Source organism: Hirundo rustica, chromosome W (assembly GCF_015227805.2).
Source record: "Hirundo rustica isolate bHirRus1 chromosome W, bHirRus1.pri.v3, whole genome shotgun sequence".
Classification (NCBI taxonomy): Eukaryota; Metazoa; Chordata; class Aves; order Passeriformes; family Hirundinidae; genus Hirundo; species Hirundo rustica.
This window is the reverse complement of record NC_053487.1, coordinates 26582935-26654875: the sequence shown is the minus strand read 5'-3', so window position 1 is coordinate 26654875 and position 71941 is coordinate 26582935. Positions and strand designations below refer to the sequence as shown.

Sequence of the window (71941 nt, the reverse complement as noted above, 5' to 3'; positions counted from 1 at the left end):
CTCTCCCATCTCGGGTTTACATTCTGTGTACCATAATTCACTGGCATATTCATGCCCTTTGCACTCATTGAACATTTCTTTATGTCTGTCCATTCTGTTGGACTGAATTCTGGTTTGGCAGAAGCTTGTGCGGTGTCTGCCTCCGAAACTGTCTCCTTTGTTTGTGGCTTTGCTGCTGCTTCATCCTCTCCAGGATGTTTTGGAAGCTGCACGTCATTTGGTCCTGTTTCTTTTTCTTTCTCTTTCTCTTTCTCCCGCTGAACAGGAACCAGAATTTGCTGAGCATCCTCAAGTTTTTCTGCAGCTTCTTTCCTTGGAAATACCTGTAAAATCTGAGATATTTTTGGACGTGCCCCCGTCCGTAACATCCCTGCAGCTGCCCCTGAGTCTCCATAAGCAGGAGCTCCAGGGACCTGGAAACTGCAAGTGGGCGGAGTCTGGCCCCACGACGTCAGCCGCCTGGGGGTGGTACCTTCGAGGCTCTCCCCGCCTCGGCCACGCCCCGTCCCTGCCAGCTCCGTCTCCGCCCGTTCCGCCCCTGCCTGATCCGGCCCGGCGGTCTCCGGCGGGATATCCCGCCCCCTCTCATGCTCAGGACTCGTCCCGTCCCTTTCGTCATTTGAATCTGTCCCCCTCTGAACAGAATTGTGTCTTGGGCCTTTCCCTGCCCCCGCCACGCCTGCGTTTGAACATGTCGCATGGCTTTCTGGGATTTGTAGTTCTCGACTCTGTACTTCCGTGTTCGGCAGCCCTCTCCCGGCGCTTCGCGACGCGAATGTGTTTCGAGCTCTGTTTCCCCTAGCTTTTGTCATCTGCGTGCGCCAAGCCGCCTGCTCGGTTCTCGGGTCTCCCCCCGCTCCGGCTCCGTTGCTCGCTGTTTCACACCCCCCGCACTGCGCAAACTGACCTCCCCCGCGGTCCGCCTCTATCCCGCCCGCCGCGTCCTCCGTCCGCGCTTCCCCGCGCCCCGACGCGCTCCGACGAGATGGGTTAGGACCGACTTTCTGTGCGCGCCGCTTCCCCGGCGCCTCGGCCGCCCCGCCTTCCCCCCCCGCGCTCTGTCCCTCCACGGAGAGGGAAAGGAACGGCGAAATGATGTCTCGCGGTGTCTTTGGGTGTGCAAAGGGACTCCGCGGTGGGTTTCTCCCCCCGCCCTCCCGGGAAGGATGTGGGGTTTGCCCTGAAACTGCCTGAAACAAAAGCATGTTCAATTTCCCCTGTTCTTTTGGGTGAATTAAAAGCTTCCCTTTTCCTGGAATTAATTTTAGGGTTTTTGACGAATTTTCTGACGAATCTTGAAATGCATGAGAGTTCCCCCCTCCTCCATACCCCGGAGGAGCTACTGACCTTGAAGATAGCATTCCTCTGTCTCCTGGCACTCCCTGCCCCACAGATAAAGCTCTGCTATCTTGCTTTTTGCTACTATTTTTTGTTATAACTTCTAATTTAATTCTCCCCGCTGCGGTTACAAACCTCGCAGCTATCCTGTCTTTTTTCTGTCTAGAAATCTTTTCTTGTGAAATGTTTGACCCCATGGTGTGTGTTCTAAATCTCACTGTCTCACCAAAGCCGAAAGGCTTGCTGCAGCTGTGTCCATTCCGCCTCAGGGTGTCCTTGTAATAGACTATGAACACGAAGAAAAGTTCTAATAGGAATTTATTACATTACAGCAGGCAAAGCAAAGGCAAATACAGCGCTGGACGGCAGGGGAGTCTCGCTCCACCAACTGCCGTGAATTGGTAGATTTTTCAGTCTTGCTTTTATCTTGCTTCTTTCTTCCGATGATGTATGTGTGACGTGTTGCTGGGAGGGTCTCTTTCTGTTCCTCGGTGGTCGCAGAGATGAAGGCTGTAGTTGTAAGCTGGAATTCCTGAAACTTAAAGCTGATTAAGCAAGTAGAGAAGGAATGAGCAAGGGTCTGTTTGCCTATCAGCTTAGATAGTGACATAGTAACTTCTTGTTATCTTGAGTTATTTGATCTTCAGTGAACAAAAAATAGTTAATGTTTATCACAATTCTCCCATTTCTCTTGTTCTTACTTATTTTTGTTCACTGTATCTTTGCAGTTCTTGTCTAGCTAACTTTAAAGTTTTTAAATTTTCTTCTTCAGGTATCTGATCATACTTAGTCCTAAGAAGCATAAGATGTGCTGCTTCTAGCCGGCTTTTCACTATAGTAATCAGTTTATTAAATATACATGGTCTAAAGTCTGCTTGCAAATATTTATCATGCCCTCCCCTGGGTGTCTAGTCAGAGGCGATTGTTTCACAGCCTTAATATCTACAAAAATATTCCCCAGGATAATTACAATATCCTTTACTGTGATTTGAGCTTGGGCACATGTAAAATTCCGTTAGGTTCAGTACTTTTTTACAATGATTTATGTTGGTTAGATCACACAATCTTACTCTGAAACTGGGTGCTCCTACAGTAGTTACAGTTTGCAAAATCTCATTGTCATCCCATTTCCATAGTGACTATTTAAAGGGTTGGTGTGGTAGATTGTCTAAGGCATTAATCCCTCTCAAGTATAACATCAGCAAAAGAAAAGTAATCGGCTGGGTCACGTGGTGAGCATCATTGGGGGCATAGGAATGGGAGTATATCTGAGGATTGTTCTATTTTATAGACTGCAACCTGTCTCTCTGCCCAGGGTCCTTGCTCTTATTCTTATTCCTGAGGCAATTCCTCAAATATTGTTTTGTTGTCCCACCCCTGGGGTTTCTTTCTTCTACAGCTTTTTACCCCTCTGCCTTTCCCGTCGACTCGGTTGCCTCGAGCCACGGGGGGTACCATCTTCTCGGCAGGGATATTCTTCAGGAGGTCCCCGGGGGCGACTCTGTTGCCTCTTGACATAGGAATTTCAGTTCCGATACTTAACTGGGGGTGTATCACACCGGATTCCCTTTAGGCGTGTGCGGCAGGTGCAGTCAACAATTTCAGCTATGAACGGGATGGGTTCATTAGGGTGATAACAATAATATTTTGGTTTAATCCCTAATGCAAAATTTTCCACTACTCTTCTGATTCTTCTACTAATCCCTCATATTTAACTTTATATTCTAGAATCCAATCAGTTATGTTCCGCTGCAGTACCTAACAGGGGCTGCAAATTCCTCTAGGAGGGGTTCCTCGCCTACAATGACTCCACCACCTGTCCCCGCAGATTTTACAAATATAACAAACAAAAGGATAACAATTGCACTCTGGGTCTCTACACTTTATCTTAACATCAGAGTTATAAATTAATTTTTCTTCCGTGTAGTGTGGTTCTGGTGCATATTTTACACGGTGTCTATTCATTGATGATCTCTCCTCTGGATCCGTAACTTCAGGTCTCTAGGATTGCTTGTCACCTGCCACTCAGGAGTAGGTTTGCTCACTGGCCCTTTAATTCTGCTAGCATGGGTCCCTTTCTTTTCTGCTGTTCTGACTGCAGTATCTGTAGTAAGCAATACAAGGTAAGGGCCCTCCCATTGTGGGGCCAAGGTTGCTTCTTTCTAGGACTTTATCATTACTTAATCTCCTGGTTGCACCTGGTGCAGTTTCAAATCTAGTGGGGGTCTCTGAGCTAACCTTCCCTTATTCTATAGATTTTCCCTACATTTCATTAGGCTGGTAATGTATACATTCATATTTTGATCCCTCAACTTTGGATGATCTTGCGGTTCCTCTATATTGTAGGGCATTCCATACAACATTTTAAATGGAGATATTCCTATATCTGATCTAGGTTGTGTCCGGATATTAGCAATGCTAATGGTAGGCATTTTACCCATGACAGTTTGGTCTCAATCACGAGTTTGGTCAATTGTTTTTTAATTTCTCCATTCATTCTTTTTACTCTTCTTGAACTTTGGGGGTGCCAGGGGGTGTGATAATCCCATTGTATTCTCATTATTGCCATGGTTTCCTTAATTATTTTGGATGTAAAGTGAGGGCTTCTGTCCGAGTCAATAGTTTCCGTGACTCCATATCTGGGAATAATCTGCTCTAATAGGGTCTTGATCACTGTTTGTGCTGTTGCTTTTGCCGTAGGGAATGCCTCTACATAATGGGTTAGGTGATCTACTATTACCAATAGATATTTATACCTCCCAGTCTTTGGTAACTCAGTAAAGTCTAGTTGGATGTTAGCAAATGGCCGGTATGCTGTAGGTCGTCCCCTCATTAAGGTTTTTCTTAAATTGGCCCTATTTACCTTTAGGCAGGTAATGCACCCCCTCACTACCTGCTTTGCCAAGTTATCTGCTCCAATACACATATGTTTGGTGGCAAATTGATCTACCAATGCTTGTGCCCCCCAATGTGTTTTGCTATGTATTCTCCTCATAATATCCATAGCTATGGATTTAGGCAGTACAGTTCTACTATCTTCTGGAAGTCACCATTCCCCTTCTGGGTCTTCTCTCAACCCCATTCTTTTCATTTTCTCTTTTTCTTGCATAGTAAAGCTATATATCTTTTGCAAATTCCCTCTGCTCTCACGCTCTTTTCTTTCAGCCTTCGGATCTTCCTGGGGGGTAGATTGTGACGTCTGCAAAGCAGCCCTTCTTGCTTCTTGATCTGCTGCATTATTTCCCCTGCTTTTAAAATCCAATCCCTTTTGATGCCCTTTCAGGTGAACAACAGCAATTTTCTTAGGTCCCCTCAAGGCCTTCAGCAGTTTCCTGATTAGATCCTGGTGAACTAGGTTTTTTCCCTGGGAGTTTATCAACCCCCGTTCTTCCCATATTTTTCCAAAAGTGTGTATAATCCTATAGGCATATTTTGAGTCAGTATAGATGGTACCTGATTTATCTTTTAACAACTGCAATGCCCGCAGTACAGCATAAAGTTCACAGGCCTGTGCCGACTAAAATCCACTTAGAGGGCCTGATTCGATAACTGCAAGTCCTTCTCTTGCAACTATTGCATAGCCAGAGACCCTTTTTCCATTAATTACTCGCGATGAGCTATCTACAAACAACCTATCCCCCTCTTCTAATTCTTCTTCATCCAAGTCTGGTCTTATCTTGGTTTGTTCTTCTATGGTAGATAAGCACTCATGGGCTAATCCATCTTCACTTGGCCTTCCATATAAGAATTGGGCTGGATTTTGTAAGGCTGTAACTTCCAGGGTTAATTTTGGGGAGTCTAATAGGATTCCCTCATACTTCAAGAGTCGGGCATCCGTTATCCATTTTTCTGCCTTTTGTTGCAAAATTCCCCGGATATTATGAGGGGATAATACTCTCAGTTCCCCGTTGAAAGTGATTTTATTAGCTTCCTCCACAAGCAGGGCGCAGGCTACTAGAGCTTGCAAACATGTAGGCCAACCCCTGCTTACAGGGTCTAACAGCTTAGATAAGTACTCAACAGGTTTCTTTTTCCCAGCCCATTCCTGGGTCAGTACTCCATAAGCTGTCCCACTATCTGTGTTTACAAATAGATAAAAGGGTCTCTTCAGATTGGGCAGGCTCAACACAGGGGCATTGACCAAATCATGCTGCAGAGCTTTCAGATGCTTGTCATCTTTCTCATCCCATTTCACTAGCCCTCCTTGGCTCAATTTCTTATATAAAAACTTAACTTTGGTGCTATAGTTCTCAATCCACTGTCGGCAATACCCTATGAGACCTAACAACTGCCTAATTTGCTTCTTGCTCTTTGGAGGCGGTATGGATAGTATTCCCTTTACTCTTTCAGGGTCTATTTTCTTCTCCCCCTTCCTTAGGTAATGCCCAAGATACTTTACTTCTTCTTCTACGAATTGTAGTTTTGCCTTAGATACTTTGAGCTCCTTAGCACTCAGAAAGTTGAGTAATCTAATGCTTTCTGCCCGTACTTTGTCCTCTGTTTCCCCAGCAATCAGGAGGTCATCTACATATTGGATAAGGGTCACTCCTTCCCCAGTCTGATATTCTTGCAAAATCTGTTCTAAAGCTTGTCTAAACAAATTAGGAGATTCCGTAAACCCCTGGGGGAGCACGGTCCACCTTAGCTGCTGTCTCCTATGAGTGACTGGGTCTTCCCATTCAAATGCAAAGTAATCCCTACTCTTCTCGTCTAGAGGACATGCCCAGAATGCATCTTTAAGGTCAATTACACTATAATATTGTTTTTCGGGACCAAGTCTGCTTAGCAGGGTGTAAGGGTTGGCTACCACCGGAAAACGAGCTACTGTCCTTTTGTTTATTTCTCTTAGGTCATGCACTAACCGGTATGATCCATCTGCCTTTTTTATTGGCAAAATGGGGGTATTAAAAGGAGACATGCAAGATTTTAATAGTCCTTTGCTTAGCAGCCTCTCAATCTCGGGCTTCAACCTATTCTTTCCCTCTGGGGAGATGGGGTACTGTTTAACCCTTATCGGTGTCTCTGGATCTTTAATGATTACCGAGAAGGGGGGTATATTCAACCTCCCTACACTATTAGGAGTGTACTATACTTCTGAGTTAATTTTTTCTTCATCCTCTACCCTCAAGGGACAGAGTTTTATTTTGATTTCCTCATTTACTACTTCTATATTAATACTCATTTCTATAATTAAGTCTCTCCCTAACAAATTATAATCTGCTTCTGGTACTAGCAGAAGGTTCCCTATTCCCATTTTGGACCTCGATTCTACCAGTACATTCTTAATAACAGGGACTTCAAAGGGCTCCCCCTTTGCCCCTACCACTTGAGCAGTTTCCTTTGATATCTTACATCCCTCCGGTAGTACCTGGACTGTCGATTGCTCAGCTCCAGTATCTACTAAAAACTCAAATTCCTGCTGCTGAGGACCTATTTTTAATTTTATCAAGGGCTCCTGATGTTTCTGTGTCCCCAGCAAATGAAGCCCCTGACTCTTTCAGTCCTCTTTGAAGACTCTCTCATCCCTCAGCTGCTTCCTGCAGTTTCTCCGAAAGTGTCCTTCATTCTCACAGTAGAAACATACGCCTCCATTTTTTTCCTCTACTCGGAGAACCCCTCCCCCATTTCTCTGGGCCACTTGACTTGTTTTGGGAGGGGCATCAATTCTCCTAGTTTCTCTCACTGCTGCTACCATCATTCTTACTTGTCTCTTGTGACTCTCTTCATCTCTTCTTACACATACCTTCTGTGCTTCCTTTAATAGCTCATCTAGGTCTCTATCTTGCTAATTATCTAGTTTTTCTAACTTCTTTCTGATATCTTCCCACGATTTAGCCACAAATTGTGTTTTTAGTAGTGCTTGCCCTAACGGTGTCTCAGGATCTAAGCCCGAGTACATCTGCAGGTTTTTTCTCAAGCGTTCTAGCCAATCCGTAGGTGTCTCCTCCTTTTTCTGTCTCTCATTAAATGCTTTGTTGATGTTCTGCCCCTTAGGCACTGCTTCCCGGATCTCTTGTACTATTATCCCCCTCAGATCCTGCATATTGATTCTGTGATCCTGCTGCTGATGATTCCAATTGGGATCCTGCAAAGGCCACTTGGTGTCTGCTAAGGGTCCTTGTGCATGTTGTGAATCCCATAGCCGCATCCCCGCTCGTCTAATCATATTTCTTTCCTCGGCCGTGAAGAGAATATTCAATATGGCTTGCAACTCGCCCCAAGTATAAATACTGGGTCCTAAAAATTGGTCCAGTCTCTCGGCTACCCCCAAAGGATCTTCTAGGAGGCTCCCCATCTCCCTCTTAAATTCCCGAACATCCCCAGAACTCAAAGGTACTGAAACAAACCCTATCGCTGGGTGAGGTCCCTGGCCCCCCCCCATAGGCATTTCTCTTAGGGGATATAGGTTATGCTGTCTAGCCCGACCTCGGGTTATGGGTCCCTGCACTTCCTCGGGGGGCTCGGGATTACTTCCTGCTTCCTGAGGCTCCACTGGAGGTGCATCCGGAATCTGGGGGTTCTGAGGGGGTATGTAAGGAGGTGGGATTAGTAAGGCTTCTTCCTCTTTACTCCTATCTTTCTTTCGTCCTCCCTCTTTGAGGGGAAACAGGAGCACTTCACCCCCAGGTCTTGTAACTCATACATTAGCATATTCACTTTCTTCTTGTCTAAAAGGAATTTTAGTGTTTACTCACAAGTTGAGTTTTTGCCTCACCCAATCTTCTGATGATCCAAAAATAGGCTAAAAAATATTCCAGGAAATCTCCTTTCCACTCTATACTACTACACAATAATAGATCATTTTAGCTTTATCTTTACCCCCTGTGTTAGGGTAATGTTTCCAATTGTCTAATATGAACCCCAGTGGGCTATCTGTTTTATGGGAGTAGAGGGCCTGCTCTTCCCCTGTCCCACCTTCTGGAGTGCCCTCACACAAGCGTGGTGCGGAAATCACTCGCTTCCCCTTGTTCGTGGCTCACGCCCTCTCGGGCAATGAGAACCGCACTACTGAGGGTCCACAATCACTTGGAAAATCCGAGCTGCCGGTTTTCCTCTCACTCACACACACACTCGCAGCACTCCAGGATACCCGACCCAGACCGAACGGAATCTTCCACACAGATACTCACGCGTCTTGCGTCTTCGTCTGGACCTTTGTGCACAAAGTTTATAGGGTCTGCCGGCTTCCTTTGCCTAATGCTTTGAATTTAGGTTCGTCGGTCCAACCGAGACAGGAATCGGGTCTACCTGGGCCGCCGACTGATCGGCGGGGCGCCCCCCAGGCAGAACCAAAAGTCCTATCTCACAGGTGGATCCGAGTCACGGCACCAAATTGTAATAGACTATGAACACGAAGAAAAGTTCCAATAGGAATTTATTACATTACAGCAGGCAAAGCAAAGGCAAATACAGCGCTGGACGGCAGGGGAGTCTCGCTCCACCAACTGCCGTGAATTGGTAGATTTTTCAGTCTTGCTTTTATCTTGCTTCTTTCTTCCGATGATGTATGTGTGACGTGTTGCTGGGAGGGTCTCTTTCTGTTCCTCGGTGGTCGCAGAGATGAAGGCTGTAGTTGTAAGCTGGAATTCCTGAAACTTAAAGCTGATTAAGCAAGTAGAGAAGGAATGAGCAAGGGTCTGTTTGCCTATCAGCTTAGATAGTGACATAGTAACTTCTTGTTATCTTGAGTTATTTGATCTTCAGTGAACAAAAAATAGTTAATGTTTATCACATCCTGATCACTGCCCGCAGATCTCAGGGTGACGGGTTCCAGGGCCCCTTGGAAAACCGTCGTCTGGGACGAATTGAAAACGAGCTGTTCTTCTTCTTCTTGGCCAGATAGGTGTTTCTTCTCCGGAGTTGTCTTGGTTTGGCTTTGATCTTCTGAGAGCTTTGATGTTGCTGCAGAGGTCTTATTTTTCTCGTTCAGGGGTGCCAGATGTCGTGCATCCAGAGACGCCTGTGGCTGCCTGACCAGAGACGCCTGTGGCTTCTGTCCCATCTGAGGTGCCAGTTGTTTCTGTCCCATCTCAGGGACGGCAGTTGTTTCTGTCCACTCTCAGGGATGCCAGAAATTTCTGCGCACTCAGGGACGCCATTTGTCGGGGGCTCCTTTTTAGGAGCTTAAATTCCCCGGCATTCAGGTGGTTTTAGAGTTCTGGCCCTCTGCAAAGCTCTGTGCCAAATGCAGGAAAAGACGGAGTCTTCAAGGTTACATGCTTCGTTTATTAGTTCTTATCTTACAATTTTCTCAGTGTCCAAAAGATGTTTGCCGCGGCTCGGACATCTGGTGACTCCCCCCGTCTCTGGGCTGTCCTTATCTTTTATACTAATTGCTACGTATTCTTTATTTACTATTTATTACCAATGTCTATCACTATTACTAAAAAGGTCATCTTTACTCTGACCCAATCCTCACTAACTACTTTGTGCCAACGTCACTGCAGAAATGGAGTGAGGGAACAAGAAGGAAGAAGAAAGGGACAACGCCCTAAATTCTCCATTTTGCCCCATTCACTTCAATGCCAAGAATCCCAAACTCACTGTTTTTTCACCCTGTGATATACTAAACTACTATTTTTACACTCTTGTGGCCTGCAATGCTTCCTGCAGTGCAAGAAGCCTCTCCCATGGACTGAAATCAAATCCAGTGTCTCTCTGAGCTCTGGGCTCTGGGCTGGGGTCCCAGACCCCCCTGCCCAGGTCCCTGACCCTCCAGGGCAACAAAAGGAATGCCCTGGACTCCAACAGCTCATAAGGTCTGCTGTTAAAACAATTTGCATCTTATTAAGGTTGTTACCAGTTGTCTACTAAATACAGGACAAGATACCTAAGAAACCAACTACAGTCAACAAAACATTAAACCCACTCGTGTCACTGACACAGGGTCTCACAGCAGGAGAAAAATAATGTCCAATGTCTCTAGGGGAAATTGAGATAAATGACCATTATTTTAAAGTCAAAATAGTTGAGACTCAGGAGAAAGTCCATTAGCTGGAAATGTTGATTCTTGACATCACTAAATGTCTTTTTGGGAACCTGGAACAGGAAATAGCTGAAGAAGGTTAGTAGGAACACTATACCATGGTGATGGCATAAGACTTTTGTTGACAAGTTTCCTCTGTAAGTCTCTAGACACAGCCATCTTCTGGCAGTCCTACTTTTGCTCCTGTTCTGATTACGAAGGCTGGGTGGTGATGTAATTTTTCTTCTCACTGAGCCTCATTTTGTCAGAGGCAATTGCTGTCTGATCAAATGAATAGATGTCTACTTTTAACCTGTTAATGATAAAAAACACATGCACCTCTTCTCTTTAAGTTAATGAATCAATTGGAAAAAATATTTTGAAAAATTTTGCTATGTTGGTAAAGTGGATTTTCCCTTAAAAGCCTGGAAACTCTTTTGTGAAACTTCATGCAGCTAGGGTACAGAGTGTTTTTTCACTTACTTGTTTTCTAATTGCATGTAGATTACAACCAAAAACTTGGTAGATCTGAACACATAGAGCCTCTGGCAGATGTGGTAATGATTATTGGAGAGCACCAGATGGCTTATTCTGGATATGCGGGAAAAGAGCTTACCCAAAACTCTTTCCCCCCCCCCCCCCCGGTGGAAAGGGAGTTGTACTCTGAGAATTATACAGCCAGGATTTTTTCATTTACCAGGGCAGGATGGGGATGACTTAGGGGTACCAGTTTATGAACCCTTTAAAAGAAATAAAATGGAATTAATCGGAGGATCTCAAAAATGAGGGAATGAACGAATATTAGAAATGTATGGGCCAGCCACATGGGCACAAGATGGGGGTTGGGGATACCAAACCCTAATTTATATGATAAATCATATTATAAGACTCCAAGCAGTTGTAGAAATAACTAACAAAACTGCTCTAGCACTGGTATTAATATCAAACCAACTACGGCAAACAAGAGCTGCAGTGTACCAGAAGAGGTTGGCCTTAGACCACTTATTAACAGAAGAAAGGGGGTGTCTGGGGAAAATTTAATACATCTGACTGTTGTTTGAAAATAGATGGTAACAGGGATGCTGTCTTGGATATAGCAAAGGATACCACAAAAATAGCCCATGTCCCAGTCCAGAAATGGGAATCGATACTAAAATCCAGTTGGCAGGATAATTTATTTGGAATGGAAAGGTGGAAAAAGCTAAGCTTCTTCCTCTTATTTGCAGCAGCTGGTTTATTATTTCTTCCTTGTCTGATTCCCTGTTTTATTTGGCTAATCACCAGCATAGTCCAGGGTATGCCAGTGGTGGCAATGCTTATGGACCTGAAATTGGCTATATCCAGGACAGCACAAAAGATAATGGTGATAAAGAAACAAGACAAAACAAAGGATCCCTTCGAAGAAGCTAAATTGATTTATGAAAAACATGACTATATCACCAAAGTTAAAAATAAGAATTATTGCTCAAGCCAAATGATTTATGAAAAGAGGAGGGATTGTGATAAATATATTACAGTGTTGGCTTTTGCAATTGTTAGAGTGAATACTATGTGTTTTATGATGTTGATTTTGTAAAAGAAGTTTTGCTAAAGTTTAGAGTTCTTTTAATGCAATGTTGTGTTGTGATGCCAATGTTGGTGAAGAGTTGTAATGTTAACATTTAACCAATGAAGGAATCGAAACCTGTTGAATGTCTCAAAAAGTAACAAATGACTACAACTAGGACAACTGCATATGCTCTAAAAAGGCGGGACTGAGGAGGAACTATGTTAAAATGTTTGAATATGTATAATTGTTTGTAAACATGTATTAGGCTGATGCAATATTCAGGGTATATAAGGGGTGTTACTGTGTTGACTGGTGTGCCTCTGGCTGTGGCTTAGCACCCAGTGCTGTTCCTTTTGTTTTATTGACTTTGTTCCCTATTGTCCCTTATTAAATTTTCTTTAAATTTTAACTGAGTGTGCTTTGTTTCTCACAATGAAGAACCAGAAGACATATGACCCTAATATTACTACTGGTCTAAATTGCTGCATGAGGGGTGGGGAATTGAGATTATAAGGATATAGTTGCCCAGAGATTTTTTTTTTTGTTTTTTGAGGTCCCTCTTTAGCAACATCCAGCTTAAGCTATAGTGCTATTACTAAAAAGGACTACATAAAAGAAGCTCCTTTCGACTTATTGATTCAGCAGAAACCTAGAACTGAACCCTATTATGGTGGTTAGCACGTATAATTTCCATAACATAGTAAAGGCAGTCAATTATTGCCAACACTTGTGTTATAAATGACAACATAATATTGGCTTTTGCATTTATGTATCAGCTTTTGCATGTTGTTATTGATCACAAGTATTTTGATATGGTACAATTTATAATTCCTTTTAGCTTCTCATTAGTATAATATAATCTATCAGTTTATGTATGCACTGTATAGCCTATATAAAAGCGTAATAAAGAGATATTATATCATAGGCCTTAGCGAAAGATGAAAATAGAGACCATGCAATGTTCAAATGCTTTGATGTAACTAACTCAGAAAATGGTGTAAAACAATTATGTTGTTTCTCACATCTGTGGACTGGCCTCTCCAAGTGATAACAGTGACAAAAACCAGAGCACCAGAGAAGAATTTATTAACCCCTCTTTATCAGGGAGTGTGAAACAACAGGATGGAGCCACAAGAAGAAATAAAAAATATTGACCTAATCTACAGGATGTCATGAAGACAAGTCAAGAGTCCCTTGAACACCAAAAACTCACAAGAATGTTGGAATAATGTATAAACTCATTAATATGTATGTACCCCCAGTAATGTAACAGTATATAGAGAACATTGTTTTAAGTTAACGGCGTGTTCTTTGGCCGATCGCCAAAAACACCCCAGCACTGGATATTGTCCCTTTATCCCTTATTAAACTTTTAAAAATTCTAAGGAGTAAAGTGTTTTTCACACTTGGTTGCAAGTAATTTTCACGTACTTGTTGGTTCATTTATGAAATTGGCAAACGTAGAGACTTTAAGTCTGGGGAAAAAACGACGGTGTTTAATCTTATCCTAATGATGAATTAAATTACATTTTTCTTTCATGTTCGGAAAGCACCCGTGTTCCTCCCAGGGGCGGAACAGTCAAAGCCCCTCCCACAGCAAACCGTCCTGCCAGGCGCAATGGCCACCCGAAGTACTAGGACTCTCACCACAGTTCAGGACCGGGACTGCGCGAAATAACCGTCGAAGCCGTTAGTTCCCCACCCCGCGTGGGCACTACCTGCTCCCCTGCGGAGAGAGCTAGCGACACGGAGGCGGGCCAGTCCTAGGGGAAGTAGTCCCCCTGCCCCCTCCCCCCGCCGTTTCCAGGCCCAACCCGGCCGGTTGCGGCGCCTCACGGCGGCGTCACCCACCCCCAACGACTGCTCCCCACCCGCAGCCATACGGTGCTAACACACGCACACATCCCAGACTACAACCCTCAGAATGCTCCGAGCAGTCGAACCACGCCCCTCAGTACCTGCGCACCCTGTCGTGTGAAAGGCGACCCTACCGTCACTTCCGCACGCTGTGCAGGCCGGGAATGCGAGTAGCGATTGGCCGGCGCCTGCCCCGCTTTTGAACGTGCAGGGGAGCAGGAAGCGGTAACGGCAGAGCGAGCGCGGCAGGGTGAGGGGCTCCTCACGGTGAGTTACCCACCATAACTGCCTCCAGAGTGTAACCCGGCCGGGAATTGAAAAGGAATCGATTTAATATGCGCCTTTTGATGACGTAATGACTACTGAGGTGGCGGTGTGCTAAACGCATGGTTCGGGCCGGCACTGGTTAGGTCCCTTCCTCAGGGGCGGCCTTGTGGGATACATGCGCCTGCCGGCGGTTGCGCACACCTCTCTCGGAATGTCCGTGCCCGTGTCTGGCAGGCACTTAGCGCTGATTAGGCCTTCTGGTCGCTTCTGAGACTCGGCAGATACACATTTGCTTCTCCGCCTGAGGCGGGCTCTGCTGCCGCCTTACGATTGGCGGGGTTCGCGCAGACTACTGTCAGCGCCCGCCAGTGGGGCTGTGAGGGGCTTTGACTGGGCTGGGCCTTGGCCTCGCTTTCGAGGGCTCCGCGCAGACTCGAGCCGGCGGGAACTACAACGGGTTTTGGTGGTAGGTCGCAGTCCCGCCTCTCAGCTGCTGTGGACAACGTGAGGCCTCTCCTGCTCCTTGGAAGTTCGACACCCCAATGTATGCCCTGCCCCGATTGTTAGGGCGTGGGTGCCTTGGTTGCCTCTGTCTTAAGAGATAGCGAGGCCTTGTATGTGATTGAGAGGGAACTGAGGGGCTGGCTCGTGTCCTTGCTCTGTGGTTGCTATCTTTGAAGAAAAATAAATAGAAAAGTGCACGAGAAATTCTCATGTCTGTGTTATTTTGAAGCAACTACTGCTGTTACCCACCAAAGACCCCTCATTCTCCTTTCCTGATGTGGCTACAATGAGATGGCAGGGGTTTGGCCAGTGCTCTGCTGTTCTGTGTTGTCTGCTTTGCCTGCCTGCATTTGCATGCAACACATATAGACAAAGAAAACAAATATATTTTGCCTGAAATAAGAGGACTTCCTGTTGAAGTCCAGGAGTGTGGAAGTAATAAGATGGTTTCATTGAGGTAGATTTTTAAGAAAAAATTTTCTAATTGTGTGCATATTGTGAGATGCATCTAGTGTCAGAAATTAATAAGATTGTCAGTAGTCAACTAGGTGTACTGAAAAATTCAGATAAATAACTGAATTAATCCAGTTTTCATCAATCATAAATGAGCCTGTATGTAAGTGTCAATTTGGATCACTTCTGTCTGCCTTCCTTGGCATCTTGGTTTTTCTCTGAGGACTGCATTTCACTTCTTGCTCCAAGGTAGTCATATTCTCATTGAACATATGCTGTTCTGTTGGGCTTTCTTCTGCAATACCACTGAGTTTGAAATGAGAAGATTCAATGAATGCTGCAACTGTATTTAGATGGGTGATAAATTCACTTTATTTTTTTTTTTTTACTAGTCTTGTGTTAATTTGGGACAATTAATTATCATAAGTTGTTTTTTTATTTGTGATTTTTAGTGTTCTGAGAGACTGAAACTTCTTAAAATTTCTTCAATTGGGGGGCTTGCTCTGTTATTTTGGGGGTGTAAGATCTCCCTATAAACACAATTCGGAAGTAAATTCTGGATAGGTAGAAATAATGAGATTTGAGGTTGAATTTTTGTTTGGTTTAACTTTTAGGGAATTACACTTTTAACTGCAAGTCATCTATCAATGTACAATATATCAAAAGTGGACAAGAAAAATTAAACAGTGAAGTAAATGGCTGACAACTTTTTACGTGAAACTTTATGGAATGGTGGATGGAAGAAAGATGCTGATCATCTGTCTTAGACCCATCATTACAGATGAGGTGAAGGCAGCAGCATTTTTTCCTTCAACCTCACTTTTTCTCTTGCCCTCACAAGATCCTGATATGTATTTCAGTATCTGCTTGGCAAAGCAGTAATAGCAGATAGAACTAGACTTCCATAAGCAGTTGCTTCTGCTCTTTTCCATCTCTTGGCAAAATGATTCCTCTGTGGGACAGTTTTTCTGAGATACAAGAATGTGTTTTGTGGCAAAAATAGGAATTCCACAATTTCCTTTACCTGATGTCTGTTAGTTATAAGACAATAACTTTGCTTTTATCATAACTGGGTAACTCTTCTTCAGTACGTGTTTGTTGGAAGCAGGGTAGAATTTACACATCTACACAGGGGTGTTAGCAAGCATGGTAGCATCAGCTCAGTACTTTTCAATTCCAATCACATACAAAAAATCTGCACAAGTTAGGGAACACTTAATATCTAGTTTCTTCTACCACTCTAAAGAAAACTGCTTCTTAGCCACACCTTAATTTTCCATCTCTATATTCAATGTTTGGTTTGATAGTAGCAGCTCTCCTAACTTTCTTCCTTTTGTCCATACTAAGTACAAAAATAAAGGAATCTGAGACATACTCCTCACTATAAAAGTCATTCAAGCCTAATGACCATCTTCTCTCAGGAACCATGTGTTCTTCAAAGTGAGTTAGACTATGACAAGAAACAAAGTTTCTGCATTAATGACTTTGAAATGTCTTTGCTTTTTCTGTGGCGTTCTCAGTGAGCCATGTGAATGTAGAAGTTGAAGATGAGTGCTGCTGCACAGATCTGAAGTAATTTTTCCCAGAGTTAATTTGTAAAATGCTTTCATTGAAGCATTTGAACTCTCTCCAGATTCTTTTGCATCAGCAGCACACTCTCTGTCTCATCCACAGGCATAGACTTCTGCTAAACTTTTTCAAGTTTAAAGATCTCAGCAACTCCCACCTCCAGCTATGTTTTTTGTATAAGTAAGGGAGGAAGAGCCATGAGATTACAAGCCTATATGTCGCTTAAAAGTTGGCAAAGAATATTTCACCTTGTAAGGGGAGAAGTGTAAGAAGCCTGGGTGAATAAGAAGCTCTTTGCTCCTGGGTGTGACAGCACATTAAATCCCTGGCAAACTCCTGTGTACCCAGAAGCTGAAAAGTGCTGTTTTATTACATCTTGTATTTACTAAGTACAAAATGTGACTTAAGTATGAAAAATTTTAGAACCATTCTTTCACAAAGAGGATTGGTAGAATTGCAAGAAGTAACTATAGAGATTGACATTATGTTGCCAAGATGGAGAATAGTTAGCTGTGGAGATGTTATACCCCTGCAGTATTTGCTTTGAGGGAGGTGGGTCCTTACTGAATTTGTAGAATAAAGAAATGCATTTACCAACTTTGACTGTTTCTTCATGCTGTCTTGGTTTGAGACAAGTTAGGAGGAGGAAACATTCTTAAATTGTTTCCTCTGAAGAAGGCAAGTCTTGGCACTCCCTCCCCCCACCGAAAGGAATTTCTTGGAGTAAAGTGAAAAATGTTTATAAACTATGTATAAATAAGGCCATACTTCATTAACCCTCATGTTTCCTACCTGACAGCTAAAATCAGGTAAACCTGTTACCAAGACAGTTTGATGTTTCCATTGGTTTTGTAGTCTCTGAAAAGTGCTAATTAGTTCATGTCTGTATAATAAGCCAACTATGCATAGTACTTTCTAAGTGGCACAGTATTCTTACTGTCCTACCACATCTTTTACAGACTAATCCTTTTGCCATGGAAGCTGAAGAAATTATGGAATATATCCAGGAATTCCCTGAACACTATAAAGTTATTTTGGATAGACTGAATGAACAACGTGAGCAGGACCAGTTTACAGATATCACGCTGATTGTTGATGGTATGTATACACCTGAGAACCAGTTGGTACCCAGAGAATTCTGAAAGCTGTGCTGGGAAGCTGTTTGGTTTGTCACAGGTCAACTGTCAAACTGGGCTGCTAACATTCTTGGCTCTGTATTGGTGTGTGAGTTGCTTGCAGAGTTTCAGTTATTAATCTTGGGCTGAACAGAGTCTCCAGCAGAGATAAATAATTTTGTTTTTGCTTTTTATAGAATCCCAGAATGGTCTGGGCTGAAAGGGACCTTAAAGCTCATCTGATTCTAACCCCTTGCCATGGGCAGGGACACCTTTGATTAGACCAGGTTGCTTCAAGCCCCATTCAACCTGGCCTTGAACACTTCCAGGGATCCAGGGGCAGCCACAGCTTCTCTGGTCAACCTGTGCCAGGGCCTCACCACCCTTACAGGGAAGAATTTCTTCCTAATATCTAATCTAAATCTCTCTTCTTGGTTTAAAACCATTCCCACTTGTTCTATCACTATCTGCCCATGTAAAAATTCACTCTTTTTTTTAAGCCCCCTTTAGGCACTGGAAGGTGCTCTAAGGTCTCCTCAGCATTTTCTTCTCCAGGCTGAACAGCTCCAACTCTCTCTGCCTGTCTTCAAAGGAGAAGTATTTCAGCCTGTAAGCATCTTTGTGGCCTCCTCTGGACCCACTATAACAAGTCCGCATTATTCTTGTGCTGAGGACTCCAGACCTGGATGCAGTGCTCCAGGTGGGGTTTTGTGAGAGCAGAGTAGAGGGGGAGAGTAGGGAGCCCCTTCTGAACAAGGGGCTAAACTTGTAAAAATATTGGTTCACTATTTAAAAAGAAAAAAAAAAAAAAAAAAAAAAAAGAAAAACCAGCTTGAAATAAGGTCGCCTTCTTGCTTCTTGGGTATCTGCCTACTATTTTAATCTATAGTTAAAATAGGATAGAACAACTCACTTATCTTTTTCTATATGTTCTAAAGACATAAGTATTAGTTTGAAAGGAAGATGAAGATGCAAATGCTTATTATCTCATTAGAAAAGGTGGTGTCTGATAGGTCACCTAAGATTGCTTCTTGTCCCAAACATGTCTTAGAATGGATGAGCACTTCAGTGAAGATAGGCAGTGTTCACTAGGACAGACCTAGCTAAAGGAGTACCACCTGATCCTTAAAAGGATAGCAAGAATTCACTTGAAAGAAAAGGGACCTACAGAGCCTGGATTAGAAAAAAGTAAGCAAATGAAGAAAAAAAATATTCTTTGGAAACACCGTAGTTTCAATGACAACACTTGCACAAAACTTATCCTGAATGCTTGTTCCTGGTCTAGTATTACCAAATCCACGTGTTGAGCTCTAACTGTTTTCTTGTGCAGCTGTGTAGTTCTAATACATGTTGGTTCTTTTACCTCTGTCCCACGGAGCCTTCTGGATGTTCATGCCTGCACCAGGGAGAAGGCAACACCGTGATGGGAATACACAGTCTGCAAAACAGGAAGAAAAGAGCTAAACAAATTTTGTTCTGCAGGGATCTTTATGCTGTCAGAAAAGATGATTAAATACATCCATATGTAAGAGCAGCAAAATCCAAGGAGAGCATTGTGTTGATTTGGCATGGCCTAGTTTTTGGTAGCAGAGGAGGGCCACAGAAGTAGATTCTGTGAGAAGCTGCTAGAAGGTTCCACCATGTCTGACAGAGCCAATCTCTGATGGCTCTGAAGATGGACATGCTGCTGGCCCAATTAGAGAGGTTGGTAATGCCTCTGTGATAACATATTTGCCAAGAAAATCAAAACAGTGCACACACAGTTTTTCCAGGGTTGGTGAGGCACCGCTGCCATCTCGGTGCAGCCCGGAGTGAGCCTTGCCTGCCTGGCCACCCCTAGCTAGCTGCACCGCGAGCAGAAGGGCAGGGGTGGTGGTGGCTTCTCCTTCCTGGTGCCCTGCATGAAGAGAAGCGTTAAATAGTACCAGTGCCATGGCCGCTACCACTGCCCATGTGGTGGCAGCGGGGCCACCTGGCCGCAAAGGTGGAGAGTGACTCCCTGGTGCGGAACCTAAATGAGATTGAATTTTTGGTGCTGTGGGATCCTGCAGGAATCTTTGAATTGGTGGAACTTGTTGGCAATGGTACTTATGGACAGCAGTTTTTCTTCTAGTTAGACAAGAGGAGGAAGTGAGGACATGGGAGGGAAAACAACATGGCGCCACCAAGGTCAGTGGAAAAAGAGAGGGAGAAGGTGCTCCAAACACCAGAGCCGAGATTCCTCTGCAGGCCATGGTGAGGACTATGGTAAAGTAAGCTGTCCCCCTGCAGCCCATTAAGTCCATGGGGGATGCAGAGATCCACTCGCAGCCTGTGAAAGAAGTACTCATGTCACCGAGACACACAAAGCAGCTACACACAGACGAGGTTTTGCAGAGCAGAGGTTTCTCCGTCCACCTCAAAGCTGAGACAGGGCGGAGAGAGAGCTCTTTGTTTTATTTCTTACTTTTTATACATTTGTGGGTCTAGCAGAAGATTGGCTTTTAGAGTTTTCACCTCTCAAGCCAACTGGCCAGACCAGCCGTCAGTTACAATTGTTTTCAGGTTAGAAATATGCAAAGGACAGAGAATGAAAAACAAAGGATTTGTTTATGTTACATCTGTGGGAAAAAGGTAGAAGACTGCTCTTAATATTGTACAATAACTAAAAAGATGACTCCATTTAAGAAAATCAAAAGGCTCAGAAAAACCAGGGTAACATACTCATGCTGGAGCGGGTGGATGCCGGAGAAAGCTGTGATCTAGTGGGAGACCTGAATAGAGAGAGAGGGCCTGTGCTTCCAGACACAGAGAGAGAGAGGGCCCTTGCTTCCAAACTAGAGCAGCCTATCCTTAGAGGACTGAACCCCGTGGACAAGTAACACACGGCGCAGCAGTTTCAGAAAGACTGCCAATGGCAGGGACTCACGTTCCAGCAATTTTGGCAGGGCTGCTGCTTGTGCAATTGGAGCCATGCTGGAGAAGTTCACGGAGAACTGTCTCCCATGGGAGGGACCCCATGGCATAGCAGAGGAAAGACTTCTCTCCCTGAGCAAACAGAAAAAGATCTTGGGTGAGGAACTGACCAAAACCCCCATGCCCTGTCTCCTTGCACTGTTGGTGGGAAAGAGAGAGGGGCTGGGAGGGAAAAAAGGTGTTTCAAAGTCTTATGTTACTTCTCATTATCCTCCTCTGACTCTGTTAGCAATAAATTTACCTTATACCTTTAAATTTGAACCTGTTTTGCCCTTGGAATGTTTTCTCCCAATCCTCATCTTGTCACTCACCTTCCCCTGCCACAGCTGAGCAGAGGAGAGAAAGAAAATTACTGAAGGGTTCATGAGTTGAGATAAGGACCAGGAGAAAAACACTTCAAGGGCAAAACAGGCTCAGCTTAGAGGTACAAAGTGAATTTATTGCTAACAGAATCAGAGGAGGATAATGAGAAGTAAAATAAGCCCTTAAAACACCTTATTCTCCCCCAGCCCCTTCTTCCTTCCCACCGACAGTGCAGGGAGACAGGGCATGGGGGCTTTTGGGTCAGTTCATCACAGAGACTTTCTCCTGCTGACCTGGGAGAAGAGTCCTTCCCCTGTGAGACCATGGGGTCCCTCCCATGGGAGACAGTTCTCCATGAAATTCTCCAGCATAGGTCCACTCTCATGAGCAGCAGTCTTACCGCACCTGCTGCAATGTGAATTCCCCCCATGGGCAAACAGTCCTCTCAAAACTGCTGTGACGGGGGTCACTGTCCTGGTTTAGGGCAAATTTGTGAGAAAACCACTGAATGGGGTCCCTCTGGGAAGCAAACCCAAATGGCCCCCCTAACCAGTCTGGGAAAAGAACTTCCTAGGAGAAAAGTGGAAAAAACTATTTAACAAACAAAGTGCCCACAAGCATAAAGAATGAATTATATGACACAATAAAACCTCTCATTGCTCTGATGAAGAGGGATGATAAATTCAGAAAGTCCTTGCTGTGGGTAGCTCAGGTGGCTCAGTCTCTTATCAGTTCCTCTGGTGTGGGAGTTCTTTTGAGAGACCCATATGACCGTCGATGGCAAAAAGAAAGAGAGTCTGTTCTTTCTGGGGGAGAATCAAGGCTTTATTTGGGTTCCAGCCCCTTAGGAAGTCCGGAGCCAGTAGCTAGCTCCTTCCTTGTCCCCATTCCCAGGTGAAAGAGACCGCCACACCCCCTCCCAGGGCTTTTACCCGGGGGGAAGGGCCTAGAGGCAGGGACAAGCCACTACCCAATCAGGGATAAGGTGGGAGTGGAACACAGTTGGGTTACATTCCAGTGGGGGGGGTTGGGCACTGCTGAGCAGGGACAAACTACGTGATACAGTTTCCAAGGGGAACAGGGGAAAACATTACAAACCAAATGAAACACAATATAAACCCAATTAACACACTGTAACACTCTGGTGCTGGAAAAATGCCATCTTGGGCCCCAGGGAACGCAGGCATGAGATTGTGCTGGCTTGAAGGCAAAACCAGCGAGAGACTCCAAGTCAGAAAAAAACAATTTAATAGGAGAGGAAGAAAAAAAAGTAAAATAAAATAAAACACATGCAATGGTACAAAAGATCACTGACAGAGTCAGAATACAACCTGAAACTGTGGTGGTAGCAGTCCAGATGAAGTGGTCTTGTTGAAGCAGTGCTCCTGCAGAAAGGTCTGGTAGCTCTTGTCCTCCGGGAATCCAGTGGGTAAGGCTGCCTGTGCTGTCCCAGATGCCAGATTATATCCAGGTGGGAATGCTTGGCTCCTCCCCCTGGGCGGAGCATCTCACAATGGACTGATATCATTTTATCAGTTTTGTAATGGGTTCTTGATTGTCCATTAAACAGAGATTGCTCCTGGAGGGAGTTATCTATGAGTCATGCAGGAAGGCATTGATGGGCCATTAACAGAAGATAGTCTGGAGGGAGGGGGCAAGGGAAACAGTGGTGCACAACTTAGTTTCAACATTTCATGTAGATGGTGATAGAATACATCCTTTGGGCACATTTTACATTGTAACCTAGGACATAATCCACCCCTTATTCTATGACCATCTACATCATACCTAAATTAATACATTCTTACAGCTAGATAGATAAATATACATATATACAGAATGAAACCCTACACCTAGTTCTCACTTAAAATTAGGTTTCCCTGTGGTACACAACGGGTTTCCCCATCTTTCTGCATTACCTACCAAGTGGAACTAGGTCCTTGAGCAAAAATAATCCCACGGATGGGTCTGCCTTTGCTTGATGTGGGATTAATCTAAACAGTTTTTCCTAAGATGCCTTTCATGTGTACCACAGGGACTTTATCTCCATCTACTGTGTGCAAGGGTTCAGACTGGGCAGGACCAGCTCGATTGATTGACCCTCGAGTGTTGACCACCCAGGTGGCTTTTGCTAAGTTCAGTTCCCAATTTTTGAAAGTCCCCCCACTAAGCGCCTTCAGGGTAGTCTTAAGTAACCCATTGCACCGTTCAACTTTCCCGGCAGCTGGTGCATAATAAGGGATGTGATATATCCATTCAATGCCATGTTCTCTAGCTCAGGTGTTTATAAGGCCGTTCTTGAAATGGGTCCCGTTGTCTGACTCAATTCTCTCAGGGGTGCCGTGTCTCCACAGGACTTGCTTTTCAAGGCCTAAGATAGTATTCCGAGCAGTAGCATGAGGCACAGGGTAGGTCTCTAACTATCTAGTGGTGGCTTCCACTATAGTCAGCACATAACGCTTGCCTTGGCGGGTTTGGGGAAGGGTGATGTAGTCAATCTGCCAGGCCTCCCCATACCTGTACTTCAACCATCGTCCACCGTACCACAGAGGCTTTACCCGCTTGGCCTGTTTGATTGTAGCGCAGGTCTCACAGTTGTGGATGACCTGTGAGATGTTGTCCATAGTAAGGTCTACTCTTCGGTCACGGGCTTATCGGTATGTTGCATCTCTCCCCTGATGACCAGATGCATCATGGGCCCAACGGGCTAGGAATACTTCTCCCTTGTGTTGCCAGTCTAGATCTACTTGTGATACTTTCACCTTGGCGGCTTTGTCCACTTGCTCGTTGTTGTGATGCTCTTCATTAGCTCAACTCTTGGACACATGTGCGTCTACGTGTCGAACCTTCACGGTCAGCTTCTCTACTCGGGCGGCGATGTCTTGCCAAATCTCAGCAGCCCAGATGGGTTTCCCTCTGCGCTGCCAATTGGCCTTTTTCTAGCGATTCAGCCATCCCCACAGAGCATTAGCTACTATCCACGAGTCGGTGTAGAGATAGTCTTGGCCACTTCTCTCGTTCGGCAATATCTAAAGCCAGCTGGATGGCTTTAAGTTCTGCAACCTGACTTGATCTACCTTGTCCCTCAGTAGCTTGTGCAACTCGTTGTGTGGGGCTCCACACTGCAGCTTTCTATTTCTGGTTGGCGCCTACAATTCGGCAGGAACCGTCAGTGAAAAGGGCATATTGTCTTTCAGTCTCTGGTAGCTCGTTATACGGTGGGGCTTCTTTGGCACGTGTCACTTGTTCTTTTTCTTCTTCAGAAGATAATTCAAAAGTCTCACTTTCAGGCCAGTTAGTTAGAATTTCTAGAATCCCAGGGCGATTCGGGTTTCCAATACGGGCACGCTGTGTGATGAGGGCAATCTATTTGCTCCATGTGGTGTCAGTGGCATGATGCGTGGAAGGAACCTTTCCCTTGAACATCCATCCCAGCACTGGTAGTCGGGGTGCCAAAAGCAGCTGCGTTTCAGTGCCAATTACTTCTGAGGCAGCTTGAAGTCCTTCATAGGCGGCTAAGATTTCTTTCTCTGTGGGAGTGTAGTTGGCTTCAGATCCTCTGTAGCTTCGGCTCTAGAATCTTAGTGGTCGGCCCTGAGTCTCTCCAGGCACCTTCTGCCAAAGGCTCTAGGACAGGCCATTGTTCCCGGCTGCTGAGTAGAGCACGTTCTTCACCTCTGGTCCCGTCCTCACTGGGCCAAGGGCTACCGCATGAGCGATCTCCTGCTTGATCTGGGCAAAGGCTTGTTGCTGTTCAAGGCCCCAGTGGAAATCGTTCTTCTTGCGGGTGACCAGGTAGAGAGGGCTCACAATCTGGCTGTACTCAGGAATGTGCATCTTCCAGAAACCTATGGCGCCTAGGAAAGCTTGTGTTTCCTTCTTGCTGGTCGGTGGGGACATGGCGGTGATCTTATTGATGACCTCAGTGGGAATCTGCCGCCGTCCATCTTGCCACTTTACTCCCAGGAACTGGATTTCTTGAGCCGGTCCCTTCACTTTATTTCGCTTAATGGCAAAACTAGCTTTCAGCAGAATCTGGATGATCTTTTCTCCTTTCTCGAAGACTTCCCCTGCTGTGTTCCCCCATACAATGATGTCATCAATGTACTGTAGATGTTCAGGAGCCTCACCCTTTTCCAGTGCAGTCTGGATCAGTCCATGGCAGATGGTGGGGCTGTGTTTCCACCCCTGGGGCAATCGGTTCCAGGTGTACTGTACGCCCTTCCAGGTGAAGGCAAACTGGGCCCTGCACTCAGCTGCCAAAGGAATGGAGAAGAAGGCATTGGCAATATCAATGGTCGCATACCACTTTGCTTCCTTGGACTCCAGCTCATACTGAAGCTCCAACATGTCTGGCACAGCAGCGCTTAGTGGTGGGGTGACTTCATTCAGAGCACGGTAATCCACAGTCAGTCTCCATTCTCCACTGGACTTACACACTGTCCATATAGGGCTGTTGAAAGGTGAACGAGCCTTGCTGACCACCCCTTGGCTCTCTAGTTTACGAATCAACTTATGGATAGGAATCACAGAGTCTCTGTCGGTGCGGTATTGCCGTCAGTGTACTGTTGTTGTGGCGATTGGTACTTGTTGTTCTTCAACTCTCAGTAGTCCTACAGCACAGGAGTCATCTGAGAGACCAGGCAAGGTACTCAGTTGTCTGATGTCTTCTGTATCTACAGCAGCTATCCCAAAAGCCCAGCGATATCTTTTTGGATCTTTGAAGTATCCATTTCTGAGATAGTCTATGCCGAGGATGCATGGGGCCTCTGGGCCAGTCACGATGGGGTGTTTTTGCTACCCATTCCCGGTTAAACTCACTTCGGCCTCCAATACAGTCAGCTGCTGGGACCCTCCTGTCACTCCAGAAATAGAAATGGATTCTGTTCCTACATACTTTGATGGCATCAGGGTACATTGGGCACTAGCGTCAACCAAAGCCGTATATTTTTGTGGGTCAGATGTGCCAGGCCATCGGATCCACACAGTCCAATAGATCCGATTGTCCCTTTCCTCTACCTGGCTAGAGGCAGGGCCCCCCTATTCCTGGTCATGGTACACGTTGCTTTTTTCCTGTAAATATGTTCCTGAGGTCCCTTTAAGTGGATCAGTCATATCATTCTTCTTATACTGTCTGGAGTTCTGTGCCTTTGAGACTGGAGCAGTGTTGGCTCTAGATGAGCTCTTTGTGGTAGGTGTCTCTCTCTTCAGTTCACGTACTTGGGCTGCTAAGGAGGAGGTGGGTTTTCCATCCCAATTCCTCATGTCTTCTCCATGCTCCCGAAGAAAAGACCAGAGGTTACCCCGTGGAGTGTATCCTCTCTCCCTGGCTGGTGGGTACCTGCTCCTAATGGCAGAGACTCTTGTTGGTTCTGGCGAGATGTGGTAGATTTCTTCCTTAAGTTCCTTTTTCAGTTTCTGATGGCTCTCTTCAATCAAACTCCGGATTTGCTCAGCTAGCCTTGTTTCCACGGATGAGACATGGGTACAAAATGGGGCAGTGACAGTGTCTTCGTAAATTCTCAGTTTATTGACTAAGACGCCCACCTTGTCTTCACTTTTCCTCCGTTGCAGCATTGCCAGGTAACAGGAGTACATCTCTGGTCTAAGCCGTGCAAATCTCAGCCACATCTGCAATGTGCACTGGACATCATCTGGGCTTTTAGGAAATCTCTCGTCTTCTGAGAAAATTATCTCCAGCACAGCCAATTCCCTCAGGCATCGGATACCTTGTTCCATTGTGCTCCATTTTCCTTGGTGCACTTGGAGGTCTTCTTTACAAAGGTATCTGTCCCTCACACTTGTTAGCAGTCGCCGCCAGAGGCTGAGAGTTTGTTGGGTTCTCCCGATCTCCTGGTCAATGACCACATCCCGAGACAGCGATCCCAGTTGCCTGGCCTCACTTCCGTCCAGAATGGTGCCATTGGCTGCAGCGTCCCAGATGCGGAGCAGCCAGGTCAGGATGGACTCGTTTGTCTGGCGGGTGAATTCCCTCCGCAGGTCACGCAGTTCACTCAGGGATAGAGAGCGGGTGATGATCTCTGGCTCTGTCTCTTCTGCTGGGTGCGAAGGTCCTGCCACATTCTCATCAGTCACTATGCAGACTGATTTGCTCTTTGATTTCTTCTTCTGAACAGGGGCAACTGCCACTGGTTTAGGTTGTTCTGCTTCGGTGACAGTTTGTGTGGAGATGCTGATGGCACCTTTGGTTTCTTTCTCCTCTGTGACAGCTTGTGTAGACACTGACACTGTTGCTTTGTTTTTGGTTCCTTTCTCTTCTGTGACAGTCTGCGTAGATGCGGTTCCTGTTTCCTTTATGACAGTTTGTGTAGACACGGATGCCGTTGTTTTGCATTTGTTTCTTTTTCCCTCTTCCTCAAGGAGACGCTGCACCACCTCATGTAGTGTTTGATTTCTAAACATGGTGCAGGCTGTGCAGAGAAGGCAAAGCAGAACTAACAACAATATTATGCTGTCCTTGGCACTTAGAGAGAACTCAATACTTTCGAAAACTGCTGTGCCAGACCTAAAAGACTGGAAAAAATAATTCTTTACCCCTCCCCACAGGGGCTGGGTGCGATTGTTGAGAGCCCAGATGTAGCATTCTGGACGAGGACAAGAAAACAAAATAGAGTATATATTCCGAATGATGCTCATTGCCTCAGAGGTTATCATACAATAAACATAATAGACCAATAAAGCAATTTTGGTACCATACCCTGGTCTACACATGAGCATTAAGACCGGCAAATACTGCCCCATGTGTGGGAAAATGTAGAGAGCTAGGTATAAGATATATGAAAGCATGTTGAGCATCATAGCGGACAGCTGGTTTTTTTCCTCACTACAAAATTGTAATTCTGACTTTTCTCAGTACCTCCTGCCCCACGTTGGGCACCAAAATATATGTGCTGGCTTGAAGGCAAAACCAGCGAGAGACTCCAAGTCAGAAAAAAACAATTTAATAGGAGAGGAAGAAAAAAAAGTAAAATAAAATAAAACACATGTAATGGTACAAAAGATCACTGACAGAGTCAGAATACAACCTGAAACTGTGGTGGTAGCAGTCCAGATGAAGTGGTCTTGTTGAAGTAGTGCTCCTGCAGAAAGGTCTGGTAGCTCTTGTCCTCTGGGAATCCAGTGGGTAAGGCTGCCTGTGCTGTCCCAGATGCCAGATTATATCCAGGTGGGAATGCTTGGCTCCTCCCCCTGGGCGGAGCATCTCACAATGGGCTGATATCATTCTATGAATCTTGCAATGCGTCCTTGATTGCCCATTAAACAGAGATTGCTCCTGGAGGGAGTTATCTATGAGTCATGCAGGAAGGCATTGATGGGCCATTAACAGAAGATAGTCTGGAGGGAGGGGGCAAGGGAAACAGTGGTGCACAACTTAGTTTCAACATTTCATGTAGATGGTGATAGAATACATCCTTAGGGCACATTTTACATTGTAACCTAGGACAGAGATCCATGTGTCTCTCTGGGTTTTTCAGTCCAGGACAGGCTTAAACAGTCCAGAGAGCTTCTCTGCCTCAGCTAGCTAAAACTAACTAAGAGCAAAGCAGGTCTCCGTGCTGCTGCTTGTCCGTGCCTCAAATGAGCACAGTCCAGGAGCAGGAATGTAGAGGAGTGAATGCTGTTTTCAAAACAAACTCTGCATGTCTTCTTTCTCCCCCTTCAATCTCAGAACTACTATCACAGCAGTCATTCTCTCTCTCTCCAGGATCCTGTTTCATGAACCTCTGCTTCTTGCTCCTCCATGATGATCTTCCCCTTACCAGCTAACCTCCTCTTTTATCTCGCTCACCCTTATTGGATATAGCAGTTACTCATCAGGGGCAAGGCTGTATTGGTTAATTAACACAGCTGTTACTTATCAGGGGTTACTTAGTCTTAAAGGTACAGAACTTAACATACAGCATAAACAGAACAGACAATTGGGGGGGATGCAAGCATCAAAAAGTTACCCCTGGACATTCCACCCCTTATCCCCATATTGTCAGCTTACTACCAAAACTAATATAAATTCTAACTCTATAAACACATACATTATACATGCATATATATATATTATATGCAGTATACAGCTATATACAGACAATGGTAGTGACATTCAGCAAACAGTGATATTTACACATGGTTCTCACCCAACAATCAGATCTCCCGGAGGTACGCATCATGTTGTTCCATCTTTCTGCATTATCCACCATGTGCAACCTGGTCCCTGAGCAAAGACAATCCTACGGATGGGTTTTTCTGTACTTGAGGCAGATTTCATCCAAACTGTCTTCCCTAACAAACCTCTGACATGTACCACTAGGTCTTTATTTCTGTCTACTGTATGCAGGAGCTCAGACTGGGCAGGGCCTGCTCTGTTGGTGGAACCTCGGGTGTTAACTAACCAGGTGGCCTTTGCTAGATGCTGCTCCCAATTTTTGAAAGATTCTCCACCCAGTGCTTTCAAGGTGGTTTTTAACAGTCCATTGTATCTCTCCAGTTTTCCAGTAGTTGGTGCATGGAAGGGGATATGGTACACCCACTCAATGCCATGTTCCCTAGCCCAGTTATTGATAAGGTTGTTCTTGAAATGTCTCATTGTCTGACTTAATCTTCTTAGGGGTGCTATGCTTTTAAAGAACTTGCTTTTTAAGGCTTAGAATGGTGTTACAGGCTGTAGCATGAGGCACAGGGTAGGTCTCTAGCTATCCTGTAGTGGTTTTTACTATTGTGAGTACATAGTGCTTACTTTGGTGTGTCTGGGGCAGTGTAATATAATCAATCTGCCAAGCCTCCCCATACTTATATTTGCACCACCGCCCACCACACCATAGGGGCTTCACTTGCTTGGCCTGCTTGACTGCAGCACGTGTCTCACAGTTATGGATAACCTGAGAAATATTGTCCATGGTTAGATCCACCCCTCGGTCTCATGCCCACTTATATGTGGCATCTCTACCCTGATGACCTGAGGCATTATGAGCCCATTGAGCAAGGAACAACTCTCCCTTGTGTTGCCAATCGAAATCTATCTTTGACACCTCTATCTTTGCAGCCTGATCTACCTGCTCATTGTTTTGGTGCTCCTCATTAGCTCTGCTCTTGGGAACATGGGCATCTACATGGCAGACTTCCACAGGTAGTTTCGCTACTGTGGCAGCAATGTCTTTCCACTCTTCACCAACCCAAACTGATTTTCCTCTACTCTGCCAATTTGCCTTTTTCCACTTCTCCAGCCATCCCCACAGAGCATTGGCTACCATCCATGAATCAGTATAGAGGTAGAGCTTTGGTCACTTCTCTCTTTCAGCAATGTCCAGGGCCAATTGAATGGCTTTGAGTTCAGCGAGTTGGCTTGACCCACCTTCTCCTACAGTAGCTTCTGCAACCTGTCATGTGGGGCTGCATACAGCTGCTTTCCACTTTTGTTTCATCCCAACGATGCAACAGGAACCCTCAGTGAAAAGAGGGTAGCATGTTTCTTCTGCTGGCAGTTGGTTGTATGGTGGAGCTTCTTCAGCACGTGTCACTTGTTCTTGTTCCTCTTCATCAGTAAGACTAAAGTTTTCACCTTCAGGCCAATTTGTAATTATCTCCAAAATCCCAGGGTGATTCAGTTTTCCAATATGGGCGTGCTGTGTGATGAGAGCAATCCACTTACTCCATGTGGCATAGTGGGTAGAGGGAACCTTTGCTTTAAACATCCACCCCAGCACCAGTAGTTGAGGTGCCAGGAGGAGTTGTGTTTCAGTGCCTATTACCTCTGAGGCAGCTTGGACTCCTTCATAGGCTGCTAAAATTTCCTTTTCTGTTGGAGTGTAGCTGGCCTCAGACCCTCTGTAGCTTTGACTCCAGAATCCTAGTGGTCAGCCTCAAGTCTCGCCAGGCACCTTCTGCCAAAGGCTCCAGGACAGACCATGGCTCCCGGCTGCAGAGTAAAGCACATTCTCCACATCTGGCCCCATCCTGACTGGGCCAAGAGCTACCGCATGAGCGATCTCCTGCTTGATCTGAGCAAAGGCTTGTTGCTGTTCAGGGCCACAGTAGAAATCGTTCTTGTGGGTAACCAGGTAGAGAGGGCTCACAATCTGGCTGTACTCAGGAATGTGCATTCTCCAGAAACTCATGGCGCCTAGGAAAGCTTGTGTTTCCTTCTGGTTGGTTAGTGGAGACATCGCAGTGATCTTATTGATGACCTCAGTGGGAATCTGCCGACGTCCATCTTGCTACTTTATTCCCAGGAACTGGATCTCTCAGGCAGGTCCCTTAACTTTGCTCTTCTTAATAGCTAAACCAGCTTTCAGGAGAATCTGGATGTTTTTCTCTCCTTTCTCAAACACTTCTGCTGCTGTGTTCCCCCACACAATGATGTCATCAATGTACTGCAGATGTTCTGGAGCCTCACACTTTTCTAGTGCAGTCTGAATCAGTCCATGGCAGATGGTAGGACTATGCTTCCAACCGTGGGGCAATTGGATCCAGGTGTACTGCACTCCCCTCTACATGAAGGCAAACTGAGGCCTGCATTCTGCTGCCAGAGGAATGGAGAAAAATGCATTGGCAATGTCAAGAGTGGCGTACCACTTCGCTGCCTTGGACTCCAGCTCGTACTGGAGCTCCAACATGTCTGGCACCACAGCACACAGCGGTGGAGTCAATTCGTTTAAGGCACGATAGTCCACAGTCAGTCTCCATTCTCTGTCAGACTTGCGCACAGACCACACGGGGCTGTTGAAGGGTGAGTGTATTTTACTGGCCACCCCTTGGCTCTCTAGCTCACGAATCATCTTGTGGATAGGAATCACAGCATCTCAAGGTGTTCTGTACTGTCGGCGATGCACTGCCAATGTGGCAATTGGCACTCATTGCTCTTCCCCCTTCAGTAGTCCAACTACAGATGGGTTCTCTGATAGTCCAGGCAAGGTATTCAATTGCTTAACACCCTCTGTCTCTACAGCCACTATCCCGAATGCCCACCTGAATCCTTTTGGGTTTTTGTAATACCCATTTTGGAGGAAGTCTATGTCCAAAATGCGTGGGGCCTCTGGGCCAGTCACAATAGGGTGTTTCTTCCACTTATTTCCAGTCAGGCTCACATCAGCTTCCACCAAAGTAAAATCCTGTGGTCCTCCTGTCATGCCAGCAATAGAAACAGATTCTACTCCTACATGTCTTGATGGGATTAATGTGCACTGTGAACCAGTGTCGACCGAGGCCTTGTATTTTTGTGGTTCTAATGTGCCAGGCCAACGAATCCACACAGTCCAAAACCCACGGTTTTCCCTAGCCTCTACCTGGCTAGAGGCAGGGCCCCTCTAAGCCTGGTTATACTTCTTTCCCTGGGAGCTGCTTCCTTTTTGGTGGAACTTCCTCTCTGAGTCTTGCCTTTCAACAATTCACACACCTGTTTTGCCTGAGCAGCAGTAGATTTTCCATCCCATCTGTTCATGTTTTCTCCACAATCACGCAGGAAGAACCACAGCTCAGCTCATGGGGTGCCCTTTCTCTCTCTATCTGGGGAATGTCTGTGTTTGGTGCCAGAACCTCTGATCTGTACTGCAGAGATTTGGAGAATGTCCTCTTTAATCTCCTCCCTGAGTTTCTTGTGGTTGTCCTCTATCTTATCTTCTAATTTCTGCAGACGGGTTTCCACAGCTGTGATTCTTGCATGTGTTGGGCCATGCACAGCATCTGCATATGCTCGGAGCTTCTTCACCATATCAAGCATGACCTCCTCCCTGTCATCCCGCTTCATTATTGCTAAAGCAGAAGTGTATTCTTGTGGCCCAAGTCATACAAGTTTTCGCCACATCACAGATGTATATGGTACCAAGTCTGGGTTCCTAGTGTTTAGGTCATCTGAGAAGACGATCTCTGCCACTGCCATTTCTCTCAAGCACTGAATCCCTTCTTCAATGGTTTTCCACTGGGTTTGCTGCATATAGAGATCGTCGGCACACAGATATCTTTGTGCCACACTTCCCAGGACCCATTCTCATAGACTGTAAGGGTTAGCCTCCCTCATCATCTCTTGGTCAATAACTGGATCATGTGGTAGGGATCCCAAATGCCTTGCTTCAGTGCCATCCAGAATTGTAGCTTTGCCTGCAGCATCCCAAAGATGGACTAACCAACTAATGATAGATTCATCAGGTCATTGAGTGTAATCCTTTCTTAGGCCACGAAGATCCTTCAGGGAAAAGGACTCAATAGTGGCTTCTGATCTTGTGCCAGGGGTTTTGACTTTGATTTTGTGCCAGGAGCTCACATTGAGGGTCCTTCATCTGGATCATTGTCCACTGGTTGATTGGTTTTGTGCGTGTGCTTCTTCCCTGCAACGACTGCCAATGTCTTAGGCTCACTGTCTGGTTTAGCTGCTGACTTAGGCTCACTGTCTGGTTTAGCTACTACCTGAGTAGCTGAGGTGTTGACTGCAGCCTGCATGACTGGGGTAGCTGCTGATTTATCTCCCTGCCCCCTTGCCTTTACCTGCTGCCCTACAGTATCTAGCAGCATGCAATAAGCATATGCCAGGGCCCAGCTTATTGCAATGAGCTTTTTTTCCTTAGAGTCATCATGGCAGTTCTCTTTCAAGTATCTCCCCACCTCAGCTGGATTCTGAATTTGTTCACATGGCAAGTTCCAGGCTATAGGGTCAGAAAATTCCTTCAGGGTTTGACCGATATCCTCCCATTCTCCACACCACTCAGGATTTTCCACACCTGGTTCTACTTCTGGGTCAGGGGTCTCATCTGCTCCTCTGGAAATCTCAGCCCTCACTCTAGACAAGCTGCAAACCATATAGAGGAAGCTTACCAGATGAAATACCAGGAAGGTGGTATCTTTAACATTTAGGGGACTGAATATTCTCAAAAAGTGATGTAACAGATTCAAGAGAGAAGAGGGAAAGAAAAGGTTGAAAAGCCTCATCTCCTGCTCCTCCTCTAACAAACTGGGTGCAGTTAATAAATCCCCAAAACATGCTGCTGGACCTAGGACACAGGGTAGGACGAAGAAACCATAAACCAAACATAGCTGGCACAAACTCCCGTACCTTTATAAACTTCTTATAATTCATTTGCACCAAGCACAGCACAATAGCTATTATATCATTAAATCATAATCACCGAGCACAGCACAACAGCGATTCTAATCCTTGCCCCTCTACTGTAAAAGCTACATGCTAGAGACAATACTGGAGCTATCGCCGGATAAGAGCTGCAGCTTTTGTGGGTGCCTGGCATTTGGCCAGTGTCAAACCATGACAAGGTTGGATAAAATCTGAGAGCTGAGCCCAAGACACACAGGAAAAAGTTTGAGCAGGAATTTCCCACAGCTTAAATATTTGAAAAGAGAAACACTCTTGAGTGAGTCCTTCAGCTGATTGAATTTCAGAGCTTCAACAAGGTCACTGATGTCAGCAAGGATCTGCATAAGATGGGACAAGCTAGCTGCAGTGATATCCCATGTTACAAGGAGACATGCTAAGTGACTATGTGCTGCTGGAATAGATTTGTAGACTGGGTGATTTTGCAGCTGTTCTCTTCTCTGCATCTGCACTTATTCTGCACCATTAGTAAAGAAGGTGTTATCCTAAACCAAATTTTTTGTCTCTCTTTTTAGGTCACCATTTCAAAGCTCATAAGGCTGTTCTTGCTGCCTGTAGCCAGTTCTTCTACAAATTCTTCCAAGATTTCACTCAGGAACCCTTGGTGGAGATTGAAGGTAGTCTGATTCATGCAAATTAAAACCTTCAGAGTTGTGTGACCATGCTCAGAATGAATGTAGTATCCCTGGTATGGGCTTAAATGCATGCTTGATCATATTGATTAGCTTTCTAGATATCAACTCTTGAGTTGTGAGGTAATGTGGTTTAACCCCGACTGGCAACTAAGCACCACAGAGCCAGGCTGGTTCATTTTCTACCAGTGGGATGGGGGGGGAGAATCAGAAGTATAAAAGCGAGAAAGGAACTTGTGGATTGAGATAAAACCAATTTAATAATTAAAAAGAAATAGTAATTTTCTAAAAATTATAAGTAAAGAGAAAAGAAAAAGGAAAAAAAAAAACAAGGAAGACAAGTGATGCAAATGAAAACAATTGCTTGCCACCAACTGTCCAATGCCCAGCCAATCCCCTAGCAGTGGCTCCTCCACCTGCTTCCCACACACACTTTATATACTGAGCATGATGTCATATGGTCTAAAATATTCCTTTGGTCAGTTGGAGTCACCTGTCCTGGCTGTGTCTCCTACCAACTGCCCACACACCCCCAGCCCACTTGCTTTCAGGGCAGTGTGAGAAGCAGAAAAGGCCTAGGCTCTGTGTAAGTGCTGCTCAGCAGTAGCTGAAACATCAGTGTGTTATCAACACTCTTTCAGAACAGGAAGGGCATCGACCTCTTGGAGCAAGTCCAGAGGAGGCCACCAAAATGATCAGAGGGCTGGAGCACCTCTGCTATGAGGAAAGGCTAGGAGAATTGGCATTGTTCAGCCTGGAGAAGCTTCAGGGTGACCTAACTGGGGCCTTCCAGTACCTGAAGGGAGTCTATGGGAAAGATGGAGAGAGACTATTTACAAAGGTCTGGAGTGACAAGACAAGGAGGATTGACTTCACACTGACAGACAGTGGGTTTAGATTAGATATTAGGAAAAAATTCTTTACTGTGAGGGTAATGAGACCCTGCACAGGTTGCCCAGAGAAGTTGTGAATTTTTCATGCCTGGAAGTGTTCAAGCCCAGGTTGGATGGGGCTTGGAACGACCTGGTCTAGTATAAAGTGTCTCTGCCCATGGCAGAGGGTTGAAACTAGATGATCTTTAAGGTCCCTTCCAACCCAAACCATTCTATGATTGAGCACAGATCCAAAACATAGCCCCATGCTAGCTACTGTGAAGAAATTTAAATCTGTCCCAACCAAAACCAGTACAGGTAGCTATCGCCACTGGAAAAAAACTTCCCCTGAAGAAAAATTTAAAATAAAAAGATACCTTTCCTGGGATGGAAGAACAGGATAGATGTGGAGCAATATCTTCCTGGTAGGTAAGAAGAAATTTCCTGGAGCAATGCAGCTTCTAATAACTTGCTGTTCAGAGATCTCTTGAGAGAGAGATCATATTTTTATGTTTAAATTTGAACTTTTTTATTTTATACAAGTAGCTTTTTGTCCATTTTATCCTTCTTTTTGTCTTTGTCTGTAATGGTCTTAATCTAATAAAACCGGGCAGAAACACCAATTAATGTAGGGGGTTTAGTATTTATTCTCTTTCTGTGGGAGGGAGAGATTAGGAGAAAAAATAAAGCAGGCTTAAGCTTAAAAATGAACAAAAATAGTTTTATTAACACACACTAAAAGAATGAAAAAAGGTTGAGAAAAAGAAAACCTAAACTAAAACAGAATGACACTTTAAAACACACTTCTCTCCTCTTACAAACTATTAACTTTCTTATTAAACAACATAGAAAGATACAACTTGAGATTTTCAGTCAGTTTCACTATTTAGGCATAATCACTCATTACTTTAGGAGAAGAGTCTCGCTAAGATTTTTTTATGAAGATGTTTGCCACAAGACAAAATAATCCAGTGCTCCCAGTGTCACACATCTGCTGCCGCCCGGAGTTTTCGCAGACTGTGATGTTCTATCAGCAAAGCTTCTCAGTGTATCTGGGGTACTATTTACGAATACTTCTAGTCTAAAATCATCTTTGTCCCAAAGGCTGAGACCTCCTTTTAACCCAGGAGCGGGGGCTTTAAAGTTCCCAAATAAATCTCAATTACTTCAGTCCTCAATTTGATTAGAATTAGCATTCTACCCAGCAACACTAAGATGCTACAAAGAACAGTCCATTTCTCCATAGTTTACTTTAGAGAAGTCCAGTTAAAAATGTCCACTTCTTCAATCCTATTCCAATATTATCAGTTCTTTCACTTCTAATCTAACTGACTTCATTTGGTGTCTGTTCTACGTACCCTCTGTTTTCTTTCTTCTTTCTCTTAAGGAAGAGTTGTGCTTGAAAAGTTCCATGTTGCTAGGAAAGAGTTAAATCCGCCCGGGCCTGCAAGGGCCATGTGCACGTGCCGGGCTGCATGAGGCTGAAGAAAATGCAAAGCTGTGCTGATGGAGGAAGCTGGTAGATGTCCTTTTTTCCACCCCTCGGTCTCATCCAGGGCGGCTCAGCTTAAAGTTGTTATGAAGCTGCAGGCTTTCTTTCATTGCTGCCAGTGGCAATTAAGCTGGGTCATGGCTTGGCCCCCTCTGCCGCAGTCCTGAGCACGTGGTCAGCACTGCCAAACTGCACCCTCCCCTCTTCCCTGCCGGCAAGCAGGGGAAAGGGGCTCAGCCGGCCCAGGCCCTCCCTGTGCGGGCAGTGGCCCTCAGCGGCCCGGCCGGGCCTGGCCTGGCTGCCCTGAGGGGCAGCAAGGCCCTGACCCGAGCCAGCCTGCGGCCTCCGATGTTACTTCATGGCTGATTCCAAAGTGAGAGAGAAACCGATCAGCAGCAGATTAGTTTTAAATGTCCCCTCCAAAGTCGCATCGACATTTCCCATTGGTCAACTTAGCTGCCAGTATCCCGGCCAGCTTGATAAGTCCTTGTCCTCCCTCCCCAAAACCACTCTACAGTCATGGCAGGGAAAAACATTTCACATTTCTCTATAACCAGAAAACAAAATTGTGCCAACCCATGATATTGTCATGGAATGACTGTAGTTGTTCCAGATTCACCTGTTTCTATAGTAGACTTATTCCAATGTGAGCCTTTCAAAGGTGGCATCTTCTTGAAACTGGCTATTAGAGTACTGTGAGCAGGCAAGTATGAAAGACTGAGGAATTGTTAAAAGAGGCTGTTTTTCTTGCTTGTAAACAGGTGTAAGTAACATGGCATTTCGTCACCTAATTGAGTTCACCTATACAGCAAAACTCATGGTCCAAGGTGAGGAAGAAGCAAATGATGTTTGGAAAGCAGCTGAGTATCTACAGATGTTAGAAGCTATCAAAGCACTTGAAATCAGGTAAACATATAAGCCACCTTTTCTTCCCAACACTGAAATGTAGAGTCTTGAGTATCCTTGTATGAGAGCTGCCAGTATTTTGCTGTGCTCTTCTTTATCCTGAAACCTCTTAAACTCATGTGGTATCGTATACTCTCCTACTATTATATATGGGTCAGAATTATACAAGCTAAGAAAATGAACGTTACATTCTTTGGGCTAGAACTCAATGACAAGTGACATGGCTGGTAAATGTTGCAGACATTGTAGGGCTGTGACTGTTATAACTAATACCAGGCCTCTATACTGACTGCCCCATACCTGATTGACAGCTGGCTGTACAGTGATGATATCTCTCAGGTAATTAGACCATATTAACAAATTTGCACTGCTCTTTTGATTTCATGGAGCTTTCTGCTTTCATGGAGCTTTCTGCTTTCAAGAGAATGGGCAGTGATTTTAAAGCTTCTTGTTGCAAATTTAGTCTCTCAAACTTCTTGAACAAATGTAGTTGTTATAATTGGTTTTATATGGGATCAGTACTTAATCAAATGTTGCTGTAGCACCTTTTATCCAGTACAAGGAACTGTAATCCATTACCAAACTCCAACCTGAGAAAAGCTGGTGCCATTCTCATAATGCTATTTTTCTTCCCCTTCCTTCTCTTTCACAAAGTGCCGTCATGTTCTCATTTCTTCTGTATGCTATACCGTTCTTTTGTCATGAAGCAGGGGGAAGGGCAATAAATAACTCCCAGCATTAGAGTTATCCTTGCTTTCTCTTCTAGACATGCTGAAAGGTCATTGTGTTCAGGCTAAGGAAAGACTTGTTTCTTCTTTATCTCCCCATAGACACACTAAGCTAAGGAGAGTGGCTCTGACACTGAGTTCCTCTAGTAGCCAAACAACCAAAACCTCCATGACATGGTACCCATGAAACTTGGTTTCCAACATCAGTGGGGTTTTTTTGTTTTTTGGAATCGTTATTTTGTTGATTGGTAGCAGAGCTAAATAACTATGTTGGGGTTTTTAAATAGAAAAGATAGGATTGTGCATTTCCAGTTCTACTCTCCAACCCTAACAGTACCCTTTTTTCACATTGAGATTCAACATGGTATCACCAAAAGAACTTTTTTTTTTTTTTTTTTTTAGGGAAAAGCAGACCTTTGCTGTTTGTTTGAGAAATTTAAGACACTTGAAATTGAAAAAAATATATTCTGATTGGTATCACTTTGAGTCTCTGTACACTGGTAGAGCTGTTTAACCAGGATTCAGATCAGTCCGTCAAGCTAAACTGTCTAGTCTGCAATTAATTCTCACTAATGTATAATGTTTGTTGGTTATGCAGCACTAATAAATGCTGTAATTCTTATGTTACAAGGAAATAAATGTTTGGCTTAACACACACATGTGCAAGCCAGTCTATTCTTAGAATTATTTCCATTGTTCATAGATTTTTGGGTGGGTGTTTTTGGTTTGAAAAACAAATGAGTACCACTGTCAGTCTCAGTTTTCTCCTTCACAGTATGAAGGGGACAAATTGCAATACAGTGCCTCTAGCTGAGCTTTTACTAAAAGAGGCAAGCATCAGAAACTTCAGCTAAAGTAGAGGTTATTATAGAACTAACCATTTGTGTAATGCATCAAAATTGCACAGCACATAATCTAGACTTGAAAGAAAAAGCAACTAGCTGTTATTCCTTGAGGTACAGTGTATTGTGTGTGTGTATCCTCATTCAATTTCACACCTGAGCCACACAATGTACTCGAGGACAGTAGTCTCCTCTTTGCTGAGCAGACTATTATTTTTGTACGTGGTCCTGGAGCTCCTTGCAGTAATGTGCAAAGTAACTGTCACCTTCTAGGCATCAGAAATATGGCCTAGATAAAACTCTTTAAGTTTAGCTGCTGTCTTCCTGTGTCTGAATATAATAAGGTGCCGTTTAATAAGCTGTATCCTGCAGTAGGTCATTAGCCACACATCTCTGCTGTATGACATGCTGATACTGGAGAAAAACCTTATCACCTCTATTACTAGAAAACCTGAAAGTGATAGGGAGGAGGTTACATAAAAGGATTTATCAGGCTGCAAAGGAAGGTAAAGGTACAAATTACTGATTACAGTCTGATTTGAGGGGAAGATAACCACTCATTTTCAAAACTAATAATCAGTAGTTAAACCTCCAGCATGTAAGTGCTGTGGATGATCATGTTTGTGACTTGAAAGCATTGGCCCAGTGTCTTGGGGTGATTTTATGATGATGCTTTATGCTCAGAAAACAACTGCTGTAGCTTTAAGATGGACTGGGGGGGGTAGGATCCTGGGGCTTCTGCCTGGGTTCTGGTCAAGCTCTCTTTCTCTGGCGTGGTTGATGGCTACATGGATTGTTACTTCGTTGATTTGTTTGCTGGATTAATTTTCACCAATTTAGGCAAGAAGCTTATGGGGTTTTTTTCAGGTTTTTTCCCTTCCCCTGGCCTAGAGTCTTTTCACTGGCAAATCCTTTTGGTAGGTTTTTTTTGGGTTTGTGGGTTTTGTTTTGTTTTTTTTTTTCTCTCCTGCCTGGGGACCCAGCAAAAGAAGGGACATTAAAATCCACCAACTTCGCCGTCGGCAAGAAGACCCACGGCAGAAATCCAACAGGTTCCCAGCTGCTTTGTGAACTCTTCTCCCCTGACAGAGACAAAAGACAGTCACCATCTTTGCCTCTCAGCCACGTGGCAAGGTGGAAGTGGGGTGTAAAGTTCAATTTTCTTTTTTTCCTCTTTTTTGTGAGTATCTTACTTTGTTAATAGACCGCTTTATCTTTTTTTTCATTTTCATTCCCTGGTATTGACTTATTAAAGAAATATGGGTATTGATCTAGTATCGATACCCAACTGTGACTGACAAAAACTCTCTAGCAGTTTAAAGTTAGAAAGTGTATGCTTATTACGGCCGGGCAGCATGCGGGATAGCTCCCTAATACGCACTGCAAAATTCACAGGAAATTACAAAGCCTTTTATTTACAAAAGTGTTGAATACCCAAACACAAATACATATTCATACTCCTGTCACCTCCCATTCCTCGCTTCATATGCTAATTGGCAAAAAGGCTATTAAGCATGCGTAGTTTGTTTCTTAAAATGAGTCAGGGGTCTCTTCTGGAGAGGGGTCACCCAAAATGAGGAAGTAAGATGAGTCTTCCTTGTTCTGACCTTTCTACCTTTTCAATGCATTTGTGACAAATGAATCCTTGATAGAACTTATAGTTTCCTGTGTTCAATGGATTCTTTAAGCAGGAAATCTGCAGCTATCTTATGTCCTATTTACCACATTTTGTTTTTCATTACAAGCACAGCTACATAAACATAAAGCTGACAAGCAATGAGTTACTAAATCCGGGATAGCTTATCTAAGATCCGGCTTCTGTTAACTGTGAACAAAGCTTGCCTATCTACTTCAGCTATTTCAGCAACTTATTATCTTAACTTTCCTAAAAATCCCTAATTCTTCAAATTTAATGTCTCATTCCCCACTTCTTCTTTGAAATGAGTAAATTCTTTTACTCAGTATACAGTCTTCCTCATCTATCCAAGCCGTGCAGCTAGTGTCTCTCAAGACCAAGCCATACGCCTTTGACAGTGATGTTGAAGCTGCCACTTGTCATAGCATTCTCTAATTCTAAACAAGTATTACAACAGATAACACTAAACTTATGCTGACTAAAATAAGCAACACAACTATAGGGTGGATTGAGGCATTCAGTATACTGGTTGCTGTCAGTGACCACCCAAAAAAGCACATCCCACCAATGATGAGACAAATGTTCCTCAAGCCTTTTAAAAACCCCTTTGATGGTCTCTGTGTCACAGTGTATCGTAATTAATGTTTTTCCCTCCATCTCTAATTTCTTTTATCTCAATTTGTGATGTTTCAACAATTGAGCAACTAAAGTCAAATTCATTCTTATGGGCACAGGCAGTATTTTCTGCACAGTGGCTAGGTTGGCCTTTATATATTGATGTGATATTACAAGTGCCCGATAGGAAAAATCACATCCCTTAATTCTAACAAAATTGCAAACACACAAATTGAATTGAGTCTCATTCACAATTTGGTTGTCTATCTTTATGATGGGGCATGCTGTCCTAAGACAGACACAACCTTGTCCTATATACACAAGTGAAGTTGTCTGTTTGCCTGGATGCATTTGCTATAATAGTTACAACTTTCCACATAATGTCCATAATAACTATCAGTCCATTTATTCGTTGTTCTGAGTGAGCTTCAGCTTCAGTTCGTTATCTCCTGGTATGACCTTCCAAATTCCCTCTGGGGCTTTCTTCACTCAGGAGTGATGGATCCAGGCCTTCTGTTCTTTGATCTTGATTGCAGTGAAGGTAGTGAGGAGCACCTGGAATGGTCCTTCCCACTGTGGTTCCAAGGTTTTTTCTGCAAAAGATTTAACATACACCTAATCCCTAGGTTGTACATCATGTACTGGCCCATCTAGTTCTCTGTTTTGAGTTCCAGCCACATATTTCTCAATTTCTCTAAGTTGTTTATTTTGGGCCACCATTGTTTCAAAATAAAGTGTGGTCCCCTATCTGAGGATATGGTGGCTGGAACTCCAAATCGTGGTATTATTTCTTGCAACAGCACTTTGGTCACCTCTCGTGCCTTACCTGTCCTGGCAGGAAAGGCTTCTGGCCATCCTGAAAAGGTATCAGTTAACACCAATAGGTAATGATACCCTCCCTTCCTGGGCGGTTCTGTAAAATCAATTTGCCATTGTTGCCCAGGTCCACAACCTTTCCCAATTTGTCCTACTTTAGGCTTTGGGGTATTTTTAGGGTTAGTTTGGAGGCAAAGACTACACTGACGAGTTACTTGTATCACTGTGCCCTGCAATTTCCTGGCCATGATTCTTTCTTTCAAATGATTATACAGGGCATCTATTCCCCAGTGTGTTTTCTCATGTTCCTTCTGTACTAATGACCACAACAAATAGGAGGGTACTACAAGTTTCCCTTCTTCTGTTACAGCCCATCCCTCCTGGTTATAACTTGCCTTTTCTACCTTGATAAGTTTCTTATCTCTCTCATTGTACATTGGCTTACCTTTAATAGAAACTTTTCCATCTGGAATCAAAGCTGCCTCAACAGCCTTATCAGGTACCTCACCTTTTGCTGCTTCTTTTGCCTCTCTGTCTGCCAGCATATTCCCTTCTTCCAATTCAGAGCTCACTTTTTGGTGTGCCTTTATGTGCATTATGGCTACTCTCTCAGGTAGTTGTATGGCATCTAATAGCCTCAGTATCTCCTGTGCATGTTTAATACTCTTGCCTTGTGAATTCAGCAGTCCTCTTTCCTTCCAGATGGCTCCATGAGCATGAACCACTCCAAATGCATACCTTGAGTCCATGTAGATGTTAATGGTCCAGACTCTATTACCTTTTTGCTTGTGGTAACTGCATACCCAGCATGTCTTTTTCCACTGATGACATAGCTGCTTCCATCAGTAGACCAGGTCTCAGCATCCTCAAGCAGAGTGTCCTTCAGATCTGGGCGGCTGGAGTTGGTGGCTTCAATGGTCTCCAGGCACTCATGGATCACTGGTTCTCCCATACTCCCGCTGAGGAAGGAAGCTGAGTTCACAATGTTAGTTACCACAATTTCAACATCAGAAATCTCTGTGGGGAGAGCCAATGTCCCCCTTTTGCCTCAAGGACTGCAGACATTTTGTGAGATACTAGCACAGTCATCTTCTGGCCTAGGGTGAATTTGTGTGCCTCTTGGATGTTTATTGCTACTGCTGCAACTGCTCTGAGGCACCCTGGCCATACTTTAGCTGCTGTGTCCAGTCGCTTGGAAAGATAAGCCAACTGCCTTCTGGTACGGGCCTAAGTTCTGTGCTAATATTCCCAAGGCAATCCCCTGCTTCTCATGAGAAAACAGGAAAAATGGTTTACTCACGTTTGGAAGTCCCAGGGCTGGAGCTGACATAAGGGCTTTCTTTAGTCGGTCAAAGGCTCGGGTTGCATCTTTTGTCCACTGAAGATCTCTGCTCCCTTCTGTGATCAAGGCATACAGAGGTTTAACAAGCAACCCATAGTTATAAATCCACAGTCTGCACCACCCTGTCATGCCTAAAAAGGTTCTTAGTTCTTTCACTGTCTGAGGTTTTGGGGTCTGGCATATTGCTTCCTTGCGATCCTGCCCCAGAGTCCTTTGTCCAGCACTTACTTCGTAACCCAGGTAAATAACTGTTTGCCTCACCATTTGGGCTTTCTTCTGGGATACTCGATACCCCTGCAGGCCTAGAACGTTTAGGAGGCTTACTGTCCAGTCCACGCATGTCGCCTGGGTCCGGGAGGCTATTAAGAGATACTGGAGTAACTGTCCTTCTCCTGGTGGAGGTTCCCAGGACTCTAAATCCTTGGCAAGCTGCTCCCCAAATATAGTGGGGGAGTTCTTGTACCCCTGCGGTAACACACACTATGTGAGCTGAGTTTTTCTTCCAGTTTTAGGGCTTTCCCGCTCAAATGCAAAAATTTTCTGGCTGGCTTCATGGAGAGGGAGGCAAAAGAAAGCATCCTTTAGATCTAGAACAGTAAACCAAGTTAGTTCAGGTGTTAAACGGGTTAACAAGGTGTAGGGATTGGCAACCACTGGATACAAGTCTTCAGTTACCTTGTTAACAGCCCTTAAATCTTGTACTAATCTGTATGACCCATCAGGTTTCTTTACTGGCAGAATAGGAGTATTAAAATCAGATTGACACCCTCTCAGTAGTCCTAGCTGCAGAAAGTTCTCAATAATTGGGCTAAGCCCTTCTATATCTTCTTTCTTTAGGGGGTATTGTTTAACCCTTACTGGCTGTCCTCCTTCTTTAAGCCTGATTTGCACTGGTAGAACATTCTTTGCTCTTCCTGGTATATTGGAGGCCCATACTCCTGGAAATACTTGATCCATTATTTTCCTAAAATTTTCCTTTTCACTTGCCCTTTAAATTTCTTTGGTTATTAGCATTAAGCTTGACAGTTCTACATATTGTTGATCCTTTACCTCCAAACTAATTTCCCCATTTTTGAATATTATTCTTGCTTCCAGCTGCTCTAGCAAATCTCTGCCCAAAAATGCAGATGGAGCATTAGGCATGTATAAAAATCAATGGATGCCCCACTGTTTTCCCAATTTATACTTCAATGGTTTGCAAAAATAAGCTCTTTCAGATTGGCCAGTTGCCCCCTTTACCATAACATAGTTATTGGTTACAGGTATTAGGGCCTTATTCAAAACTGAAAATGTTGTCCCTGTGTCTATCAAAGATTTCACTTCTTTTTCTTTGTTCCCCAGTTTGACTATAACCAGACGGTCCCCTAGGATAGGGCCCTCCGGTCCCCTTCAGTCCTCCTTTACATGAGCAACTACTTTTTCCTTTTTCTGATCACCTTTTTTATGTTCATTACCCTTTCTTAATTCTGGGCACTGGTTTTTCCAGTGACCAAATTTCTTGCAAAATGCACATTGATCTTTTCCTAGTTGGGGTGGTCCTTGTTTTGGTGGACCTTGCCCACGTTTTCCCTTTTCTCCTTCTTTTACTGCTGCTGCTAGTTTCTTCATCCCTTGTTTATACCCTTCTTACCAGTTACTAAAAACTCTCTAGGCATCATCTAATGAAGTTTTTAAATTCCAGCTGTTTGGACCCTGGATCTTCTGGAGTTTCCGCCTAATATCTCCTGTGGATTGTCCTAAAAATAAATTTATTAATTGCTGCGTTCCTTCATCAGATCTAGGATCCAGGGTGGTGTGTCGGCGCATTGCGTCTCGCAGGTGATCTAGAAATTCAGAAGGTGTTTGAGAGGGGCCCTGTTTGATAGCATATAAGGCTGACCAGTTTATGGTTCTGGGGATTGCTCTTTCTAGCCCTTTTACTATCAGTTCTTGGTATCTCTTTAACTGTCCTAACCCCTCATCATCATTAGGATCCCAACCTGGGTCTTGAAGGGGAAATACATCTTTAACATCCTCCTGTGTTGTCCTATAATCATCTTCAACCAGATCCCCAGTCGATTTCAAAGCTAATTGCTTCGCAGTTTCTGTTAAGGCATCAAGTAGCAGTTGCAGATCTGCCCAATCAGGTGAATGCTGCTTAATCATATCTCAGCACCAAAAATCTCTCGGCTATTTCTGCCAGCTCTGGGCATAAGTTCTTGGTTCTCTGTTTTCTGCACACAATCAAAGCCTTTTCTCACAGAGACCCAACTCCAAACACCAACTATTTTAGGCTTGCAAAGAAAATAGCCAGGGGTCCGTCACGACCCCAAAACACACTCCACCAGAAGTTTCAACAAGGTCTCGCCGAAAAATCCTACGGATTTCGGCTGGGACAGCACACACAAATCCCTCCGTGAGAAGGAGGTGGGGGGGTAACCCTGTGTGCTGGCTTGAAAGCAAAACCAGCGAGATACTCCAAGTCAGAAAAAACAATTTAATAGGAGAGAAAAAAAAAGTTAAAATAAAACACATGCAATAGTACAAAAGATCACTGACAGAGTCAGAATACAACCTGAAACCGTGGTGGTAGCAGTCCAGATGAAGTGGTCTTGTTGAAGCAGTGTTCCCGCAGAAAGGTCTGGTAGCTCTTGTCCTCTGGGAATCCAGTGGGTAAGGCTGCCTGTGCTGTCCCAGATGCCAGATTATATCCAGGTGGGAATGCTTGGCTCCTCCCCCTGGGCGGAGCATCTCACAATGGGCTGATATCATTCTATGAATCTTGCAATGCGTCCTTGATTGCCCATTAAACAGAGATAGCTCCCAGAGGGAGTTATCTATGAGTCATGCAGCAGGGCATTGATGGGCCATTAACAGAAGATAGTCTGGAGGGAGGGGGCAAGGGAAACACTGCCCAACCTAGTTTCAACAGCTCATGTAGATGGTGATAGAATACATACTTTGGGCACATCTTACATTGTAACCTAGGACACCCTGATCCCATGCTGCCTCTCCACTCCTCTGTGGTTAGGGACTACACCACCAGGACTTTAAATATTACTACACACTGTAGCAACTGCCAGCCTCACAAACAAGCAAAACCATATTTTTTTTTAACTAAAACACTCACGTGTCAAAAAAACTTCTTTGGGTTTTACAGGGAGTTTAGAGACACGGCCCAAGGCTGCAGAGCCTGGATTCCCCTGCGGTTACCAGGGAAACAAATCAAATCACACACCCCCCCCCCCATTGCTTGGTCTGGCTAGGGTTTCAAACCTCCTTACGCCGCTCCCTCCTTTTAGCTCAAAGAATAAACAATTTTAACTTACACAAATGCTTTTTACACCTAACAAAACGTCAGCAAAATATTGTTGCCAAAAGCACATGCTGTTCAAGCTCACACACAGTCTAATTCCCCTCCAGCACAGAATCTGGATACAATACAAACACTTTAAATCCTTCCACTCTCTCAAAGAGGTATCTCTCCGCTGATCAGGTGGGGAATTCAAAAGGCTTTTACAACTTCAAGCTTGCAAAACTCCTAAAAACACTTACACAGGTTACTAACACATTCCAAATCACACAAATCAAAACGCTTACAATACAAACTCTCACAGACCACGATACATATGGTCCACCAATAATTCTTCCACAACCTGAACACACAAACACACAAAACCATGAGACCACAAAACACAGATCCGTTCACACCACACACACGCAGTGCACGCGGGGCCGCAATCGGGATTTTCTGCGACCCACAACAGGACCCTTTGCGTCCCAGAACGGGCTCGCCACTCGGATTATGGATTGTCAAGGTACCTTTTGTGGTGGTTTCAGGCAGATTTTGGGAGAAACCCTCCCACGGGGCCCCCCTCCCCTCCTCCAACTGGTTCGGGAAAAAAGATTTCCTCAGAGAGAAGTGGAAAAAACCTGTTTATTAAACAGACAAAGCACTCCCAGCACAATACCCGATGACAAGAGCTTCGTGCCGCTTACGGAGGGATAACAAACTTAAAGAAAGTCTCCTCGAGGGTCGTCACTGTGCTCCACCGCTCCGTCTCTGCCACACAAACCACAAACTGTAACCGGAGCCACCACTGCTCCTAATACACAACAACAAAACCGGTTATTTTACTGCCGCCGCTGCCCCCTCACGGGACACGGACTACCAAGGCACCTTTAAACTGCAAGATGACACAACAAAAAAACCGGTTACCGCTGTCCCCACTACGGGACACGGACTACCAAACCACTGCTACCAGGCTCTGCAGAGCTGTCACAACCTTTACAAACAAACCGAAGAGGTGTATGTTGTGCATGAGACATCTCTCGTGTCTTACCAACCGCCTATACCAAGGTACCTCTTTTCAAATATAAACATACCTTTTGTCCGTAGTTCCAGCAGGTTCTGGTCTTTCCCCGGGTAGTCAGCTGGACCGCAGGAGCCCTCTTCCCAGAAAATTCCGGGTGGGCGCCAAGAGGGGTCCTGGACCCCGCTGGCCCCGCAGCCAGCGAGAGCAGTCCTCCTTGCTGGCTCGCCAAAATGACTTATTAAAGAAATATGGGTATTGATCTAGTATCGATACCCAACTGTGATGGACAAAAACTCTCTAGCAGTTTAAAGTTAGAAAGTGTATGCTTATTACGGCCGGGCAGCACGCGGGATAGCTCCCTAATACGCACTGCAAAATTCACAAGAAATTACAAAGCCTTTTCTTTACAAAAGTGTTGAATACCCAAATATAAATACAAATGCATATTCCTGTCACCTCCCATTCCTCGCTTCGTATGCTAATTGGCAAAAAAGGCTATTAAGCATGCATAGTTTGTTTCTTAAAATGAGTCAGGGGTCTCTTCTGGAGAGGGGTCACCCAAAATGAGGAAGTAAGATGAGTCTTCCTTGTTCTGACCTTTCTACCTTTTCAATGCATTCTGATAAATGAATCCTTGGTAGAACTTATAGTTTCCTGTGTTGAATGGGTTCTTTAAGCAGGAAATCTGCAGCTATCTTATGTCCTATTTACCACATTTTGTTTTCATTACAAGTACAGCTACATAAACATAAAGCTGACAAGCAGTGAGTTACTAAATCCGGGATAGCTTATCTAAGATCCGGCTTCTGTTAACTGTGAACAAAGCTTGCCTATCTACTTCAGCTATTTCAGCAACCTATTATCTTAACTTTCCTAAAATCCCTAATTCTTCAAATTTTATGTCTCAGTATCCATTTCTCTCATTGGAGAAGAAAAGGGAGTTATTGAAGCCCTCTCTCCTTAGAGAAAAGTCACTCATTTTAGAGCGTTTTTCTCCTGGAATTTGTCTCGAAACCGAGACACCCAGTCAGCTCTGTCCGTGTTTGAAATGGGATGCTATCTCTGACATCTTGGAGGAAGGGGGTTTTTTATTTATGGTGCAAGGAAAAGAAGAACAGAGCTGGGAGCTGTGCTTAAGCCTAGATAAATTAAATTAAAACACTCTTTTCACCTCCCCGTGGCTTTTTTATTTTTTACTACAACTGTTTGCTATGTGTTTTCCTGAAGTTCGAGATGTTATGATAATCATTGTGTGAAGTCACAGCTGTAATGTTTTGTAAGAAGCTGTAAGTGCTGCAGACAATTTCATGTACTCCAGAGCTTGAGAGGTGAATAGTGTCGGAAGAACTTATATCTTATTTCTGAGTAGGCAGGCCAAAGTACAGAATTTTGCATTTCTTATATAAACCTATGTCATTAGGCTAACTGGCCTTTCTTCTTGATAGGTGCTTTGTATCATTCAAGTGAACCCATTTAAAACACTTTAATAACCTTATTTTAAAAGTTCCACAGCTTTAACTGTGCTGTTCTACAGCTCTGAGGAGTATAGATTAAGGACAAATTAACATCTGAAATGGGTGCAGGTTGTGTGGTCATTTATCATTCAGCTTCTTTGAGAAACATCTAGCTACTTTTTAATGCAGAAGCTCAGCATCAGGCAGGAATTTTTATGCAAGTGCTTTTGGATCTTAACTATATTTATGTAAATGTTTTGCAGGAACAAAGAAAATTCATCACCCTTAGAATCAAATCAAAGGCAAGGTAAAAATAAAACAAAAAAGAGGAAGATTGCTGAAACATCTAATGTTATCACAGAAACACTGCCATCTACAGAATCAGAGCCTGTTGAAATTGAGGTTGAGATTGCTGAAGGGACGATTGAAGTGGAAGATGGCAGCATTGAAACACTTGAAGTAGCTTCTGCAGAGCAATCAATAAAGTACATACATACAACAGGTACATCAGATGAATCTGCTTTGGCTCTTTTGGCAGATATCACCAGTAAGTATCGACGAGGAGAGACAAAATGCCAGATTCAAGAAGAAGGTGGTAGTACAACTGATCCCTCATGCAAACAGGTAGAAGATATTGAAATTGTGGAACTTCAACTGTTGCATGTGAAGAATTTATTCCACTGTGAAAAATGTAACCGTTCATTTAAATTGTTTTACCATTTTAAGGAACACATGAAAACACACTCTGCTGAGAGTTACAAGTGTGACACATGCAATAAAAGCTACCTACGAGAGAGTGCTTTGAAACAACACCTCACCTGTCACCACCTTGATGAAAGTGGTGCTAGCAAGAAGCAAAGGCCTGGAAAGAAAATACATATATGCCAATACTGTGATAAGCAGTTTGATCACTTTGGACATTTTAAAGAACACCTCCGAAAGCACACAGGTAAGAACACTGATATGGTCCTGTTCTTGTGGCTTTGGGTCTAGCATTTTGGGGTTTTGCATGTTTTGGGGAAATAGAAAATATGCTGAGGAAAATGCATGAGTCCTGAGTGCTAGAAATATTTGGCTTGTAGTTGCAACTAAAATGCTGCTTTGGTTTTAATTTTTTTTTGTTTGTTTTACATTGATATAAACTTTGAGGAACTGAGATGGTTAAAAATATATGCCTAAAACCAGAAAGCACTAATGAAGCTTCTCTTTTCAGTCTATTAAATCTTAAAATATTTCTTTCAAAATAATTTCTTAAAGCATGGCTTTTTTCTTGAAAAGTAACGAGCTGAGGAGCTGCTCTTATTTTCACAATTCTACTAGTAAATGTTTCTGTTGAAATATGATCTAAACCACGAGCTTCTCAGTGGAATATACATTTTAAAGAGTTTATTTTACTAACAGAGCATATGAGCAAATGCCTATTAATGCATTAGGCATAAAGTACCCCCTTGCTCTTGACATCTCATCTGATTTCATTTTCTTTGTTAATTAACGCAGCAAAACATTTCTAGTGACTATAGTAGACTTTTGTTGCTGTAAAATCTGCCTCTGAAATCTGAACAGTATCTTTTGAGTACAGTTACTTGTGCTTCTTCTATATAATATGGGAGGTTAAGATGCTATTTCTTCATGTCACTGAAAAGTCTGTACTATCTGAATAGGTACTGAGTATTATATAGATGGCTCTCTGAATGTAAAATATATGTTGTCCTGATCTTTCAGATGTTTTTGTTTAATATGTCAGTCATGAATCAGTAAGAATTTAATAGAGGGTAGCAGTCTCATCTCTTTAGCAGCTTGCTGTTGCAAAAGCCTTTTAATTGGAACTTCTTTGCATCTGTATATGACACTGCATCAAATCTACTCCAAATAGCCCCTTAAAAGTTGCATTTATGAAAACTCTGGCAAATCCTTGTGGAGGATTAACAGAATAAGCCAAATATAACAGTATATTTTTTGCTGTTGTGACAAGGATTTTGGGGATGAGGCAACTTAGCATATCACAGGAGGTGCAGAGTACTTTCTAAATATTTATTGATGCAAGTATCACCCATGGAATCTAATTACTTCCAGTTCCAGTGATGTGCTTGAAGCAGCCAAATTAATCAACCCATGTCTGAAAACTCTGTAATTGAAGTCATTTGTATGCAGATTATACACACTTCTTGAGAAAAAATCATCAAGGTCTTTGCCGTTCTTCATGAATGCAAAATATGTTTCACAGGAAGTGTACTTTGAACTGCAAATAAAATCTTCCATAGGAGTGAATAAATGGACTCTATTTGCATACCATGAATAAATGATCCCAAGAAGTTAATTTGATTAATGCCTGCCTTTGTGTTTCTGGGGAAGAAAAAAAGAAAGAAAGCCAAACAAAAAATCCCAACAACCTTACTATTTCTCTCTAAACCAAATCTAAATAATGATATGGCTGCTTTATGGTTATGGGTGAATTCCCTGGTATTTCTTACATATTGGGCAAATAGAAGTAACTGTGTTATTATTAATGTCTTTGGGTCAAAAAAAAATTATTTTGGGCAGTCCCCTTCCTGTGGCTGCAGGATTATAAAGGTCCAGCAAAATAAGGGACTATCTTAGATCAGAATTTCTGTCCTGTGAGTTACTTATGATTGGCAAGTGAAATCTTGCCTGTTCTCATGAAAAAAAAAAAAAAAATTGTTAGACCAGTCCAAGAACCCTTCCTCTTTAGTCTTATCTAAGATTTTTTTAAACTCTTAGTTTAAAATGACACCCAGGGGAAGAGAAACAAGTTGTCACCTTTAGCAGAGGAGTTCAGTTCCCAGCTTGACAGTGTACTTCTCAAGTTAGAGGCAGGCTGATAGGCTCTCTGTTTTCTATTGCTGCTGCTGAAGTCACAGCATTGATTTGCACTGTGCAAGAAGTCACACAATGTATTTTTGGCCTTTGGATATTACAAGTGTTTTCTTTGAATTCTTAGTTTCAGATACTTTGGGCAGAATATGAAGATTGTTGAAGATTTTGGGCAAAAATAGAATAAATCTGTCCTTAACTGGGCAGTTCCTTGCTTCAAGTAACTCTTTAAATGTGACCAGATTGCAGAGCAGGTGAAGGTTTGTGGTGTGAGTTTTGTTCTGTAATATTCATAGAATGGCCTGGATTGGAAGGGACCTTAAAGCTCATCTCATTCCAGACCCTCCTGCCATGAGTGCCTTCCACTAGACCAGGTTGTTCCAAGCCCTGTCCAACCTGGCTGTGGACACTTCCAGGGATGGGACAGCCACAGCTTCTCTGGGCAACCTGTGCCAGGGCCTCACCCTCCTTACAGTAAAGAGTTTTTCCTAATATCTAGTCTAAACCTACTCCCTTTCAGTTTTAAGCCATTCCCCCTTGTCCTTTCACTCCAGGCCCTATCCATCTTTCTTGTCAGCTCCCTTTAGGACCTGGAAGGTCACAATTAGGTCATGCTGGAGCCTCTCTTCTCCAGGCTGAACAATCCCAATTGTCTCAGTTTAAAAGACAGATGTCTGCCAAGGAAGGTAGGAATCTTCCCGGAATGGAAAAGATGACCCCCTCCCTCCTAATTATCACTTCAAAATTATGGGGTTTCCAGGCAAAAATATGGGAAAAGGAATAACAGTTTTTTACTGGCATATAATATAATATAATATAATATAATATAATATAATATAATATAATATAATATAATATAATATAATATAATATAATATAATATAAATAATACAGAACAAACAACAGCAGCAAAAGCAATAACAGTTTTCCCGCCTGTTAAGTAATTTTTTCCCTTGGGTGTAGTTACAACCACAACCGGCAGGGGGCACTGTTGGCTCCTAGCAGGGCAGACAGGCTGCAGTGACTCCCCACAGCTTTAGGGGATGCTCTGACACGAGCTTGGCAACCTCTTCAGGTGGTGGGAGCTCAGGCAAAGAGGAGGACAGGAGATTGTTCCTTTTGCAAAGCTCACGGGCAGCAGTTGGTCCCTGGTACCCCCACTAGCAACTAGCACACTCTGGGGAGGTGGGCATGGCTTGGTCGCAATGTCAGGTTACTGTGCAGAGAACTGGCCCAGTGGGGGCAGCCCCAGTCCTGGCAGCATCCTACATGTTGGCTCCGGGCCCCCAAACGGCTGAGAAACAGGGAAAAAATGAACAGGCTTGCAGTGTAGAAACTGCAGTGGATTGAAGTCCTGGAGCCTAACACACAGGAGTAGCTGTGGCTACCACACTGCAGGCCGGGGTCCGGTGGGACATGGTCCCAGTCCCAGGTGGCACCACATGCGCTGGCTCTGGGCTCCCGAGCAACAGGGAAGTGGGGAAGCAATCAGGCAGGCCCTGGTCCCAGTGCCAGGAAAACAACCACAGGGCAACAGTATTTCAAGGCAGACGCATTCAGTGTGTCCCCACGCAGCCACCACCTCAATCCTGAACCAGAAGAGAGCGAGTGAGAGAGCCCCAGGCCCCACCCTGCCCAGGTCCCAGGCTGACCTTACACCTCTCACAATATCCCCTGAACTGTGGAAAACCTGGACAGCAAGGCTTTTAAAAATGCCTGCACCGAAACAGGGGCTCTCCCCACCCCCAGCCCCACACATATCCAGTCCTTTGCCTTAAAAGATACAGCAACCATTTTTTGGGCACAAAGCAGAGGATCAGGAAATATACTATCATATAATATATCATAACTCACTTCAAGACAGAAAGATTCTCCATCTCTCTGATCATCTTGGTGCCGCTTCTGGACTCACTCTAACAGGTCCATGTCCTTTCTGTGCTGGGGACCCCAGAGCTGGAGGCAGCTCTGCAGTTGGGGTCTCACCAGAGCAGAGGGGCAGAATCCCCCCCCCTCCCCTGCTGCCCACACTGGGATCAGCCCAGCACACGGTGTTTCTGGGTGCCAGTGCACATGGCTGGGGCATGTCCAGCCTCTCACCTACCAGTATCCCCAGGTCCTTCTTCCCAGGGCTGCTCTTGATCTGTTCATCCCTGAGCCTGGATTGATCCTGGGGATTGTCCCGACCCAGGTGCAGCACCAGCACTTGGTCATTTTAAACCTCATGAGATTCCCATGGGCCACTTCTTGAGCTTGTCCAGGTCCCTCCAGATGGCCCTGTCCTTCAGGTGTGTCACCTGCACCACTGAGTTTTGTGTCATCTGCAAACCTACTGAGGGTGCCCTCAACCGCTTTGTATGTGTCATTAATGAAGATATTAAATAACACTGTGTAGTGGGTTGACCCTGGCTGGGTGCCAGGTGCCCACTCAGTCACTCTATCACTTCCTTCCCCACTGGGACAGGGAAGAGAATAAGATGGAGAACAACCAGCAGGGTGAGATAAGGCAGTTTTATTACAGTAAAAGAAAGAAATAAGCAGAGATCTGCGTGCGCACGGGCTAAAGAGAAAAAAGGTCAGTCTCTACTTCCCATCAGCAGCAATGTTCAGGCACTTCCTGGGAAGCAGGGCTTCAGCATGCGTAATGGTTCCTCCAGAAGGCAAACATTGAAAACTCATGAATGCCACCACTTCCTCCTCTCTCCCTTAGCTTATATATCCAAGCTGATGTCATATGGTATGGAAGATCCTTTTGGCCAATTTGGGTCAGCTGGCCTATTTGTGTCCCTTCCCAGGATCTTGCCACTCCCATCCCCTTTGATGGGGGAAGGAATGTCAGAGGGACAGTGCTGCTTGGCAGTAGCCAAAACGCTGGTCTGTTATCAACACCCTTCCAGCTACCAATGCAAAGCACAGCACTGTGAGGGCTGTGAACTTTACTTAGGACAGACCCAATACAATCTTCACCCCTTATTCCAAACCATTTGCGTCATGCTTGGATCCCATATAATCTATATACTCTCATTACAAGGATCATTAAACCATCTCTATACCAAACATACATTTTATTAACTACTATCCTCTGTCCTTTCACATCCCTCCAGGTGGTCTCCATTCCATCAGAATGTGGGGTCAGGACAGGAGAAATAGTACACTTGATGGTTCATGGTTGGGCACCACCACCATCCCTGTTCATCATCACGTTCTTCTTGCTCCTCGCAAAATTCATTATTCGTCACTTCATGTCCCTCCTGCTACTTTACCTTCTGTAACATACACTATAGGTTATTCTTACCCCAAGGTTAAATCTCTTTGAGGTACACACCAGGTCTCCCCATCCTCCCACATCACCCACCAAGTACACCCAGGTCCTTGGGCAAAGACAATCCCACAAATGGGTTTGCCTTTTCCCATGGGGGAAGAAATCCACACTGACTTCCCCAGCCACTTCCCTATGTGTAGCAGGGACCTTGTCTCCTTCGACAGCTGTTGCTTCTTATCTTCTTTTTGTGGGAGTCGGGATTAAATGCTCGAGACAGTATTTCTTGTTTAGACTCGGATGTTTATTAATTTTTATCTATATTACAGTCTCACAAGCCGTGAGTTCTACAGCACTTCTAGCTAACAAACTAAAAATGGAGCTGTATATTTCTCTCTACAAGGCCTTTTAAGGATAAACTGTCCAATTAAGAAATGACACCTAAATTATTTTTATTTTTAACCCAATAACCAACCACCCGTGGCCCGCAATGTGGACTTTTCTATTCAGTTACAAAATACCACCTAGACCCATGAAGAAGAAGGTGGAAAAGGACTAGCCTCCACCCTAAAACTTCCATCTTGCTTTATATATATATTACTATATTCTAAAACCTTTAAGTTTTCCACCATGTGATATTACACACTTCTATTCAAACTACACACCCATAATCCCAGTTCTGTCATTCAATTTTGGAAGCCTTCTCCATGGCCTCAGGTGAAATGCAGTGTTTTCTTGGGGGTCAGTGCCTGTCGGCACAGAAAGTCTAAAATTCTCAGTGCCCAGAGTTCCAACACACAGTGCCTAAGGGCTTAGTTTGGGCAGGACAAGGGCGGTTAGCAGATCCCCTAGTGTTGACTAGCCAAATGACTTCTGCCAAGTTCGCATCCCAGTGCTTCCATGTCCCATTACCTAATGCCCTTAACATAGTTTTTAGCAGCCCATTATATCTTTCTATCTTCCCAGAGGCCTGTGGATGATAGGGAATATGATATATCCACTTAATGCCATGTCTCTTTGCCCAGGAGTGTGTCTGGTTCCTGTCCCGCACCGGGCGGGAGCTGACCTCCGGCTAGCTCTGGTCAGCACAGCTACAGATGTTCCCAGTTCGGATAGGCATGCAGGTTATTTTTACCTGCTGGTCGGCTTCCCAGCAGCAGCTGGACCAAGTAGTGTCGTGACAGCAATGGCAGTAGAAGAAAAGGCTGGCTCTCAGCTTAGCAGGTTAAAAGATGTTTATTCAGGCCCAGCTGCGGGAAGTCCGCAGCTGGTCCGACCTCAGTTTAGTGAGGCCAGCAAGCCAGAGAGAGCAGAGCTGAAGAGCTGAGGAGCTGAGAGGCTGAGAGAGTCTCTCCGCCACCTTATAAGCGGGGGAGGGGTTCCAGGGGGGTTACAACAAGACAACAAATCAGGGGATTCAGGGGGTAACAAGGTGTGCCCACCCCCAAGCCTCGGACCACTAATATCCAGAGCTAAAGGAATTCCCTCCAGGCTACCTATCACCTGAAGCCCTCTCCCTGAGATTTCGCAATCTGGGAGGGACCCCTAGAGTGATAGACAGGCTGCCCCAGAGAGGGGGGGTGGAGCAGAGCGGATGTTACAAGTCAGGTGAGGAGTGGGAGGACTGACACAAAACACTTTATTATACAGAAAACACAAAAGGGATACAGAATTGGGGATACAGTGAAATGAACCATAACATAAACTTCTTATAAAAACCTAATAAAACAGTTTGCACCACCACACTCAGGACTCTGGGATGCATTTTATCAGGTCCCATGGACTTATGTGCATTCAGGTTCCTCAGATGGTCATGAGCCTGATCTTAGAGTGGGAGGGACTTTGCTCCCCCAGTCCCCAACCTGCTGTCCATCCATTCAACAGGTGTGGGAAGAGAGGTTGGCATTGAAGACTGAGTCAAAAAAGTTGAGTACCTCAGCCTTCTCCTGTCCATTGTTACCAGTTTTCCAGCAGTTTATCAGGGGATAACACCTTCTTTGACCTTCCTTTTCTGGCTGGCAGACCTGTAGAAGCCCTTCCTGTTATTCTTTGTGTCCCTTGCCAGGTTCAGTTCAAGCTTCACCTTGGCCTTCCTCACCTCATCCCTACATAACCAAACTCCATCTCTATACTCTTCCCAGAATAGCAGTCCTTGTTCCCACTGCCTATGCATTTCCTTATTTCCCTTTAGTTTGGCCAGCAGTTCCCCACTCAGCCATGCCAGTCTCTTGCCTTCCTTGTCCAGTTTTTTACTCCTGGGGATCACCTCCTGGGGTATTCTTTAGGCTCACCAATGTATTTGGTTGCTCATGCAATGTCTGATTTTTGATCTGTGAGAAAGATGGTAGTTCAGCATACTCTGCATTACCTGTACAAAAGTTTCCAAAAATGTAGCCTTTTTTAACCATTAAGGGGAATGTTCCCTCCATTTAATGTTTTTCTGTGGCCTTTGGGTGTATAAGTGAGAATTATAGGCTACTTGTGGATTTCTTTTCAAAAGTTAGATGCTGCTGAATATCTTTATTTCTCAAAATACAGGTTTATTTGCTTTCCATCTCAGTTGTCAATAATTACTACATCCCTGAAAATGTAGGCCTTTAAACTGAATTGAGCTAGAATAAATTCTTATGTTACTCAATGAAATGTCTCAGCATCTTTTGGAGTTCATTAAATATTTTGTTTAAATAGTGATGTTGGTATCAGTACCTTCACAGATAAATTATCAGACTTAAAAGAAACACGCAGTTACTAATTTTTTGTACTTTAATTTCCTTGAATTTCATTGTGTTTGTGCATAATAAAATTAGTAAACAGAAACAGCAGTTGTTCTTTGTTACTATTTGATGATGGTAATAACAGTATACTACTTTGAATTAAAGTTTCTGGGCTTGGTTTGTTTTAATACCAGTACATTGTTACTTCATGGTCATTCTGTGCCAACTTTTTCTGGAGCTTAGTTTTGGCTCTCAAGCATAAGCTGTCATTGTTCTTGAAAATACCTCCTTCTTTAATGTGTCACTTTGTATATACTAATGTTAAGTCTAACTGTTATCAGGTGAAAAGAGAGAAATAGCTCCTATTTCTTTAAGATATTTCATCAGAATAATAACCTAACTTTCATAAAAACCTGATTATACCTTAAATGAAACTGGGAATTATGTTACTTTATTATGTCTGTGCATTTTGTTTTATTCATTTTTTTGTTGTTTTTATAAATGAGAGTTTTGACTCCACATTAGGTTTTTGCAATTTTATTTACATAAAATTTACATATAATATCTTTTTCTTCTGTAGAATAGTCCAGTTGGCCGCATCTTTGCAGCATATTTATCAACCTACACAAAAGGAAGAGCTGACCAAAAACTGGCTGGTTTTATACACTTACAAATCCCTGTGTCTGTCTTAACAGGTGAAAAACCATTTGAATGTCCAAACTGCCATGAGCATTTTGCTAGGAATAGTACACTCAAATGTCACCTGACAGCCTGTCAGTCTGGAGCTGGAGCTAAAAAGGGAAGAAAGAAGCTGTACGAATGTCAGGTGGGTAATAGAACTAGCAGAGTCTGAGACTAGACACCTCCTTCCTATGGCTGAGCAAGGGAGTGTCAGAGTACTGAGCAGGAAAGGCAGAAAGAGTGGACTTTTGTCTCCAAGAACTATTTTTAGCAAAATAAATTATAAAGGTTGCATTCAACCATGACATGAAGGTAAATTCTTATATCTAAGTAGTTCCATTTAAAATATGAAATTACTGATATGGAGCTTTCTAATAGTGTCCTGGTTTGGGACAAATTTGGGAGAAAACCCCTGTATAGGATCCCTCTAAGGAAGCAAACCCAAGTGGCCCCTCCCTCCAATCGGTCCGGTAAAAAAAAACAACCTTTGGAGAAAAGTGGAAAAAACTATTTTACTAAACAAATGAAGTGCATACAAGTATAAAGAATGAATAATATGAAACAATAAAACCTCTACTTCTGAAGTGAGATGGCAAATTGAGAAAGTCCTTGCTGTGGGTGTAGCTCGGCTCTCTCTCTCAGTGCCTCTCCTCAGTCCCAGTCTCTCCGGCGCTGCTGGAAAATGCCGAGGTCCAGGCCCCGGTGGGCCGCAGGTGCAGCCCCCAGTGCTCCCCTGGGTTTTCAGTCCAGAGCAGGTTTAAACAGTTCCAAGAAAAAGGGAAAAAAAACAGTCCAGGGAACTTCTCTGCCCTAGCTAGCTGAAACTAACTAAAAGCAAAACAAGATCTCTGTCCTGCAGTCTCTCCAAGCCTCCGCTGAACACTCTGTCCACAGAAGAATGTGGAGGAGTCAGGCAGTTTTCTCAAAACAAACTCCGCGCTTCTCCTTGCTCTTAGAACCAGTCTTAAAGGCACAGGACTCAATATACAGCACAAACAGAACAGACGACTGGGGATACAGGCATCATAAAGTTACCCTAGGACAAATAGTTAATCAGTTAAAATCTTGTGAGTAGATAAGTGTTCATCTGCATCTTACTGATCTTTCTGCTTCTTGATGCACAGACCTAGGCCTTTCCTGCTTGTGAGCATGCTTCACTAAAGTCCAAAATATAAAGTACTGTTTTATTTCCTAGTTTATTATTTTTCTGCTTAATACCAGTATACTGACTGGCTGGAAAGTCATTTCAACTTATGATGACAATCCATAGTGTCTTTTAAGCAAATATAAATGCCATAGATGGATAGCTTGGGTACTTGGTCACTATGCAACTGACATGTGAAAAGCTGTTCAGAAGAATATTACTTAGCTTTTAAAAGGTGATTCTGAAAAGCTAGAAAGTATGAGAGCTGAGGTTGGTTGTAGCATTTTTATTTGCCATTTTGCTGCCCTACTGCTGTGACAGTCTCAAATAAGGCTCCTACCTTATTCAGTTCACAGAATTGCTGTGGTTTGAGGTTAAATTTGGTCATGTAGTAAAGAAAACTGTTGGACATTGGCTTTATTTGTTAAAAAAAAAAAGAGTGATCTTATTCACAGAAAGCAGCAAATACTGCAGGAGGTGAATAAATTCATCATTTAATCAGAAGTTTCACCGATGCTGTGACATTGCTTAGTTGTTATGCTAGACTGAAGTTAATTCTTGGGAGCATGCCTTTGTCTTAAAGATAAGTTTGTTTTGAACATGAGAACTACTATATAACGCAAAATTGTACCTAGTAGCTTCATTAAAGATACTGTTTTGTCTTTGTGACCCTTTGGTTTAATTACTTCACCTTGTAGCTTTCTCTGTTACAGATAACTGCAAATGTGGGTTAGTGTTATTTCAGCCTGCAGAAACTACAAGAATTCTTGGATAAATTCTTCTTGATTTTTTTTCTCTTTAGAACTGAATTTGAATAGTGTTCAATAAATAAAATCTTGGCTCACTGAACAAGAAGGAAGAAACAAAACTGCACTTGCTTGATGAGCACTTTTGGTGCCTTCAGTGAATGCCTTGAGTACTGAATTAGGCTCCACATGGCAAGAACAGTAATTATGTGCTTGGGCATTACTGATAGTCATTACCTTTATGTATGACTAATTAATTTTGAGTGCTTATCTATAAGGTTAGTATTTTAAGAAGTCTGTGTGGGCAACTTCTCTCTAAAGCATGAGCCTAGGGGACACACATATACAAAAAGCATGTTACTAGCATCACAAATGTGGTTTTGAGATTTCAACAGCAAAATGGGGATATTCAGCTCCATTACACAGACCTTTTCCTTGAGTTAATCCCTGTCAGATACTCCATCATCCTTTTGTGCTGTTGCTGTAAATTGAGGAGATGGAACATTCTGTTTCAAAATTATTTGCCAACAGTGAAGGGCTTCCAACAGTGAAATGCATGTTCTTTGCTTCTTTCTGAAGCCAAGAGCACTTGTATGGACAAAACCCCCTAACCCTGTTTCTTTATTCCAAGCCTGACTCTACCCTACTCTTCTCTCTCTTGTACCCTGGCACCTCATTCACTTCTGCAGTCTTTGTATTGTTTTCAAGCTACTTACCTCACTGCCAGCTGAAGGGAAGGAAGTTGTGCTCATGTGCTTTATGAAAATAGTATGTCTGTAGTCAAAGCAGTACTTTTAGCTGGAAGAGACTTAAAAAGATGGAGTTTTAAGAGATTTTTATCTGCTAAAATCACTCAAGTATTTTTTTGAAATGGCAAAATGTGGGAGTTTAGTCTATCCAGGTAAATCTTACAATGCCATGAACAAATGAAAACTGATAAGTAAAAGTTGGCTATTAGTACTGCATCTAGAACATCAGTAAAAGGACAGTTTTAATTACATTTTGATCATATGATATTACATAAATAGATTTACACAAAATTCTAGCATCAGACATTTATCGGGGGTGAATCTGTATGTGAATTTCACATTAAGTTAAAATAAAAGCTTTTATATTCTGTACTGACTCACTAATTTTGTATGTATCCTCTGTATGCACATCTCAAAATGGCACACCCTATCTTAAAAATAAATGAATGTCAGGTCTTCTGTTCGTTTGAAGCTGACTTCTCAGCTTTTATCTCTAACATACATGGTGGGTTTTTTTAATCCAAGTAGTAAGAAGCTACACTATGTGAAGCCATGATCTGAAATAGGCACTATACTTTGTTATATTTCTGTTGGCACTGTTTAACACACTGTATTTTTTGTTTCAGGTTTGTAACAGCGTGTTTAACAGCTGGGATCAATTTAAAAATCATTTGGTAATACACACTGGTGACAAACCCAACCACTGTACCTTATGTGATTTGTGGTTTATGCAAGGCAGTGAGCTGAGAAGGCATCTCAAAGACATGCACAATATTTCAGAAGGAATAGTGACAGAAGAGATTCTTCCAGTAGAAGCTATGGAAGCTGAACCAGTAACATCAATGACTATAATAGAACAAGTGGAGCAAGTCCATGTCCTACCAGTAATTCAGGTACAAGTGGATCCTGCACAGGTAACTGTGGAACAGATGCACCAGGATCTCATACAGGACAATCAAGTGAAAGGCACACAGATAGAGGAACTGCAAGAACAGGTGCAAATTAGTTATTTAGAAGTTGAACACATTCAGACTGAACAAGGTGCTGAAGTTCATATGGAGCAATTACATGTTGGGCATGTAAATCGAATACAGATGGAAGAAGTACAGGCAGAACTTATAGATGGAAGAAACCTTGAACAAGTAGAATATGAAAGTGTTGATCAAGGAGAAGCAGAAGAAAATGAAACTAGTCAAGTAGATGATGCAGATATGGAAGATCATGAACAAGCTGAAGACTTAAAAACTCAACAATTAGTGGACACACTGAATGAAAAGGTGGATAACTAGGACAAATAAACACACTGTGCAGCTTTAGGAATGAAGTACCCAATTATTTTTGCTAGCTTTTACATTGGTTTTTCAACCAATGGTCATTGGTCACCTTTCCAATATGCTGTCCTTAGGAAGCTGGATAAGTAGACCAAAGTTAGTTTTCTTCATGTACAACTAAACCTCTCATATGTGAAAAATAACTTTAACATTTATGTAATGCCATGGAACAGAAACCACCACAGCTTTGTTAGAATTTTAATAATGAAAAGCTTGTATCGTTTGCATCATCCCTGGGTATATGTAACTTTGCCTCTTTTCCTCTTGCTATAGAAGCAAACTCTTGTTACAGATTTGCAGGGTGTCTGTGGCAGAAGAATCGGTTAAATCTGGTGGATTCTAATGTAAGTGGATAATCAGGTACTTGTGAATTTTCTGGGCAGATTGTTTGCTGTTTCCTAACAGCAGTCCCTAACTTTCAGGCCAGGGAAAAAAAAGCATTGTTGCTGGAGGTCTCAGAACACAAAAATACTGTGCCTTTTCAACAAGGGTGAAGTTTCTACAAAGTTCCTAGAGAGAGCATTCAACCTAGTTCGGTAAAAGGCAATGTGGATAATGTCATAGCGCTTTATATTTTTGCTTAAAATAGTCAGCTACTGATTTAGGTTTTTTTTTTCATTAAATTTAGATGGGGATGAGGGAGGAAACATTCCATGTGGAGGCAGCAGGACACTCTAAAAGGGACACTTTAGATTAGGAAAAGCTCAGTAGAATCTGTGGTAAACATGAGCTGGAAGAAAGCTACCACCAGACTCTTCTTTCATAAATTGTTATTTTTGAAAAGGAATATTTTTAAACATATAGAGAAGGCTTGTCTGTATGGTATCAGGTTCCTAACTTTTTAAAATTAAATTCTGACACTTGACACAAAGACCTTGTACTAGAAGTAACAGACATAGGTATGAATGCTAAAATGTGAATTGAAAAGTAGAAGTGTAAATATTTTAATCACTATTAGATAACAGAACAATAGCATCCATGAAATACTGTATTACTTGCTTAATCCAATAAATTAGGAACAACTGAGTGACTGTCAATTACAGTGCTAGATCCCAGTGGCAAGAATCAATATAATTTTAATAACTTTGCAGTAATGACCAATTAATCTTAAGTTTGTTTAGAAAATACTTGTCTGTCTCTATGTTTAAGGATGCTAAGAACTTCCAATTCTCAATTATTGCCTTGAGATTAGAGGTGCCTCCCTACTTCTGAAAAACTTTGTTTTCAAAGCCCTAAGTAAAGGGAGGAATTTTTGCAAGGATGTTCCTTAATGCTCTTGGTATTCCTGTAGATCTTGCCTAAAATCGGGCTTTTATATTGTCTTCTCCAAACGCAAAATTATTTCTTGAGATTTGTGCTTTTATTTAATAACATTCAAAATGATTCTTGTGTTTCATCATAGCTAGCCTTGGAGAAACTGTTGCAAACCAAACATTAATCTCAATTAAAATTTCAAGCCATTTAATTAACGTAACTTGCATTCTTTTTTGTGATGTTTTGTATTTTCTGAGATGCAAATAATATGGGATGAGATTATGTGCAGAGGAAAAAATGTGGCCTGATGTTAATCATGAAAGTAAAAGATAGCTATTGGATTTATACCTTGACTTCTGATAAGAAGCCTGTCTTTTGATAACATGGAGGGGATGTAACTTGCTTAGCTGCATAACTAAATTTTTAGGCATTTATGCATATAGACCCCAGATCTGTATCAGTGGAAATAAAGGAACAATCTGGCTGTATCTAATTAATTAAACTAACTTAGGCAATTTAAGTCCAATGTAAATTGAGCAGTTAGGTGATATTGATAGCAGGGCTATAATTTGGTAAGCACAGTTGGGCTATTTTTTTGTTCTGTTTGATCTCCCCTTTTTAACAACAGCTTGCAAATTTGGTAGGAGAGAAATGATGCTTTGTTGTTGTGCCCAGTGCTGCCTCTATACAGACTTCTGTTGAGACTGGGTGGGAATGCAGTGGGGGCATGTGACGTGGCTCTCTCTCCCTCGGAGCTCGTGCTCCATTTTTGCCTTGGCTAGCTTGAGAGAGAAACCATGCTGGAAGGATTTTTCCCTTCAGGGTCCCAAAAGATCCCAGAGGCTTCAAACCTTTTCCTTTAGAGAGAGCAGGTCCCCGTTGATGGCAAAAGGAAAGAGTCTGTCCTTGGTCTGGGGGGAATCAAGGCTTTATTCACTTGTCGCAGTGTCCCTCACGCCTATCAGGCGCTGACCACAGGCTAGCTCAGTTTTGCACTGCGGCAGCGAGGATCGGTCGGGGTTACAGGCAGGGCGAGTAACCTCCTCCCGGTGGGTTCTTGGGTCCCCACACCAGCGAGTGGACCTGATGGAGTTGCGACTGCGGCGACGGAAAAAGGGTCAACTCTCTTGAGCAGGGTAGAAGGTAGTTTATTAAGGGGAGTCCGGCAAGGAGCTCCACCTCAGACCACTGCTGCCCAGAGAGAGCATAGATCAAAGCCTTGCGGCCACTTATAAATGGGGGAGGATCCAGGGGTGGTGACAACAGGTCAGCCAGCCAGGGAACACAGGGGTGGTAACAGGGGTGTCAACTTCTGAACCATTAACAAATCATAAGAGGGGAGGAGGGGATTCCCCAGGCACCAGCCTATCACTCGACGCCTCTCCTGGATCTTTCCAGAATCCAGGGAAGGGTCTCAAAGTGACAGACAGGGCGACCAAGAGGAGAGAGGGGGGATTGACAGGGACAGGTGCAGGGGAGGAATGATTGGCATAAAACATCTGGTTATATAACCAACTCATAAGGGGGAAGCTATTACAGAACACAAGGGGGTACAGTGGACTGAACCATTACAAAAATAACTTATAATTCTTACAAAAATAACTTAATAACTCAATAAAACAACTCTTGTACCACTACAGTCACTCTCTGCTCTTACCCCCGCAGGGTCAGGAGCCCAGTCCAGTTCCCATCCCTGTCCTGGTCCCAAGAGCTTAGAGAGCGATTTCCACATGGTCCTATGGCTTTTACCCAGGGGGAAGGGGCTAGAGGCAGGGACAAGCCACTACCCAAGCAGGGACAAGGTGGGAGTGGAACAGAGTTGGGTTTCATTCCAGTGTGGGAGGATGGGCGGGGAGAAGGAGCAGGGACGAACCTCGTGATACGTTTTCCAAGGGAACAGGGTGGTACAGGAGAAACCATTACAAAACACAATATAAAAATGAAATACAATATAAACCAAATTAATGCACTACAACAGGCATGACCAATCCTCTCCTCACCCTGAGGGACAGGGTGAAAGGCTCTCCTCAAGTAATAACTCCACTGGGAAGTGTTTCCCTTTGCAACCCCCTCTTCCCTAGAATTTCCTTCCCAAATTGCTTCTACCAGTGGAGTCCCCCATGCCTCCTTACTGCAACTGCAACTGTGGGAGGGACGATTGACTTGGAGAGTCTGGAGTCTTAGACTTGGAAGTTCTGGTTGCCCTCTGTAACAGCCACCTTGCCATCCTCTTTCTGCCACAAATGTCAATATAGATGTACAGATCTCTCCAAACTACATACCTATGCATCACTGGAGGAGTTCTTCCCTTTAAATAAGTATATACTGCTGGTCCCCAGAGTGCCCTGTGTTATGCAGGTACTGGTCTGTAGCTTGCAATGAGGCAGCATGCAGCTGCACTTGTTGCCTGGTGCCTGCAGTGGGCCATGTCACATGAGGTGAATGCTTGAATTTATGCTGAATGAAACTAATTGGATAAAGCACTGGGGTCTAGGCAGTGAGAAATGGAAAAGTTGGAATGAACAAAAACCTGTGATGTGTGTCTGAATACAAAATAAAAAGTGAACATTAAATTGAGACTTGTGGATTTATATATAACATTCATGAGAGGCCACAAGCTACTTCTGAAAGAAGGGCAGGGAGAAGAAAGGGAGCTGATCAATAGTTTGAGATCTGCTAAGTTATTCACACAATATAAGAAAGGATTAGCTGCTTTTTATTAAAACAGTTGCAAAAGCATGTTTCATCTGCAGGCTTATGAGGATGTAATTGGATGTCAGTCCTATGTGAGATGGTCACTAGAGGAGGATCATGCAGCTTCTGCTGTTTCATGCTTGCAGTGGAATTTTTAATTAGCTAATGGTGCAGAATATGGTAGTCTCTTACACAATTTCTGTAACTCAGTATTATTTTGAATGAGGAAACATTTAAATAGATGCTTAATTTGGTTGCTTACTTTAAAGGACTGAAGTATCTGTTCTATAGGGACTATTGTGAAAATGTAACATGCAGTTAGAATTTTTTTTTGTTATTTCTAACAAGTTCCTTCTTAAACTGTAGTGTTTGCTTCTAGAAAATAATTTTAAAATTAAAGCAACCTGTTTCCAATGAAAATGCAAATAATTTGCAGCTTGTTAAACACTTGGCAGCTCAGGCAGGTACAACAGAAGCTGGAACTCACTAGCTCAGATCTTGTAAAGCTTCAGCCATGGCTGGACCTAACTGTGGGAGCATGCCTGTTTGCATCCTGGCCACAGTTTTGCACGTGGTGTGAGTAATGCTCTCACAGCTCCCTCATACTTTTTTTTTTCCCTAACTGGAACCTTGACATCTATAAATGTCTCTGCTGGGACTTGTCTTTCCAAATCCTTTGAGAGCTTGGTGGCCTGCTGAGGAAATAATGTGTACCATTAAAAGATCTGTTAGTCTCCTAACAACTTATGGGGAAAAATTCTATAAGAAAAAAAAAGGACAAACCTAACCCCCAACAGGTACATACACAAATTTTCTATATCCTTGCTGGACCAATCCTAAGTTAAGATTAATGTGCGAAGAGAAACGCAAATTCTTACACAAATTCTACGCATATAGCTCTATCTGTTCTTTCTAAGAACACATAGCAAGATTACATTATTTGCACTATGTCTAGAGTTTATCTATCTTTGCAAAAGGCAATGCCATTAAACTTTAAACTAGATCTTAGACCTTCTCTTACTAGCTAATACAGGCACTTAAAATCCTCTACTTATTTAAAAGCAAATTTGCATTACTACTTCATGTCTGTGTGGATTTATGTATTTTAGATTTTCTGAAAGTTCTAATTCTATTCTCACATTTCTGGGCACTCCTGGGCCTGTATGGATTTGGCCCTGGGGATTCATACTCCAACAGGTCCCTTTCCATAAGGTCAGTCCTTCAGGCACAGCCTGCTCTGGCATGGGCTCCTTCAGGGGCTGCAGGTGGTTCTCTGCTCCCCCATGGGCTGCAGGGGCACAGCTGCCTCACCATGGACTGCACCACAGGCTGCAGGGGAATCTCAGCTCCGGCACCTGGAGAACCTCCTGCCCCTCCTTCTGCACTGATCTGGGTGTCTGCAGAGTTGTTCCTCTCACATATTCTCACTGCTCTCACAGCTGCTGTTTCACAATTTTTCTTCCCTTCTTAAATATGTTATCCCAGAAGCACTGCCCCTGGAGATGTTTTAATAATTTCAGTAGTATTTGTTGCTGCTGTTTAAATTTGTATGTTAATTTGCTTAGAGAAAGTATACTGGCTAAAGGGAACTTTTTTCTACATAAAGTTACTGGTATAAGATCCCACATTCTTCTAATGCTGACTTTTCTTTAACATATTTTAAACAAAATAAACTGTTTCCAATTGATCCCTTCAGCTGGAGGTCTAATTCTGCATATCCTTTGCTGGGGCTGTAATCTGACTCATGAAAATGTTGTCATATCGTGATGCTTTTCTCTGAAAAAGGAGCAGAGAAACCCACTGGCTTTCAGGGGCCATGCTGCAAGAATGGTGCTTCATTGGCAGGCTTGCCTAGGGGGCACACAAATGAACTACACAGAGGTGACGGGAGAAGAGGTGTTTTTGCTCTTAAAATTGAATAAAAAAGAGACACTGCCAATGTGTTTTTAAATTGTTATTTACATGCAGATTATTTGAAAAACATGTATTTTTTCTGACACCCTCTTATGCTAAGGCTAATTGGAGCCTGAAGCCAAAACATTTTCAGTCTAAGAAATCCCATACTGTATTCAACATAAGAAGAATATGAGTAATTCCATGGAAGAAACTAGAACATACTTCCTTGTTGTGGTGGTTTCAGGCAGATTTTGGGAGAAACTCTCCCACGGGGCCCCCCTCCCCTCCTCCAACCGGTTCGGGAAAAAAGATTTCCTCAGAGAGAAGTGGAAAAAACCTGTTTATTAAACAGGCAAAGCACTCCCAGCACAATACCCGATGACAAGAGCTTCATGCCGCTTACGGAGGGATAACAAACTTAAAGAAAGTCTCCTCTTGAGGGTCGTCACTGTGCTCCACCGCTCCGTCTCCGCTGACTTTGGGAGAAAAGGAGATGTGCAGGGCTGGTCTTGGTGGGGTGGGTCCCCTGTGGAGGCCCCCGGTGCTTCCCCAGGTCCTTAGTCCGGAGAGGTTGGAACAGTTCCGAGGAGAGGGCAAAAAAAGTAAAAAGGAAGGAAAAAAGGAAAAAAAAGAAAAAGAAAAAAAAAGGCAAAAAGCTTCAGCTATTCTACAGCGTCTAACTACGCTAGCACTAAACTAACTGCCGGGGAAAAAACAACAGAGCTTCTTTCGTCTTGCCGTGTTCCAGCTCCCCTGCTTCAAGGTCACTCCGATGAGCAGAGTTTTCCTGGGGAAAAACAAACCGCGCTTGCCCTCCCCCCCTGCACCCAACAGACGATTGGGGATACACAGTCACCCCAGGACATCTTCCACCCCTTATCCCCATATCGTTGACTTACAGACAGAACCAATGTATATTCCACATAAAACTTCCATCCATTCTCCCCACAAAAAAAAAAAGAATACAAGCAATACCCATCATGCTCCTGTCACGTTCCACAATGAGCCACTGAATCCAGGCCCCAGGCTGCAGGGCAGAAGGATTCCTCTCTCACTTACTCATACCTTCAGTACTTGCTCATATTTTCAACACTTAACACATACCCTCTCACTTACACATTTCCTTCTATTTCATTCTGCGTGGTTTAATGTACAGACAATGGCAATAGCATTCAGCAGACAGTGAGGTTTGTAAATGATTCTCACCCAACAATCAGATCTCCCTGAGGTACACATCGTGTTGTTCCATCTTTCTGCATTATCCACCATGTGCAACCTGGTCCCTGAGCAAAGACAACCCCATGAATGGGTTTGTCTGAACTTGAGGTAGACTTGATCCACACTGTCTTCCCTAACAGACCTCTGGCATGCACCACTGGGACTTTATCTCCATCTATTGTATGCAGAGGCTCAGCCTGCGCAGGGCCTGCTCGGTTGGTGGAGCCTCGGGTATTGACCAACCAGGTGGCCTTTGCCAAATGCTGCTCCCAATTCTTGAAAGATCCCCCACCCAATGCTTTCAACTGGGTTTTTAACAATGCACTGTGCCTCTCCACTTTGCCTGCAGCGGGTGCATGGTAGGGAATATGGTACACCCACTCAATGCCATGTTCCCTAGCCCAGGTGTTAATAAGGCTGTTCTTGAAATGGGTCCTGTTGTCTGACTCAATTCTCTCGGGGGTACCATGCCTCCACAGGATTTGCTTTTCAAGGCCCAGGATGGTGTTTCGGGCAGTAGCATGGGGCACAGGGTAGGTCTCCAGCCACCCCGTGGTGGCTTCCACCATTGTGAGCACGTAGCGCTTGCCTTGGCGGGTTTGGGGAAGGGTGATGTAGTCAATCTGCCAGGCTTCCCCATACTTATACTTGGACCATCGCCCGCCATACCATAGCGGCTTCACCCGCTTGGCCTGCTTGATGGCAGCACACGTCTCACAGTCGTGGATAAACTGAGAAATACTGTCCAAGGTTAGATCCACCCCTCGGTCTCGGGCCCACTTATAGGTGGCATCTCTGCCCTGATGACCTGAGGCATCATGGGCCCATCGAGCTAAAAACAACTCTTCCTTGTGTTCCCAATCTAAATCAATCTTTGAGACTTCTATTTTTGCTGCCCGATCTACCTGCTCGTTGTTTCGATGCTCCTCATTAGCTCTACTCTTGGGGATGTGGGCATCTACGTGGCGGACTTTCACAGCTAGTCTCTCTACCCTGGTAGCAATGTCTTTCCACTCCTTAGCAGCCCAAATTGGTTTCCCTCCACGCTGCCAATTAGCCTCTTTCCACCTCTCCAGCCATCCCCACAGAGCATTGGCTACCATCCATGAATCGGTATAGAGGTAGAGCCTCGGCCACCCCTCTCTTTCAGCAATATCCAAGGCCAATTGAACAGCCTTGAGTTCTGCAAGTTGACTTGATCCACCCTCTCCTTCAGTGGCCTCAGCAACCTGTCGTGTGGGGCTCCACACTGCTGCTTTCCACTTCCGGTTCATCCCTACAATACGACAGGAACCGTCAGTGAAAAGGGCATAATGTGTCTCCTCTGCTGGCAATTGGTTGTATGGTGGAGCCTCTTCAGCCCGTGTCGCTTGCTCTTGTTCTTCATTTGTGAGGCCAAAATTTTCACCCTCAGGCCAATTGGTAATTATTTCCAAAATCCCAGGGCGATTCAGTTTACCCATACGGGCGCGCTGCGTAATAAGAGCAATCCACTTGCTCCATGTGGCATCAGTGGCATGATGGGTGGAGGGAACCTCCCCTTTGAACATCCACCCTAGCACAGGCAGTCGAGGTGCCAGGAGGAGTTGCGTCTCTGTACCAATCACCTCCGAGGCGGCTTGAACTCCTTCATAGGCTGCTAAGATTTCCTTCTCAGTTGGGGTGTAATTGGCTTCAGACCCTCTGTAGCTTCGGCTCCAGAATCCCAGTGGTCGGCCTCAAGTCTCACCAGACACCTTCTGCCAAAGGCTCCAGGACAGGCCATTGTTCCCGGCTGCTGAGTAGAGCACGTTCTTCACATCTGGTCCCATCC

General features: G+C 43.8%; 1 protein-coding gene across 4 annotated transcripts; it reads left to right on the top strand.

Annotated features, from left to right (window-relative positions):
* Positions 1 to 13869: 13869 nt before the first annotated feature.
* Positions 13870 to 67235, top strand: LOC120764845 (zinc finger protein 131-like). 4 transcript variants are annotated; one of them, XM_040088953.2, is made up of 8 exons: positions 13870 to 13976; positions 17462 to 17600; positions 34499 to 34600; positions 37741 to 37885; positions 49877 to 50237; positions 50340 to 50562; positions 59111 to 59241; positions 62362 to 67235. In XM_040088953.2, exons 2-8 carry the CDS (start codon positions 17477 to 17479, stop codon positions 63022 to 63024), a joined length of 1749 nt encoding a protein of 582 aa, XP_039944887.1. In that variant the 5' UTR covers positions 13870 to 13976; positions 17462 to 17476; the 3' UTR covers positions 63025 to 67235. The 4 variants fall into 4 exon arrangements, with proteins under 4 accessions (XP_039944887.1, XP_039944885.1, XP_039944889.1 ...); XM_040088955.2 differs by having other exon boundaries at positions 13887 to 13976; positions 49877 to 49920; positions 50152 to 50562; XM_040088951.2 differs by having other exon boundaries at positions 49877 to 50562.
* The last annotated feature ends 4706 nt before the right edge of the window (positions 67236 to 71941 follow it).

What these genes read in the sequence shown, in the direction of transcription:
- LOC120764845 (XM_040088951.2), top strand. Translation starts at nt 17,477, where the DNA reads ATGGAAGCTGAAGAAATTATGGAATATATCCAGGAATTCCCTGAACAC. An exon ending in ACCCTTGGTGGAGATTGAAG is followed by an intron (nt 34,601 to 37,740) that starts GTAGTCTGATTC and finishes GCTTGTAAACAG; the next exon opens with GTGTAAGTAACATGGCATTT. An exon ending in AGAAGCTGTACGAATGTCAG is followed by an intron (nt 59,242 to 62,361) that starts GTGGGTAATAGA and finishes TTTTTGTTTCAG; the next exon opens with GTTTGTAACAGCGTGTTTAA.